Source organism: Bos mutus, chromosome 17 (assembly GCF_027580195.1).
Source record: "Bos mutus isolate GX-2022 chromosome 17, NWIPB_WYAK_1.1, whole genome shotgun sequence".
Taxonomy (NCBI): Eukaryota; Metazoa; Chordata; class Mammalia; order Artiodactyla; family Bovidae; genus Bos; species Bos mutus.
Window position 1 is genome coordinate 9,839,074 of NC_091633.1, and position 60,244 is coordinate 9,899,317.

The 60,244-nt window shown below is 45.7% G+C and overlaps 6 protein-coding genes across 6 annotated transcripts in view; 3 read left to right on the forward strand and 3 right to left on the reverse strand.

The window, feature by feature from the left end:
- COQ5 (coenzyme Q5, methyltransferase) overlaps nt 1-199 on the forward strand; it is a 16,981-nt gene extending 16,782 nt beyond the window's left edge. Inside the window, exon 7 of the mRNA XM_005891483.3 lies at nt 1-199. This exon is cut by the window's left edge and continues 425 nt beyond it. The gene's annotated coding sequence lies outside the window, so the exon portion shown is untranslated.
- A 2,377-nt stretch (nt 200-2,576) lies between these two features.
- DYNLL1 (dynein light chain LC8-type 1) lies at nt 2,577-5,053 on the reverse strand. The gene is made up of 3 exons (XM_005891482.3): nt 4,911-5,053; nt 4,568-4,705; nt 2,577-3,000 (listed from the first exon to the last, which is right to left on the reverse strand). Exons 2-3 carry the CDS (start codon nt 4,697-4,699, stop codon nt 2,863-2,865), a joined length of 270 nt encoding a protein of 89 aa, XP_005891544.1. The 5' UTR covers nt 4,700-4,705; nt 4,911-5,053; the 3' UTR covers nt 2,577-2,862.
- Nucleotides 5,054-32,977: 27,924 nt separating this feature from the next.
- SRSF9 (serine and arginine rich splicing factor 9) lies at nt 32,978-39,386 on the forward strand. The gene is made up of 4 exons (XM_070386020.1): nt 32,978-33,290; nt 35,663-35,823; nt 37,307-37,479; nt 38,894-39,386. The coding sequence occupies exons 1-4, from the start codon at nt 33,103-33,105 to the stop codon at nt 39,035-39,037; spliced, it is 666 nt and encodes a 221-aa protein (XP_070242121.1). The 5' UTR covers nt 32,978-33,102; the 3' UTR covers nt 39,038-39,386.
- A 563-nt stretch (nt 39,387-39,949) lies between these two features.
- GATC (glutamyl-tRNA amidotransferase subunit C) lies at nt 39,950-46,911 on the reverse strand. Its single transcript, XM_005891480.3, has 4 exons — nt 46,780-46,911; nt 46,509-46,681; nt 42,054-42,157; nt 39,950-40,843 (listed from the first exon to the last, which is right to left on the reverse strand). Exons 1-4 carry the CDS (start codon nt 46,858-46,860, stop codon nt 40,791-40,793), a joined length of 411 nt encoding a protein of 136 aa, XP_005891542.2. The 5' UTR covers nt 46,861-46,911; the 3' UTR covers nt 39,950-40,790.
- A 12-nt stretch (nt 46,912-46,923) lies between these two features.
- On the forward strand, nt 46,924-49,234 carry TRIAP1 (TP53 regulated inhibitor of apoptosis 1). Its single transcript, XM_005891481.3, has 2 exons — nt 46,924-47,112; nt 48,242-49,234. Exons 1-2 carry the CDS (start codon nt 46,924-46,926, stop codon nt 48,323-48,325), a joined length of 273 nt encoding a protein of 90 aa, XP_005891543.2. The 3' UTR covers nt 48,326-49,234.
- A 1,146-nt stretch (nt 49,235-50,380) lies between these two features.
- Nucleotides 50,381-52,298, reverse strand: COX6A1 (cytochrome c oxidase subunit 6A1). The gene is made up of 3 exons (XM_005891479.3): nt 52,139-52,298; nt 51,850-51,992; nt 50,381-50,674 (listed from the first exon to the last, which is right to left on the reverse strand). Exons 1-3 carry the CDS (start codon nt 52,239-52,241, stop codon nt 50,591-50,593), a joined length of 330 nt encoding a protein of 109 aa, XP_005891541.1. The 5' UTR covers nt 52,242-52,298; the 3' UTR covers nt 50,381-50,590.
- Nucleotides 52,299-60,244: the final 7,946 nt, after the last annotated feature.

Below are 60,244 nucleotides of genomic sequence, written 5' to 3' on the forward strand. Positions count from 1 at the left end.
TCTGCCAGTGCTGCCTTCCAGAGGGATAATGAATCATTTGAATCCAATGATGATTTGAACCAGAAAACTTGCTAGCTATACCCAAGTTCACCTTTCAGCCTAGGACTAAGTCTGGGGCCAAAAGCCAAGGCCTAAAGTATAGGGCTAAGGATCACAACTAGAACTGTGCAACTGAAACACTAAATGAGTTTACAATTTTCGTGGATTTTGTCAGTTTCTTCTTGAGGGAGGTGAAAGAAATACACTTTCTTCATTATTCATTCAGTACTCTTCCACCAAAAGCCAGTATTGTGTCCTCAGTTCGAGTCATGAAGAAAACAACTTGACAAATCCTTGTTGAAAGAATAAATGTACCAGCAGACTTCTGCTTTCACATCTAAAAAATTGAGAGCTTGTCAGAATACATTTGAAGAAAGGATCTTATAGCCAAAAAAAAAAGTTTGGTAACTATCTAGCCAAGCCCCCTCCAGTGCTCAGCAGAGCGGGGCAGAGCTCTTATCTCCTTAATATAGTCCACTATATTTGATGTTAAAATCAAACCATAAATATTTTCAGTGTGGATGAAATTTAAGGGTTTTCTTTTTTGCAGGGGGGTAAGGGTGGGAAAAGGGCTGGTAAGAAATTACAGAAATCAACCTGGGAGTTGCTGGCAGTTTAATTGCAGAGACCTTGCTATTGTTGTTGAGTCACTAAAGTTATGCCCAACTCTTTGGGACCCCATGGACTGTAGCCCACTAGGCTCCTCTGTCCATGGGATTTCCCAGGCAATAGTGGGGTGGGTTACCATTTCCTTCTCCAAGGAATATTCCCGATGCAGGGATCGAACCCACATCTGCATTGGCAGCGAGATTCTTTACTGCTGAGCCACCAGGGAGGTCCTGCAGAGACCTCAGACAAGGCTATTTGAAATGTCTTCAGATGTGCTACCCTCTTGCCCCAGCACGGATGGGGTCATTTATGTGCCCTCACTCACAAGATCTTGCCCTGTCATTAAAAAGCTTCCAGATACAGCTGTCTATATACAAGTGTCTTAAAGAACAGCACCTAAGAACTTTTGATACAATGCTAAACCTTAGAAAAACTTTCAGCGTAGATTTTGTTTTCAGCCATTTGGAGCCTTTGAAATTAACAAGGATCAGGCACTGAAAAATCTTCATAGGCGATCAACCCAGTCCTATCAGTGGCAGTGATTCTCATATCTGAATCAAGAAATGAAAAGTTAAAAGCTGTCACTTTCTGGTGATATGGGCCAGGTCAAATTAGAACTCCCACTGTCCAGCTGTTTATGGCCTGAGAGCAGCTTTAGGCTCTTTGCTGGACTGCTTCTAAGAAGAGCTAAAATCGACAAGATTGATGCAGCTTTGGAGGCCAAACACCTGTCGGGTTTCAAACAAATATAGCCAGATCACAAAAGTGGGAAAGCAGCTAGAAGAAAGGTGAATTACAGGAACCTTTTCAGTCTGTTCACATAAATCCAAACCTAAATCACCCCAATTGCAGCCCCCTGTTCCACAGTACCTCCTTATCTTTTTCCTGCAGAAAGCAGGAAAAACTCTTCTCCCATTTTAATTACCCTAAAACAATTTTTTGCTTTCTACCCTGAAACTTTCCCAGTCCTAACATTGTTCAGCTTCATCAGAACTTCTAAAACCCCAAGTTCTCATTAAGAAAAAGTCTCCCAAAGATGTTAGACTTAATACTATTCTTAAGACGGAGTCATTGATCAATTCAGATCTATCACTTCCTCTGTGTAGCTGTAGCCTGGCTGCAAGGTCTAAAACAAAGGAGCTTTACCTCATATAACACTGAAAACAAAGGGAAACTAAAAGCCAGGACCTTCCTTGCAGTTTCCCAAGATGGTGTGGGTTGTTTTAGCCTCTGGATCATTTCATCTACAAAAGCTGTCTGCTTTACTTGCTTTTATTGAGATCTGTCTTCCTAAAACTGATAGCAGGAAAACTTTACTTATCCACAACTTTAATTGGGCCTTCTAATGAAAGCTTCAACTCACATGTGAACACGGCTAGTTAAAAAGCACAGCACAGCAGGCTTGTAAGTTTAAATTCCTGCAGACTTTATTAGAATCACATGGAGGACTGCTGCTCAAAAGCTTTTTCCCTTTAAGACCACCTTTAATCTCTAGAGTATACTTTGGCCAAGGCAGGCGAGGGTAAATGTCTACAGCCCAACAAATTTCTCATTAGCCCAACTTTCTCACCAGCTTATTTCCATTTTACAGCCACAGAAAACTTAAAGGAGTTATACGACACATTCATCTTCTCTTGAGGCCTAAGGCCTAGAACAGTCTATAGCAGTTACCACAGAAGGAGCACTTAAGGAATGTATTTATCAGGTTAGGAGTACGAGTTTCTCTGCCATGCATTTCTCAACATGCACTTCTGAGTAGTATTCTTCCATGTACAACAGGAGCAGGCTGGACAAGAATGAAACTCCAGAGTGTTGAATAGGCTAGTCTATTACATTCCACAAAAACTTCCAAGGAATCACCCCCACCAACCTACCCAAGATCAAGTAATAGGCCATCTTCAATAGATTATTTGAACAAACGGTATTAATTTACACTTCAACAGATTTATTTCTTTAAAGGAATGGATTTTGAAGAGAAAAAACATGGGGCAGAGAGGTATGGAATAGAAAATAAATACAAATGTAAGCTGTTTTACTAATTGCTTTATAACCACAAACTAGTACAGAGAATGCCCTGTACAAAACACAACAAAGGTTCAAAGATGGAGATGTTCCCTTAGGCAAGGCTGAAGACTTCAGTCTCTGGTATTTGGAATTTAGGCTGCAGTCCTTGTTTTTGGATGGATCACTGGGTGTGTGGCACAGTCCATGCTTTTAACCAGATTTGAACAGGAGAATGGCCACTTGGCCCAGGTAGAAGTAGATGAAGTGTTTGGTTTCATGTGTCACATAACTACCGAAGTTCCTCCCCACGATGCAGTGCCAGGTGGGGTTGTACTTCTTGTCAAACTCCTGGGGGGGGAGGGGGGAGGTGGAGAAAAAACCAGAATTTTAGTGCTAAACCTGAGGTCAGAGTTTGCCTCCTAAACAGAGCCCGTAGGAGCAGAAAGGAGGAACTTCGGCATCTGCAAATTCTTAAAATGAAAGAATGTTCCCCAGCTCCAAATCGCCTACATAGTGCATTAATGCAAACATACTTGCAGTCTGAGCTAAACTGGGAATGGGGGCTGGGGAGGTAAAAGTCAGAAAGGGCAGCCTCTGAGAGTGCTTTGTTATCATGGTAATTACACCTTCTAACTTCTGTAATATTCAGGGACAGCAGGTGACATCAGTTATAGTTTACCCTCTAGTATTTATCTCTAAAAGAACTAAGCTATCCTAGTGTATGACATGTACCCCCAAATCCAAGAGAATAGTATTTAGCCCAAAATATTGCCATTGTAACTCATTTTAGTATTGCTGAAAACAAAAGGTTTCCGAAAGAACAGAGCCTCAGTGAGCAGCTACACCACTGGAGATCAAAATTTAAAGTACAAGACACTTGGTGCTCCACTGTCCCTGTAAAAAGAAAGCTGGAAGAAGAACCTGACAGCCACCTGGGCAAATTTTATCTTTACTGCCAACAGCCCTCTTCCCCCATCTATCCTGATGGTGCCAATCTACCCTACCACCTGGTCCTCAAGGCTAGCAAATTGCACTAATAACTTTTCCCTATTTTTCCCCACCCTCAGAAGCTCTAGGAACTAGAATGCCTATGTTAATTTCATCACTAAGTAGCTCTAGGTAGGGGCCAAAGCTAGTCTTTCTCTGAAATCTTTCTCTATAAATGTATGAGAAGTGTCTGGCCAGTTACGTGAAATTTGGCTACTACTGTATTGTACACAGTGGGAACGTCTTTCAGATTAAGGGGAATACATTCTTATAGACTAGACAAACGCACTGCTGTTGCTGCCTTTGTGAGAAAAGGTATTTATTTCTGTTCCATCTGAAATCTTTCATCTTCTCATTCTCGACTGGAACCCTCCCACGACTTAGGCTGCCAGTTTCCTTCCCTTCTAGAAAACACAGCTCGAGAAGTTGGCAGACCTGCCAGCTTTCTACAGACTGCCATTTACCAATCCCCCAACCCAGTCCCCAACCACCACCACCCACTTTCCCTCAACTGCCGACTGACTCCCCACTGGAGGCTGGCAAGATCTCCCTCCGACCCTGCTGGAAACACCCACGCAGCTCCCCCCTCTCCAACACCCAGATGGATCCTGGGCGCAGCAATCATGCAGAAGGGGGAACCGCTGCTCCCTGATCCTAGAAACCGTTGCTAGGTGGCGCTTTCCCCGTGGAGCTGGGTTTTAAAAAAAAAGAAAAAACAAACAAACTTCGGGCGCTGAGGGGCCGATCTTCAAGAGAAGTGCAAAATTCATTTGCGTCCTTTTCTGGAAACCTCTACACCGCGCCACCTTGCGTGCCCCCCAAGGATCTCTGCCAGCGCTCTGGGGACGCATTATAGAGGGGAAGGAAGTTGTGACTTGCCCCAACAGTGCGCAAACTGCCCGAGCCCCCGCCCGCGCCCCGTCCTCACCTTCTTGATATGGGCCGCAATGTCCTTCTCTATATTATACTTTTCCAATGCCTGAGTAGCACATTCCACCGAGTCCTGTTGCATCTCCTCCGACATATCGGCATTCTTGATTACGGCCTTTCGGTCACACATGGTTACCTGAGGGGCGAGGCCAAGGCAAAGGATGAGGAGTTAGGAGTATGGGCTGCAGGCGCAGTTTCCCCGGTCCACTCCGCCAGCCCCACGCCACCCCGGGACGATGCCCCCCACCCCACTTCTCAGGAAGCGCGAGCCGCGCGAACAGAAGGCGGGAGAAGTCCTGTAGGGGACGAAGCTGGAGAGCGGAACCCCCTGAGTTTCTCACCAAGGAGCAGGGGCTGGCCGACTGCAACGGTCTCCTGGGGGAGGGGCTGGCGAAGCTCACACCCGCGTAGAGAGGCGGTCGCTACCGAAGCCGTGGCGCATCTAAGGAGCCCCACGCCAGCCGCCGCCGCCTAGTACCTAAGCCCCGCCCTTCTCCCGTCGACCCCGCCCCCGCCGAACGTCCCTATTGGCTTGACGCAACCCTTAGAACTCTCCCATTGGCCTATAGACTCAATGGTTCCCTCAGGGTCTTTCTCCTGCATTTTGTTGCAGACCACAATGCACCGCTCTAGGCGTCGGTTACCCCGGCAATGGGCCGCACGAGGTGAGGCCCAAACATCGGGAAGATGGTGCAGGGGCGGGGTGGCGAGGACGTACCCGAGACTAGAGAGATGATGCAAAGGGAGCTTCCGCCACGGCCGAGAGAAATGATTACAAATTTTCGGAGGTTGTCCCAGGATGCATTCGCGAATAAAGACAGTCTTTGGAAGTTGCGTATTCTATGTGCCCCCTCGCCCCCCCCCCCTCCCCAGGTCAGAAAGAACTACCCTTTCGACTGAGGTAGTCAGTCCCTTCACAAAAGGGTATCTCTTAAGCTGGGAGGACTTCGTGAGCAAGTGATCGGTGCAGTCTCAGAAAAGAAGCCCTAGGGTTTGGTTTAATGCTCTGCTGTCTCACTGTTGAAATTCTTTTTAATTTTTTTTTAAACAAGGAACGCCACATTTTGATATTGCATTGAGCCATGCAAATTATGCAGCCGGACCGCCTCTGAAATTTAGGGGGTGGGGGGTGTCGGAGATCCTCAGGAATGGAAGAGGGCTTCCTTATAAATTAAAGATTATTCCCAAGAGTGGGGTCTCCCGGCTGGGCAATGCTGATCTCCTTTAAGGAGGTGGGGGACCCTCTAGGTCGATTTGGGAGTGCTGATGTGGGGTGTGACCAGGGTAGGGCTTCTTGCTCTGATGAGGCAGTCTTTCCGGTGTGGGAGTTTCTTGGTGGCGATTTACCTCTAGGGCCATGGTGTCCTAATAAATAGAAAGGCATCCCTCAGGTATTTCCTCTGGTTTAGGGAGACTAACCACTTAGTGGTTTAAAAAAAAGAAGAAGAAGAAGGACTTGGGGTGGGGGATTGGGAGCAGGGTCAAGTCTGGCTTTAAATATTTAAATGGTAGCCCTGTCATCTTACTAGATTTTTGGACCTCGGGGTTTCTAATCTGTAAAGGGACTAAATATAAAAGGAAACCACTACATAGATATATTGGGAGTATTAAATAAACTAGTGCATTTGAAGTTCTCTGCACATAGCAGGGGGTCGCAAAGAATCAGACACGACTGAGCGACTTCACTTTTTTTTTCCTGAATTAGTGAGTGGGTGGTCAAGTAGAAATAGGCAGAAATATAAACAGAAAGCTTTTGGTTACACGGTTAAACTGGTAACTTGTTTATAGGCTCTCCTGGTGGCTCAGACGGGAAAGAATCAGCCTGCAATGGGGGAGACCCGGGTTCAATCCCTGGGACGGGAAGATCCCCTGGAGAAGAGAATGGCTACCCACTCCAGTATTCTTGCCTGGATAATTCCGTGGACAGAGGAACCTGGAGGGCTACCAGTCCATAGGGTCACAAAGAGTCAGACACGACTGAGAGACTAACGGTTTCATGCTTTCGTTCAATGCATTTGAAGTACTCTGCACATGGCAAGGGCTGGAAGAATTTTGCCAATAACTGTCAACTTAGGGAACCGTCCCAAGAGTCATGACAAGGTTTTGAACTAACACTTCAACGCCTATAATGTGTTTTTCAACTTTCATAAACAAGTTACCAGTTTAACCATGTAACCAAAGCTTTCTGTTTATATTTCTGCCTGTTTCTACTTGACCACCCACTCTCATTAATCCAGGGGGAAAAAAAAAGAAAAGTAAAGTTGCTCAGTTATGTCTGACTCTTTGCGACCTCATGGACTGTAGCCCGCCAGGCTCCTCCATCCATTGGATTTTCCAGCCAAGAATACTGGAATGGGTGGCTGTTTCCTTCTCCAGGGGATCTTCCTGACCCAGGGATCAAACCTGGGTCTCTGGCACTGCAGGCAGATTCTTTACCATCTGAACCAGCAGGGAATCCAGAGCCCCTTACAATTTAATCAAAGGCACACAAGAGTCAAAGAGAAACAGGTGGGAATAATCAGAAACTCTGGTAGGACACATGCTTATCAATTAAATTAGGAGGCTTTTCCCAGTTTCAGGTTTCCAATGGTGGGGTTATTTATTTGAGGACTTAATGTAGTTCTACCTGGTGTCACTCTTGAGGAAGAAGTTGAATTGGCAACAGGAGGGAGGCCGGGTTAGTGCTTCTACCTGACTTGGGTGTATGATTCAGAGCTAAGGAATCTATGATGCCAGAGCCTGAATCTCTCTTGGGGGCCTTTACTTTTCATAGACATAGTTTTACTCCCTGTGATCTATGGTTTGGCCAGATTCTCCTTGTTTAAACAGAGGAGCTGAGAGTCGTTAAAGGGATGAGGTAGAACAGCCTCGGTGTATTGAGTGGTTGCCTACCACCCGGTGCTTTGCATTCACTCAGATGTTGTTCACAACAGCTGTGCCTAGGACCCCTTTGCTCCTATCTCCCTCTTGCCATAACTTCTGCTCATTTAGATTTGACTAGAAGGAGGCTCAAATGCCTCCTTCCCTAGGGAATCATCTCTACTTACCCTCTACCACCACATTCAGTTACTCTCTACTGAAATAACTATTATTTATTTCCTCTATGGTACTTGCCTCATTTATTCCTTCAGAATAAATTCACGTGAATTATCTCATGTATTTATTTGCTTGGTTTTATCTATCTGTCCCTGCCTGTCTTGTTCACTGCTACATCTTCAGCATCGAATTCGGCGTCTGCCACGTAGCATGCATTGACTTAGATACGCATTGAATTAAACATACCAGGTCTTGGTTCTTCCCTGGTGGTCTAGTGGCAGAGACTGCGCTCCCAGTGCAGGGGCCCAGGTTCTATCCCTGGCTGGGGGACTAGATCCCACATACTGCAACTAAAGATTCCGAGTGCTGCAACTAAGACCCAGCACAGTCAAATAAATAAATATTTTTTAAAAATACCAAGTCTTATTTCCCCATTTCACAGATTAGAAAACTGACTTTCATTAAAAGCTCAAGCTGCTATTTAATGAATAAATTCCAGGTCTGGATGACCCTAAAATCCATTCTCTTAACTTAAATATTACTCTAATCCATTTAGCTAAGGAGCTAAGGAGACAGTGTGCATTTTTCTTACAGTTTGAAGAAAAGGAGATTGAAATGGGATGATATTAAGGTTTTCTAACAGATAAGAGCATTTGTTCAATAAATGCCTATAGGTTTTTTCCCATTTATAGTGCCTGCCTTCCCTAGAGTCTCCTGTGTTTTTTGCCCATCTCAACCAGCTCTTGACCCTAATTATTTCCTTTTAATTGAAGGAAGAGCACTGTCAGACACTCATGCTTTTCTGGCCTGTGTTTAACCCCAAGAGATCTTTTGGGGGTTATTGTTTCTAGGAACCAACTGCCTTTTTCATTCCTTTACCATTTATTTTTGCAAAATCATTTCTCATTTCCTATCTGCTTATAGGATATTTATTGAGGCAGGCAATAAATATCTCCTAGTTGTAAATGAAATATATTGTGCAGGATTTGGATGCTTGAAATATTCACCCAGAGTAAGTTACAGCCCCATCCTCGAGTTTCTGATTCACAGTAACCTAATCTTTCCAACATCATAGGGGGCAAGCAGGTAACATTGAATGAGCTGAGAGAGGAGGTAGAATAGGGAGTGGAGGGGGCTGTGGCAAACAGAAAAACTTGTTTACAGGTGCCAAGCAGGGAATTCCGTGGTGGTCCAGCAGTTAGGACTCTGTACTTCCACTGCAGGGGGCATGAGTTCAATCTCTGGTCGGGGATCCTGAAAGCGGTGGGGCCAAAAAAATAAAGGTGTCAGTTGCCACTTGGGAATATGGACCCAGTTTTGCTAAATCATCTGATTTTCAAGAGAGACCAGAAATTGGAATTATTTTTATTATAAATACATCATTTTCAAATGTTGGTCACAAATTCATTTCTTAAAACACAGTGCAGGACTTCCCTGTGGCACAGAGGATAAGAACCCACCTGCCAATGCAGGAGACACAGGTACAATTCCTGGTCCAGGAAGATCCCACGTACCTCAGAGCAACTAAGCCCACGGACCACCACTGGGGACCCTGCGCTCTAGGACCCATGAGCCACAACGAATGAGCCTCTGTGCCCCCAGGCTCCAACAGTACCTGAACCGTGAACTTCCAGATGTTCAGGCTGGATTTAGAAAGGGCAGAGAAACCAGAGATCAAATGGCCAACATCTGTTGGATCATAAAAAAAGCAAGAGTTCCAGAAAAACATCTATTTCTGCTTTATTGACTACGCCAAAGCCTTTGACTGTGTGAATCACAAAAAACCGTGGAAAATTCTGAAAGAGATGGGAATACCAGACCACCTTACCTGCCTCCTGAGAAATCTGTATGCAGGTCAAGAAGCAACAGTTAGAACTGGACATGGAAAAAGAGACTATTTTCAAATCAGGAAAGGAGTATGTCAAGGTTGTATATTGTCACCCAGCTTATTTAATTTATATGCAGAGTATATCATGCGAAATGCCGGCTGGATGAAGCACAAGCTGGAATTAAGATTTCCAGGAAAAATATCAATAACCTCAGATACACAGATGACACCACCCTTATGGCAGAAATCCTTATGGCAGAAATCGAAGAAGAACTAAAGAGCCTCTTGATGAAAGTGAAAGAGGAGAGTGAAAAAGTTGGCTTAAAACTCAACATTCAGAAAACTAAGATCATGGCATCTGGTCCCATCACTTCATGACAAATAGATGGTGAAACAATGGAAACAGTGACAGCCTTTATTTTGGGGGGCTCAAAAATCACTGCAGATGGTGACTGAGGCCATGAAATTAAAAGACGCTTGTTCCTTGGAAGGAAAGTTATGACCAACCTAGACAGCATATTAAGAAGCAGAGACATTGCTTTGCCAATACAGGTCCATCTATTCAAAGCTATGGTTTTCCCAGTGGTCATGTATGCATGTGAAAGTTGGACTATAAAGAAAGCTGAGTGCCAAATAATTGATGCTTTTGGCTTTTGAACTGTGGTGTTGGGGAAGACTCTTGAGAGTCCCTTGGACTGCAAGGAGATCAAACCATTCAATCCTAAAGGAAGTCAGTCCTGAATATTCATTGGAAGGACTGATGCTGAAGCTGAAACTCCAATACTTTGGCCACCCGATGGGAAGAAATGATCCTGATGCTGGGAAAGACTGAAGGCAGGAGGAGCAGGAGACAACAGAGGATGAGATGGTTGAATGGGATCACCAACCCAATGGACATGAGGTTGAGTAAGCTCCGGGAGTTGGTGATGGACAGGGAAGCTTGGCGTGCTGCAGTCCATGGGGTTGCAAAGAGTCAGACACAGATGAGCAACTGAACTGAACTGATATATATATATATGTGTTTGGTCTTTGTCCAAGGATCCTGGTACAGAACTCTTAAAACCTTTAAAAATACTTTAGTGCTAAGAGCATCATTTGTTACCATAAGGAGCCCCTATCAACTACACTGGTGTTTAGGTAATATGGTAACTCTTTGTGAGGAGGGGGGCAAGATGCTTTCAGATATACATATAGTTTCAGATATCTGGATAGCTGGTCACCAGAGGAAAGAAACAACCATGTGATTAGAGAGTTAAAACTTTCAGCCCTGTTTTGCTTCCCACATCCCATTCCCCTTCTTACCATCTCTGACTTCCTGGGATGGGAGAGTGGCTGAAGATTGAGTTCAGTCACCAGTGGCCATGCCCATGTACTGAATTCTCCATATAAACTCCAAAACCATGAAGTGCTATGAGGGTGGCGCACCCTGAGAGGACATGGGAACTCTGTACCACCCCATCCCCCAATACCCTGTCTTATGCATCTCCACCATTTGGCTGTTCCCGGTGTTGTATCTTTTATAATAAATCTGTAATAGTAAGTAGAGTACTTTCCTAAGTTCTGTGAGTCATTCTAGAGAATTATCAAACCTGAGGAGGCGATTGTGGGAACCCAAATTTGTAGTTAGCTGGGCAAAGTGAGGGTAACCTGGGAACACTGTTTGCAGCTGGCGTCTGAAGTGGGGACACTCTTGAGGGACTGTGCCTTTAGCCTGTGGGTCTGTACTGACACTGGGAATCAGTGTCAGAATGGAATTGTTGGATATCTAGTTGTTGTTGGAGAAGTGATGTGGAAAAATAAGTATTTCATGTTATAAAAACAAACAGGGAATTCCTCGGTGATCCAGTGGTTCGGTTCAGTTCAGTTCAGTGGCTCAGTCGTGTCCGACTCTTTGCGACCCCATGAATCGCAGCACACCAGGCCTCCCTGTCCATCACCATCTCCCAGAGTTCACTCAAACTCACATTTCCATTGAGTCCGTGATGCCATCCAGGTATCTCATCCTCTCCCGTCCCCTTTTCCTCCTGCCCCCAATCCCTCCCAGCATCAGAGTCTTTTCCAATGAGTCAACTCTTCGCATGAGGTGGCCAAAGTACTGGAGTTTCAGCTTTAGCATCATTCCTTTCAAAGAAATCCCAGGGTTGATCTCCTTTAGAATGAACTGGTTGGATCTCCTTGAAGTCCAAGGGACTCTCAAGAGTCTTCTCCAACATCACAGTTCAAAAGCATCAATTCTTCAGCCCTCAGCTTTCTTCACAGTCCAACTCTCACATGCATACATGACCACTAGAAAAACCATAGCCTTGACTAGACGGACCTTTGTTGGCAAAGTAATGTCTCTGCTTTTCAATATGCTATCTAGGTTGGTCATAACTTTTCTTCCAAGGAGTAAATGTCTTTTAATTTCATGGGTGCAGTCACCATCTGAAGTGATTTTGGAGCCCAAAAAAATAAAGTCTGACACTGTTTCCACTGTATCCCCATCTATTTCCCATGAAGTGATGGGACCAGATGCCATGATCTTCATTTTCTGAATGTTGAGCTTTAAGCCAACTTTTTCACTCTCCTCTTTCACTTTCATCAAGAGGCTTTTTGGTTCCAGTGGTTAGGACTTCACAATTTCACTGCTGAGGGCAGTGGGTTCAATCCCTGGTAGGGGAACTGGGATCTCACAAGCCCCACGCACAGCAAAAAAAATAAATAAACAAACATGGTATCAGAAGTGATGTCAGAAAAGACACCACAGAAGGGAAGGGATGAAGGGACCTGCCTGTGATTACACAGTGAGTTAGTTATGGAACCAGATTTTGAAGATCTGATCTAACTCTAAACCTAGTGCTCTTTCCATCACATCACACAGGTTGGCTTTATTTACCCTTGGCTGCTGGAGATTTCACACTTTCTGGAAATAAATGGAGTGTGGCCTATTCTGACTACTTGCCATAGGATGTTTGCTGAATATATGCTGAATAAATGAGTGGGTACAGCACCAAAATGCCTGCACTCAGAGCTACATGAAGACAGTATCTGATGGAGTTTTGATTGGCAGCAGGGAGGGTTCAGCTCATCACAAGCACCAGGGCTTGGGGGGCTGAGGGTGGGGTTCCATGAGAAGGCAAGAAAGTGGGGACTCAACAGCATTTTTGGTTTATCAGCAGCATGTCATCAGATGCAGAGAACCCAGGAATAGATCATTTCCACAGACCTCTGGAAGTTCAGATGATGCTACAGTAAACCCACTATGATTCCACAAAACAGAAACCCCTGAGACATATCCTAAATTATGATTTTTACCCTCATGATTTTTAGCACACCTGCACCCTACTTCTGTTGTTATTTCTTCAACATTTTTTCTTTAGTTGAACTCTCTATTTTTAATAAGCGTATTTTTAAAAGGTAAATCTGGATCATTCCATAAATGGAAAACTAGTCTCATTCATTATAAATAAAAGATAACTATAAAATATAAATAATATTAAAATATAAAATGTTGGACTTCCCTAGTGGTCCAGTGATGAAGAATCGCCTGTTGGTGCAGGGGACGTAGACTCAATCCCTGGTCCAGGAAGATTCCAGAAGCTATGGAGCAACTACATCCATGGGCCACAACTGCTGAAGGCCATGTGCCCTAGAACCAGTGTTCCACAAGAAGGGAAACCAGCACAATGAGAAGCCCATGTACCTCAACTAGAGAGTAGCCCCTGCTCACCACAACTGGAGAAAGCCTACGTGCAGCAACGAAGACACAGTGCAGCCAAAAGTTAATGAATTAAATTTTAAAAGAATATAAAAGGTTTGTCCTCATAGTGCTGAGCTTACCTGGGACCCCACTAGTGATATGTGTCCCACACTTGGGCAATACTGCCCTAGAGGAGAGTTCTTAAGGAGGGGCGGGTCCACGTATGGATTGCAAAGGTTTCACAACTCCCCAGGAGTTATGCACAAGATATGTGTTGTGCTCACAAGCATTTTTCCAGGAAGAGGATCTATACCTTCCATCAGAGGCACAAAAGGATTCAGAACCCAAGGAGGATAAAGAACAATTGCTCTACAATAACCTCTACTCCTGGAATGAATGCAAGATTCTCTCACCATGTCCTACTAAATTGACCCATCTGGGATTCCATAGCATTGCATACCTGGGCAACTCACTCTACTCCACTCCTAGCTGCTAAATTTTCTTGAGAACCCTTCTGAACCTGAAAACATGCATTTTCTACTCTTCCTACCGGAAATCATATTTAGAGGGAGGCAAAACAGAGCATAGGCTTTGGAATCAGACATACCTGGGAAAAACCTAAGTTGTATGTCCTCCTATGAGTTAGTTAACCTCTCAGAGGTATAGTTTCCTGATTTTTAAAAAATATATATGTATTTGTCTGCGCCAGGTCTTAGTCTTGGCATGTGGGATCTAGTCCCTTGACCAGGGATCTAACCCAGGCCCCCTGCATTGGGAGCACTGAAGTCTTAGCCACTGGACCACCAGGGAATTCCTTGATTTTTAAATGGAGATAATACCTTCATTGGAGAAGGAAATGGCAACCCACTCCAGTATTCTTGCCTGGAGAATCCCCATGGACAGGGAAGCCTGGTGGGCAACAGTCCATAGGCTTGCAAAGAGTTGAATATGGCTGAAGCGACTTAGCAATACTTTCATTGTAGGGTGGTAGCAAGGATTGTATTAGAGAATACATCTTAAAGACATAGCCAAGGGACTTCCCTGGTAGTCCAGTGGTTAAAATCCTGAGCTTCCCAATACAGGGGGCCTGGGTTCCATCCCTGGTCAAGAAACTAGATCCCACATGCTGCAGCAAAGATCCTGCTTGCCACAACTAAGACTCAGCACAGCCAAAAAAAAAAAAAAAAAGACCTAGCCAAGGTCCAAAAGATGGTAGCTACTGCTGACTTAGACCTTATTATGTGCCAAGCATCTAGGACACATTATCTCCTTGACTTCTCACAACTCTATGAGGCAGATGGCAAGAGCCATTGGTCTCTGCCTTACACAGACGAGGAAAATGAGGTTCAGAGGGGTGAAGTCCCTTGCCTAAAGTCACACTAGAAAATGACAGGCGATTTGAGCCCTGCTCGGTTTGAATCCATAGTCCCACATAGTAGACGGAGCCTCTGAGCTGCCCCCACCCCCCACCCAAGACAAATGGAGCCTGTGAGTGTCCTTGGAGAGTCTCAGCATCTCTGGCACCTGGCAGGAGCTCCCTAAATATATGTTGGGTGGATGGAAGAAATAATAATTCAAACTAATTCAGCATTGTTTCCTCTCAAACTTGACCCTAGATTGGTCCTTGACTGTCTTGCTCTACTCTGAACAGATTTCATTTGTACTTTAGTCCCCAGACTTTTCCAGGGCCCTCAAAAAGCCCTTTGGAATTGTCCACAAGCACACTGAGGGATTTCTTGCAGGGATTGGAGCTCAACCCTCCCAAAATAGGTGACACAAAACCACAACCTGCTCCACCTCCACCTGGCCACCGGCCTGGGACCACACACTGTCCCCAGCCCTGTCCAGCAATCACTTTTCAAGATTTTCTGGGACCTCAAGCCCTTTCCATGGACTGTGAGTTCTGTCACCAACCTAGCAGCTCCAGCACTCCCTTATCTGAAAGGAAGTGTGAAGAATATGACCTTGTAGTCCCCAGAGTTGATTCAAGAACCCCTATTCAGAAAGGAGGGGCTCTGTGGGAGAGTGTGCAAGGCCTTAGGTCTCAGTCTAGAACCTTTCTCCCCATGAAGAAGGGCTGGCACTACCCTGGTACTGGCAGGGGAACTGAGTTTTGGAGCCAAGTACTGTACTGCAGTGCAGAGAGAATGAAGCCAGGCAGACCTGGGACAACTCAGGGAACAAAACACTTCCCTCTGGCCCATAGCCAAGCCTCGCCTGAATGGGCAGATACCTCCAAGGCCTGACTGCTCAGCCTCCTGTACATGGGGGCAGCAGATAAATTTAGGTACATCCAGAGAGGCCTAGTCAGTTAGCAGCTCCCAGTCAATAAGCAGAATAACCTAGAGGAGAGACTAAAAGTGCAGACTTTGAAGATAGGCAGAATTGAGTGTGCAGCCTTACCCTGCCCCTACTAAGACGTCTGACCTTGTGTAAGTGACTCTACCTCTGAGCCTCAGTTTCCTCATCTGTGAAATGGGGATTGTAATAGTCCTTGTTTCTCAAAGACTATGTGGAGATTGAGATGGTACATATAAAGCAGGTGATTTAGAGAATCTCGTGGTGGTCCAATGGCTAAGACTCCATGCTCCCAATACAGGGCACCCAGATTCAATCCCTGGTCAGGGAGCTAGATCCCATATGCTGCAACTAAGAGTTTGCATGCCATTATCAAAAATCCTGCATATTGCAACTAAAGATCCTGAGTGCCACAACTAAGATCCAGTGCAGTCAAATAATGAATATTTTTAAAAATAAAAATAAATAAAAAATAAAGAAAGTGGTAAAGGACTTGGCAGGGCTTCCTTGGGGGCTCAGAGATAAAAGGATCCACCTGCCAATGCTAGAGACATGGGTTTGATCCCTGGGTCAGGAAGATCCTCTGGAGCAGGAAATGGCAACCCACTCCAGTATTCTTGCCTAGAAAATTCCATGGACAGAGGAGTTTGGTGGGCTACAGTCCATGCGGCTACAAAGAGTCGGATACAACTTAGCGACCAAAACAACCACCACCACAACAAAGGTCAATGATGCTAGCTATCAATTATCGTTAATGGTACCCTAAACCAGGATTCTTTACTTCAGTACCAACATTTTGGACTAGAAAGTTTTTCGCTATGTAGGGGGCTGTCCTGGGCATTGAAGGATGTTTAACAGCATCATATCCCTAGCCTCTGCCCACTGGAAGTCAATTGCACTCCCAGTTGTTAGCCAAAAATGTCTGCAGACAGGAAATTCCCTGGCAAACCAGTGGTTAGGACTCCACGTTCTCCCTGCCAAGGGTGTCAGTTCAACCCTGATTGGGAAACTAAGAGTCCACGACCAAAAAAAACCAGTCTGCAAACAGTGTCAAATGTCCCCTGGAGAGTAAAATTGCTCCCCCCCCTCCAATTGAGAACCAGTGCCCTACATAATCTAGGATGAGTCTGAATGCCTCAGATCCCTCAATTCAGAGCCCTGAGTAAGGCCTACTTACAAAGGGATGGAATGTCTACCAATTACAGAACAAGTTCCCTCCTGCACAGACCGAGGCAGGACCTGACTCTGCGTATGAGCCGCCTCTGACTCACTAGGTGACCTTGCTGTCACTCTTTAATTATATGCAAAGTGGCCCCAAGGAAAATCTCAGTTATTCTAGGGCTCCAGAAAATGGGACAGCTGGCTGGTATCTGACTTCTGGCATCTCCATTCTTCTTAACTGACTGGGAGAAAACCTGGCTTCCCCAGAACTCAAGAGTTCATTCAGACCTTCATTCATTGTTGTGGTCCATCCACAGGTTGAAAAAGAACTTCCAGACACTAGGCAGAATGAAAGGAGAATAAAGTTTACTAGGGCAGGGGAGGGGGGGTTGCTGTCAGCATAGAGAGCCGACTTTCTGATAATCAGGGAGAGCCAACCTTGAAAGCGAGTCCTTGGTCTGTTTCTATAGCCAGCGGGGGACAAGGAGCTGGGTAGGGGTCTTGAGAGTCATTTGCTGATTAGATAAGGGCTTCCTAGGTGGCGCTAGTGGTAAAGAGCCTGCCTACCAATGCAGAAGACGTAGGAGATGTGGGTAAGATCTCTGGGCAGGGAAGATCCCCTGGAAAGGGCATGGCCACCCACTCCAGTATTTTTGCCTGGAGAATCCCATGGACAGAGGAGTCTGGCGGGCTATAGTCCGTAGGGTCGGAAAGAGTCGGCCACGACTGAAGTGACTTAGCACACACGCACATATACTGGAGGAGAGAAGAACAAGGCAAATACCTTCTCCTTATATGGGGTGGGAGGGGAGACAGGACATACTACTCAGGAGGGCTCAAAAATTCCCCAAGGGTTACAGCATGGCAGGAAGGGCGATAAGGGTCTGGTTTTTTCTGTTTCTGCATTCCAAGACCCTTCTCCTTCACCGTGTTGCTTTATCCTTGGGGCATCACATACATGAGTGCTGACAGAGAGCAAGGTCCAGTGGCTAAAACTCAGTGCTCCCAATGCAGGGGGCCCAAGTGATCGAGTCAGGAAACTGGATCCCACACACCGTAACTAAAGATCTCACATGCCACAATGAAGACTGAAGATCCCTCATGTTGCAACTAAGACCTGGCACAGCAAAATAAATAATAATTATTATTTTTTTTTAATCAGTAGGGACTTCCCTACAGGGGCAGTGACTGAGACTCCATGCTCCCAATGCAGGGGGACCCGGGTTCAATCCCTGGTCAGGGAACTAGATCCCACATACTACAACGAGAGATCCAACATGCCACAATTTTTACCAAGTTCAAGCTTCCTCGGCTCATCACGTGTAAGCTACAGTTGTTTACTCATCTATAGGCTGCCAGACTCCTCTGTTCGTTGGATTCTCCAGGCAAGAATGCTGGAGTGGGTTGTCATGCCCTCTTCCAGGGGGTCTTCCCTGACCCAGGGATTTGAAGCCGTGCCTCCGGAGGCTCCTGCATTACAGGCGGATTCTTTACTGCTGAGCCACCAGGGAAACCCTATAGAACTAGAGAGAGAAGCAATGAGAAACTAAAGTCAAAAGGCAGAATAGAGAGGGAGAGGCAGTAAGGAAGTAAAGAAAAAAGGGTCTTCAGTCTTGCAAAATATCTCTAGGAAGGGCCAGCCTCTGGAATGGGTATGTTAATCTCTTCTTTTTATTTGCAGCCATTCACAGGTGGGCAGGGTCAGATAATCTCTCTATGAGCTGAACCAAGGAACCTGAGTTTGAGAAGCAGCATCCTTTGAGGCAACCACAATGAAAAGCAAGTCAAAGATACAGTTCTAACATGGAGCCGGAATCGGTTCTTCTCTGCAACACAACTCTCAGCCAAATAAATAAATAATAAATAGAAAGAAATACGTATTTTTCTTCGTCCGTTTCCTAGGTCACAGCTCCCAAACCTGTGGAATTTTCTGAGCAACAAGAGCATTATTATAACATCTTTTGTTATATTTGGTCTCACGTCCTCAGTTCTGAAATCATTTCAGATCCATAAAGGTACAATGAGTGTCTTGTTATTCATAATAAGCTCCTTTCCACTACAAATGGGTTTCTGCTAATGAGCTGACTTTCCGAAACCACCTAAGATGGGGGCTGGTTGTCAGTGGAGCCAACCATGGGATTAAAGGCTTGGAAATTTCAGTCCCATCCCTGGCCCCCAAGGGGGTAAGAGGGGCTGGAGTTTGAGTTCAGATTCCAATGATCAATGATTTAATTGGGCTTTCCTGGTGGCTCAGTAGTAAAGAATCTGCCTTCCAATGTAGGACACCTGGGTTTGATCCCTGGATTGAGAAGATCCCCTGGAGAAGGAAATGGCTACCTACTTGAGTATTCTTGCCTGGGAAACCCCACGGAAAGAGGAGACTGGCAGGCTAAAGTCCATGGGGTCACAAAAGAGTAGGACACAATTTCGCGACTAAACAACAATTTAATCAACCGTGCATGTGTAATAAAGCATCCAGAAAACCCCAAAAGGATGGGGTTCAGGGAGCTTCCAGGTTGGTGAACACGTGGAGGTTTGGCGAGGGCAGTGTGCTGAAGAGTGCATGGAAGCCCCCCACCCTTCCACCATACCTTGTGTCTCTCCCATCTGGCTGTTCCTGACTTACATCTTTTCATAATAAACCAGTGATTTAGTAAGTAAAATGTTTCTCTGAGTTCTGTGAACTGCTCCAGCAAATTAATTGAACTCAAGGAGGGAGCTGTGGGTTCCTCTGACTTACAGTCAGTTGATCAAAAGTACAGGTAACAACCCAGGCTTGCAACTGGTTTCTGAAGTGGGGCTGAGGGGTAGTCTCATAGAACTGAACACTGGACAGTGGAATCTGATGTCATCTCCAGGTAGATGGTGTCAGGATTGAGCTGAATTCTAGGACATCAGCTCGTGTCCAGAGAATTGCTTGTTGGTATGAGGGAGACTCTCACTCCCCACACACATTATAATTGGTGACCAGAACCCTATTAGGGATGCACAAGAGAACCAAACAGGCAAAATCCCTTCTTCATGGAACTTATATTCTAACAAGTGAATAAAGATAATCAACAAGCAAAAATATGTCTGACTCTGATAAGTGCAATGGATAAAAAAAATAGAATAAGAGAACCAAAGGGGACAGAGAGAGGGATCTTGTCTTAAATAGAGGTTTCCAGGCAGGGCTCTCTGACAAGATGCCATCTGAGCCAAGACTTGATGACCTGGCTATTGGGTAGAGGATAAAGTGTGCAGAAGCCAGGGGGAGCAGAGAGACCAGGCCAGGACCCTGCAATAGTCCAGGTGAGAGGTGATGGTGGCTTGGACCAGGACAGATGCAGCAGAGGTAGGGTGAGAGGTGGCTGGATTCTGGATATATTCTGGAGGTGGAGCGGACAGATTTGCTGATTGATTAAATGCAGGGTGAGGGAAAGAGAAGAGTCAAGCATGACTCCAAGACTTATGATCTGAACAGTGAGAAGAATGGATTGAGATGGGGAAGGCTGGCCAAAAGAGAAACAAAAAGTTGTTTTGGCTATGTTAGTTTGAGATGCCTATTAGAATTTCAAGTGGAGATGTTAAATATGCAGTTGAATATATGTGTTCTGGGAAGAGGTCCAGGCTAGAGCTATCATTTGGGGAGTCATCAGATTATAGATGACATTTAAAGCCGTGGGACTTGATGAGATCACCACCAGTGGGAGGAATATGTGTAGACAGAAGAGGTAAGGCTTATCCAGGTAGCAATATCCTCTGAGCTTTCACTGTAGGCCAGGCCCCAAGCTAGGTGTTAGGTATGGAGATGTAAATCCCTCAGCACTTGCCCAAGAGAAGCTCCATTACTTATTTAATTTTTCCTGCCTAAGTGCTTTGGCCAATTAGAGGATAAACATTGAGAATTCCTGCCCTGTGTCTTAGTCACTTGCTCATTTTTTCAAGAGATATTTATCGAACACCTAGTTGGTACAAGGCCCCCAACTAGGCAGGAGGGACATAAAAGGGAGCAACTCAGATGTGGCTCCTGTTCTTCATGGAGTTTATATTTTGTGTGTAGAGGAAATGGACAATGAATGAGATGCACATGGTATTTTGTTATAGCAGCCCAAACAGACTAAGACAGAGTCCATTCACTTTTCAGTCCATCCCCCCAAACCAGCTTATCAAGGTTATCAAAGTGACCACCATGCTGCTAAATCCAGTGGCCAGTTCTCAGCATCCTTCATTGATGGACTTGTTGCCCTCCTCTGAAGCTCATTCTTTGCTCGGCTTCCGGCATCCCTGGAAGAGTTCCCCTCTGTCTCGCTGATTGTTCCTTCTCAGCTTCATCTACCTGCTCCAGCTCTGCTTCCTGACCTCTAAAGGATGAAGCGTCCTGGGCCTCAGTCTTTGGACCACTTCACATAGTTTCCATTTTCAAGTCTTTGAATACCACCTCTATACTCACGACTCTTATCTTAGTCCATTCAGGATGCTGTCACAGAGTATCATAGACCAGGTGGCTTATAAACAATAGACATTTATTTCTCACAGTTCTGGAGACTGGACGTCCAAGATCAAGGTGCCAGCATGGGCAGCTTCTGGTGAGGGCCCACTTCCTGGTTCACAGATGACCATCTTCTTTCTGCGTCCTCACATGGTGGAGGGGGTGAGGGAGCTCTCTGAGGCTTCCTGCATAAGGGTCCCAACCCTATTCATTACCTAATTATCTCCCCCAAAGCCTCACCTCCTAATACTATCACATTGGGGGTTAGGTTCCAACATATGAATTTTGGGAGACATATAGTTTACAGTCTATAAATATATAGACTATTTATACATATATAAATAGTCTATGTGTGTTAGTCCCTTCCCTGGTGGCTCAGCTGGTAAAGAATCTGCCTGCAATGCAGGAGACCCGGGTTCGATCCCTGGTTTGGGAAGATCCTCTGGAGAAGGAAATGGCAACCCATTCTAGTATTCTTGCCTAGGAAATCCCATGGATAGAAGAGCCTGGTAGGCTCCAACATATGAATTTTGGGGGATACATAAACATCTATAGGAACCCCAAATTTGTAGTTGCCAGGAAGAAGTATGGGTAGACTGGTAACCCCACTTGTGCCTGGCATCTGAACTGAGGGTAATTCTTGTGGGACTAAGCCCTTAACCTGGGGCAGGGGAGGTCTGCACTAACTCTGGGTAGTTATGAATTACTGGACACAGAGTTGGCATTGGAGAATTGACGTGGAAAAATGACACATTTGGTGCCAGAGGTGGTGTCAAAAGAAGATGTCAAAAGAGATACCATGGTAGTCCCTGGGTATCTGCCCAGTGCTAAAGATACAGACTTCAATAAAAACAAAAATTATAAACCACAGATAGGAGAAAAGAAAAAAAGATAAATAGTGATACCAAACTTCTGGATGGGAAAGCCAAATATAGCAAGAATGGAAAAATCTTTCCCAAGTAAATTTATAGATTTAACACCATTCCAGTGAAAAAACTAGAAGGTGCTATATAGAAATTGATAAAAAGATTCTAGAATGTACTTAGACAAATCAACTGGCAAAAATTCTGAGGGGATAAAAGGAATAGTAGAGGATACCTAGGCTTTTCTCAGGTACAAACTGGGAGGAAAGTACGAGGCTGGGGTCACACAGGTCTTGACAGCACTGAAGACTAACTTACTAAGTCAGGGACCTGAAGATCAAAGAAGGTTTGACCAGGCTAAAGACTGAGGAGGCAGAGGCGGAGAAATCAATGTTCTAAGAAGAAATAGCCCCTGCAAGACAGAGTACAGGCTCTGAGACACAGCAGATCCTGGAGGAGCTGGCAGTCTGGGAGTAATGGGAGATGAGGGAGAGACTGGAGGCAAATCACAAAGGGTCAAGATAAAGGAGAACAGATAGGGCTCTCTCCAGAGGGACAGACACTGTCTCCTCCACCGCTGGGACCCTAGTATCTAGCGCAGTGCGCACAGTAGGTGTTCCAGAAATAGCCTGCAGATCTTTTCATAACTACATTTAAGGACTTGGTTGTTTTAACATCTGCGGGGTATTCAGAACTGCACGTTTCCAGTGTCGTTCTGATCCTCTGGATGGACCCTGAGATGCTTCCAGTTTCTTAGGGAATCACAGTTATGAAATTCTGAATTTCCCAGCAGTTTGAATATCATCCCCCTTGCAGCCTTCCTCCTCAGGCCTGAGAGGGATCACTGGCTTTTTGCTTGATCCTCTTCTGCTTTCCCTCTGGCTTCCCAACAAACATCCTTTTGCTCTGCACAGCTCCCCTAGGAGACTGTGAGACTATATTCCCCTCAGGTTCTCGCCTTCCCCCAGCTTTGAGTGTCTCATCCCATTTACAATCATCCTAGTCAGGGATATACAATAAACATTTGTATGAGCAGCTGAAATACTTAGGATTTACATGTATAATCTAACCCAGCCGGGCTCTGACTTACATTAGGGCTTCTCACCCTACGTCACTGGTGGCTTTAGAGTGAAAAAGGAAGAACGCCCCTGCTACCTCCACCTAACTATGGTTAGGAAAAGCACCAAGCTCTTTTCTATTCTCCCAGCTTTCTTTGCAAATGCTCTTCCTTCTGCCTGGAATGCTTTTATTTATTTACTTAATTTTAACAATAAACTGGGTCTTCCTTGGTGCATGCAGGCTTTCTCTAGTTGCAGCCACAGAGGCTACTCTTCAGTTGCGGTGCCTGGGCAGCTCATGGACTGAGAACATGTGCTTCACTAGCTGTGGCACGGGAGCTTAGTTGCCTCCCAGCGTGTGGGATCTTCCTGGACCAGGGAGGGAACCCAAGTCCCCTGCACTGGCAGGTGGATTCTTAACCACTGGACCACCAGGGAAGTCCTGGAATGCTTTTTTCGCCTCTCCTCATGTACCTGGTCAACACTAGCTGCAACTTCAGGTGTCAGCTCAGAAGCCACCCCCTCCAGGAAGCCTTCCCTGAACACCCCACTCAGCTCTAGGTTAAGGGGCTGCAGGAGCACCCATTGCCATTGTCCCTTTAGTTGTCTGTGAACAGTGCTGGTCTTGATCACTCTTGTGTCCCTGGAGCCCAGCACACAGCCAGGCTGTTCTGTGGCTCCGTAAATACCCATTTGAATGATTGAACAAATGTCAAGTGGGCAAGGAGTGGGGAAAACCATCAAAGTCCCAGATGCCAGAGACACAAGCCTGGGCTTTTTAGAGCTGGGGTCAGAGAGTTTCACGAGGGGGAGAAAAACCTCTGGTCTTCTGCAGGCATGGTCAAGGAGTATACCACAACGAGAAAAACTGGCAGCCCACGAGAAGGATGGAATAACAAAAGAAACTGGTCCCCAGCTGCCTAGCTCCAGGGAACGTTTGTCAATGTGACATTCACAGAAGCCCTGCACATGTGCTGGCTGAGGGGGAGAGTCAGCCTCAGCCAGACAGAAGGAAATTCAGCTACTGTGCACATGTTAACACTGGGGGAGGGACGGCTCGGAAGGCTGGGCTTTTTTGTTTTGTTTTTTACTTTATAAAATCTCCAAATATGTTCTGTATTTGTTTTTACCTTTAAGGAGTGTGTGAACTTTTGAGATGCTGTTACCAAGTTATACTGATGCAGTTCATTAAAAATCTTCTTAGTACAGGGACTTCCCTGATGGTCCAGCAGCTAAGGCTCAGTGCTTCCATTGCAGGGGGCACGGGTTCAATCCCCGGTCAAAGAACTAGAGCCCACATACCTCAGTTGTATCCGACTCTTTGTGATCCCATGGACTGTAGCCCATAGGCAACTCTGTTCATGGGATTCTCCAGGCAAGAATACCGGAGTGGGCAGCCATTTCCTTCTCCAGGGGATCTTCCCAACCCAGGGATCGAACCCAGGTCTCACATTGCAGGCAGATTCTTTACTGTCTGAGCTGCCTGGGAAGCCCCAGATCCCACATATCACAACTAAAAGATCCTGAATGCTACAATGAAGACTGAAGATCCCATGTGCCTCAACTAAGACTCGGAACAGCCAAATAAATAAGTAAATATCTTTCTAAAATCCACTTAATAAAAAATTGGGTGCAAATTATAGGATGCTATTAAATCAACACATCTTCTTGCTGCATCAGAAAACATTATCAGCGCTGTCATTAATTGTTTCACACCCCTTCCGCCCTTTGCTCGTGTTCCTGGTTCACTCTGGTTTCCGAGGTATGTGACAGACTGGAAAATGTTTAGGGAAAAATTCTGAGTTGAGGGTAAGGAATTTAGGGCTTAGAAAATAAAACCTGGTGAACTTGAGAAGTCCGTTTGTCATTTTATACTTCAGTTTGCCTTTTCTAGAGCTAGAACAACTCTTCTTTAAGTATTAGTTAATGAAATTAACAGGTGTTTATTAAACACTTACTATGTACCAACACATAGGACTGTAAAGGAAAAGGATTGGTCCCAGTGATTCTTCACCTTTTTTGTGGGGAGTTGAGGGGTGTAGATTTACAGATCTTTGAAAATTATAAACTGCACTGATAAACTGTATGGTAGCCACTGGCCACATTTGGCTATTAAAATCAAAATTAATTAATTACCATGAAATACAATGAATAGTTTGGCTTCTCAGCTGTAGCAGCCACCTTTCAAGTGCTTAAAAGCTACATGTAGCCACATGTGATTACTATACAGAACTCAAGTAAGAGAACATTTCTATTTTCATACAAAGTTCTGCTGGTTAGCACTGCGCTGGTATCCTTCCAGAATCAAGACTTTCTTGTTCATGTGCAATATTTTGTGTCCAACTTTACAACTTTTACAGCTTCGCAGGGTGGTGTTTGTCGGGGTTGGGTGGGGAGGCAGTGCTCTGCTGACAGCCGAAGCCTATGGATCCAAGAAAAAGGATCCCTGACACAACAAGCTATCTGACGCCTCCATCTCAGAATACAGGACGTTGGCAAAAATAAAGCAAGGAGGCTGCTACAAATTCAGCATGCTCACTGCTGTAGATATACCTCACATAAAATCAGGCCCTTGTGTTCCTACTCTGGTCACATTTACAGAAACATCAGTTCAGGGACTTCCCCGGTGGTCCAGTGGCTAAGATTCTGAGCTTCCAATGCCGGGAAGCTCGGGGAACTAGATCCCGCATACCATAGCCAGGAGTTCGAACACCTTGAACTAAGACCTGATGCAGCCAAATAAATAAATTAATTAAAAAAGAAAAAGAAACATCAGTTCATTATCCAAAAATAATTGAAGATATTAACGATTTTCTACAGTCTCTTAGAGAAAACACCAAATATTCACGGTGTACTGCAACTCTACTTGAATTATCTTTCCCATCTTTCTTCCCTTCTCATCCTCCCACACATGGCACTTGCTTCCCTGAAGCTCTCTGCTCCTCCTTCCAAACTCTCTTCAGATCTCCTAGTTCTGCTGCTGCTTGTCCCCTTCCTCCCCTGCACAGCTCAGTTCTTAATTATGTAGCTCTCCAGAATGTTCCACTTGACTCCAGTGCACAAATATAGTGGCAAAGAATGACAGAAAGCTCCCAGGGTACAGCGGTCAGAAACATATTCCACAGTGACCCAGCCCAAGCCCTCCCTGCCAGCCTGGACTGGTCTCTCTGAGATGACTCATATTCCCACCAATGCTTTACTGCCATCACTTCCTCTTCTGCCCACTCCTCCCAAGGGCCAGGGTCTGGGAGAAGCTCCTGACTGAGCCTAGCAGAGAAGAAAACATTTTGCCTGAATGCCAGAGGGGACTGATGTCATAGGCAAAGGGAAGAAACCAGATGGGCAGGTTCATAGAATGTTTTATCCCCAGTGTTAATTGTTTTCTTATTATTTTTTACTGGGCACTGCCCTGCTCTCTCGTAGGGAGTAAATGCACGGCTTGCTGTGGGAAATGCCTTAACTCTTAACAGTCTGCCAAGGTCAAAGGATCCTTTTTAATCTGAAGACAATCCCATGGTGCCATTCTTATCATCACATCAGGAATGATAAATTTTATTGAGCTCCCATACAGTTTGCCTTTCCAGACTGTTCATGGGATCCTAAAGGAAATCAACCCTGAATATTCATTGGAAGGACTCATGCTGAAGCTGAAGCTCCAATACTTTGGCCATCTGATGTGAAGAGCTGGCTCATTGGAAAAGACCCTGATGCTGGGAAAGATTGAGGGCAGGGGGAGAAGGGGACGACGGAGGACGAGATGGTTGGATGGCATCACCGACTCAAAGGGCATGAGTTTGAGCAAGCTCCAGGAGATGGTGAAGGACAGGGAAGCCTGACGAGCTGCAGTCCATGGAATTGTAAAGAGTCAGACACGACTGTGCAGCTAGACAACAACAACACAGTTTAAATGAAAACTCCTCCCTGTGGGAAGAGCAGGTCTATCCCACGTACCTGAAGTCTCCCATGCCCACCCACCATCACCTGCTCATGCACCTGGAATTCTGTTTTCAGTACAGAGGGGACATATAGCCTAGAACTGTCATACTTCTTTTTTCCTTTTACAGGTTTTTTTGTTGTTTTGGCTGCACTGTGTGGCGTGCGGGATCTTACTTCCTTGATCAGGGATCAATCCCATGTCCTTGCAATGGAAAAATGGATTCTTAACCACTGGACTGCCAGGGAAAGCCCAGTCATTACACTTCTTAACCTTCTTTCTTGTATCCTCCACGTGTATCTGAACTCATCGCTGTCCATCCTTTTGCAGATCACTTCCATCTGCTTCATTCCCCATCTTGGAATGATAACCACTGCCTAGCCAGTGCCCCAAGCCAGAAACCTGGGAATCGACCTGGAGTCTTCCTCCTTCTCAAGCCCCCGTGACCAATCTATCTCCAAATCCTATGATTCTGCCCTTGGGATATCTCATCTCCTTAGCATCTACCTCCATCACCTTGGGCTTTCCAAGTGATGCAGTAGTAAAGAACCAACCAGCAATGCAGGAGATGTAGGCTCAATGCCTCAATGGGGAAGATCCCCTGGAGGAGGAAATGGCAACCCACTCCAGTATCTTTGCCTGGAAGATTCCAAGGACAGGGGAGCCCGGTGCGCTACAGTCCATGGGGTTGCAAAAAGTCAGACAGGACTAAGTGACTGAGCACACAAGCACACTATCACCTTTCATCAGGCGACTGGCATCTCTCATGCTTGGATGACAGCTGTGGTCTCCCCATTGGTGTCTCCCTGCACCCACTCCTATGATACTTCCTCGTGTAACTTGCTAGTCAATAGGCCACCTGGGACTATCCCTGTTCTTATCTATATTCACCTTTAGGCTAATCTGAGCACACTGCCTTATCTTTCCTGAACAATACAAATTCAACTCTAATCAAAATCATTAACAGAGAATGCAGATTTTTTTAAGGTCTTTATTTGTTACAATATTGTTACTGTTTTATGTTTTTGTCTTTAGGCCACAAGCCTGTGGGATCTTAGCTCCCCACCAGAGGTCGAACCTGCACCCCTTGCACTGGAAGGCGAAATCTCAACCACTGGACCAGCAGGGAAGTCCTGAGAATGCAGATTTTTAATGAAGTCACAGGAGGGGGCTTACACTGCGATTACACAGCAACACTTCCTACACTGACCCCTTAATTATTTCTGCTCTTTCCCCAAGTTCTCCAATAATGGCCGCTGTTGCCACATCTCTTCCTGTCTCCTTTTCCTTCCCTCACTGTCCTGCAGCTGCCCTCCATTCAAATTAGCTCTTAGTCTCCTCCCCTACTCTTTATTTTCCATCTGTTCAGCTGCCACTTCCTTCCGAGAAGGTCTCATCCCAACACAACTTCTTAAAACCCTTTAATGGCTACTCACTGCCCTAAGTAGAGTCCAAACTCCATAAAACAGTCTACTAGGCCTTGCAGGCCCCAGACCTAGCTCCTTCACCCCTGCCTTTTTCCTAATCGAAGTCTTTGCTCCAGCCATACTGTAGAGCGATGGGGGGTTGCCCCTACTCTGCCATAATCTCATGATCTGGGCAATCGATCATGCCGTTCTTTTTGTCTAAAAGCCTTCTCCTTCTTCCCCACGGTTAACTCCTACTGTCCCTGAAGGCTAAACCTAAACATCTCCTGGAAGCCTGTCTTATCATCTCTAACAATGCATTAGGTAGTCTCACGGCAGTTTACCCTTATCACAGCTGTGCTCTAAATGATTAGCAACAGGTCAGAGTGATTATTACTGCATACAAACAGGGCCTAAATTATAGCATGCCCTTGATAATGCTGAATAACTAGATGAGCAAAAGCTCAAAAGGGTGTTCCTGCTAGTGTCTGTGGCCTTAGTAGAGAATGGAGCCCAGGGGCCCCTTAAGCATTAGACCATAATTTTAGCTTCACTTGGGTTATGTCACGAGTGTATGTTCCTCGGTTCTTTGTCTCGTCACAACAAAGATTTGGAGCAACGGACATTAAAGCCCTCGGCGCATCACGGCTGTCGGGTCTTGGACAAACCGTGTTACAGCTCTTAGGCAAATCAGCGTTACAGCTCCATTTTATTTATAAGATAGGAGGAGAATCCAAGACTCGAAGAGAAGAGAGTGGAGGAGTGCGTGGGGAGGGAGAGAGAGAGAGAGAGAGAGAGAGCACATGCACGCGGGAGAGAGAGTCCGAGAGAAAGCGCTTTGGCTCCTCCTTTTATATGTTTTTTCCTCCACCTGGGCCTGCCCTATGCAAATTGGGCTTAGCCAGGAGTGCTGTTTGTTCTACCTGAAGTCTTCACTCTGGTCCTCGGACCTTCCTTGTCTTTTAGTCACCGCCATTTTGGACTCCTTTTCTCTATTCTACCTACCTAACAGTTACAACTTGCAAAGGTTAGTACCTGGGCTCACAGAAACAAAATCCACCTCTGGGGTTCCCTGGATAATGCCTCTTAGCAATTTAGCGGTCTTCTTCCTAATCCAGAAAGGCTGTACTTGTCACAGCCCATTATATGGGCACATTTTCAATGTTAGGTATGAACACCTTTGGTAATCACAAGCTGCAAAACTTTGCACAATACAAGTTGAATCATTACTATTTATACTTAGAGTCTTATTAGGTCACTTAGCTAACTCCATGCTTCTCTCTCTAGGAGACTGCCCAACTGTCTCCACCAACACGTTCCAGGCCACACCATGTAGGAGCGGTAGGCCTCAGAGAGTGGTGTTAATACACCTAAGCACACCCCTCAAATGAGGAGGCCTCTGGACTTAAGGATGCCTTTAGGGTACATAAGCTCGTATATACTCTGGCCAGGGCTCTTTCCTGCTTGCTTTCTGAAGGGCAGCAAAGAACATCTAGAAGCTTTACATAATTCAGAATACAACAAAAGGTTCTGATTGTTTTATTTTAGAAATAATTTATTGTTTCATTCCAACTATGAAAGTAGTACATGACAATTACAGACAATAAACACGATAAAGCACAAATAAAAATATAGAAACCACTTGCATCAGAGATATCTCCACAAACATTTGGGAGGTTAGCAATAATAAAAAAAAAAAAGAAGTATTCTCTTGCACAGAACTGAACAATATTGCATAACATTTTATTTCCATTTTTACCCCTAGAATACAAAAATAAAACAGTTGCAGTAACAATCTTCAACTTTATAGAAATGTATGACATCTAAATTGAAAGTTCTCACAACTGCATTTTTTAGAGACAATTAGTGTCAACCAGTTTAATAGATTCCTTCAGAATATATAGTTTTATGTGTATATGTGCACCATTTTAACTAAATTAGCATGACCTTAATATCCTTCAAAACATCATTTAATACTTGTGTAACAATCAATATTATTGACTGAACCACCTCCTTATTATCAGGAGTTTAACTTTTTAATTGCACAGAATGCAATGAACGTCCAAAATTTGTGAGGATTTCTTATGTTCTTGTGATAAAATCCTACAGGTGGAATTACTGGGTCAAGAGGTATATGATCAAAACTTAATATATACCATCAACTGACTTTCATACACTCAGTAGTTATATGTGGATGTTTGATTTTTTTGTTTGATTGTAAAAGATTCAGAGGTGGTATAACTACCAATCAGCTACATTCGAGCTAAAGGTTTGGTTTTATTCTCTCTCTATTGCCAAAGCCTTTGACTGTGTGGATCACAATAAACTGTGGAAAATTCTGAAAGAGATGGGAATACCAGAACACCTGATCTGCCTCTTGAGAAACCTATATGCAGGTCAGGAAGCAACAGTCAGAACTGGACATGGAACAACAGACTGGTTCCAAATAGGAAAAGGAGCACGTCAAGGCTGTATATTGTCACCTTGTTTATTTAACTTATATGCAGAGTACATCATGAGAAACGCTGGACTGGAAGAAACACAAGCTGGAATCAAGATTGCCAGGAGAAATATCAATAACCTCAGATATGCAGATGACACCACCCTTATGGCAGAAAGTGAAGAGGACCTAAAAAGCCTCTTGATGAAAGTGAAAGTGGAGAGTGAAAAAGTTGGCTTAAAGTTCAACATTCAGAAAACGAAGGTCATGGCATCTGGTCCCACCACTTCATGGGAAATAGATGGGGAAACAGTGGAAACTGTGTCAGACTTTATTTTTCTGGGCTCCAAAATCACTATAGATGGTGACCGCAGCCATGAAATTAAAAGACGCTTACTCCTTGGAAGGAAAGTTATGACCAACTTAGAAAGCATATTCAAAAGCAGAGACATTACTTTGCCAACAAAGGTTCATCTAGTCAAGGCTATGGTTTTTCCGGTGGTCATGTATGGATGTGAGAGTTGGACTGTGAAGAAGGCTGAGCACCGAAGAATTGATGCTTTTGAACTGTGGTGTTGGAGAAGACTCTTGAAGAGTCCCTTGGACTGCAAGGAGATCCAACCAGTCCATTCTGAAGGAGATCAGCCCTGGGATTTCTTTGGAAGGAATGATGCTAAAGCTGAAACTCCAGTACTTTGGCCACCTCATGCGAAGACGTGACTCATTGGAAAAGACTGATGCTGGGAGGGATTGGGGCAGGAGGAGAAGGGGACGACAGAGGATGAGATGGCTGGATGGCATCACTGACTCGATGGACGTGAGTCTGAGTAAACTCCTGGGAGTTGGTGATGGACAGGGAGGCCTGGCGTGCTGCAATTCATGGGGTCGCAAAGAGTCGGACAGGACTGAGTGACTGATCTGATCTGATTGCTATGCATTAATGGAGCTTGCTTTTGTTTCATAACTCCCTGCAACATTATGAAAGTTTTTAAATACAGAGAAACGTTGAAAGAATGGTACAGTGAACACACTGAACACATCCACCATCTAGATTCTACAGTTAACATTCTACTGCGTTTGCTTTCTCATATATTTACTCATCCATCAATCCAGGCAGCTTGAGGGATCTCAGTTCTCTGACCAGGGACCAGGGACAGAACCCAGATCCCAGCAGTGGAAGCGGGGTGTCCTAATCGCTGGACCTCCAGCAAATTCCCCAGAGGTTTCATTTTTAACATGAAAAACCTTTTTTGATCAAGACTCATTCTTGTAATGTCCCCAGGTTCAATGCTCTGCACTACGGAACATAAGTGTGGAAACGTTCCAAGATGAGAATCTGAGTTCCTCGACTTCTGAAGGACTAGGCGCATAGGCTGGAAGTATGGCTTGGGTTTTAATCCTGACCCACTATACCTCCGTTTTTGCCCCTTTTTAAATATTGTAATCCCTCCAAATTGTGTGAGTATTAAAAGCACAAGTCGCACCCTATAATGACAGTCGCTATAGTTATGATTCCCCCCACCCCCACGCCGCCCGCCTTTTTTGGCCGACCGCGCGGCTCGCAGGATGTTAGTTACCAGTCCAGGGATTGAACCCGTAACCCTGCAGTGGAAGCGCAGGAAAGGCAATTCCCAGTTCTGATTCTTTTACTCCCTCTTGGTCTCCGACAAACTTCACGTCCAAGCTACGGAGGCCAGCTCAGGCCTCTTTGCACTCATTTTAGTCCACCTTACACTCTTAGTTCTAAGCAATTGTAAAACAGGGACGGAGGCCAGGGGGCTACAGATCTGGGGCAGGGGGCCGCGACGGCCCCGCTCAATCTAGCGGTCGGGGGCTCCTCCAGGCCGCTGTGGGATCAGCCTGAGGCCCCAGCCGACTCCTTCCCTCTGGCGCCCCGCACACGGAGTGACTGCCCGGGGGACCCACCCCGGGCGCTACACCCGCGTCTACCTCAGCAAATGCTCACAAAAGCCTGTGAGATAGGCAGCGCTACAGAGCGGGAAAATCGAGGCCAAGGGAGCCTGAGTCACTTGCCCAAGTCGACACAGCTGGAGAGTGTGACCTGCCCTCAGAAACTGACTCCAAATCCCCGGACTCTAGAACCTCCCTCCGTCGTCCCTCCCTGGGTCCCCTGGGCGCCTACAGGGGGCGCAGGCGCACGCGCAGTCGTCGCAGCCGCGTCCCCTTTAAGAGGATTCCTTTTTGCCTCCTCCCGACCCCTCCGCTTCCGCTCTCGTTCCCACAATGCTGTGCGGCTGAGCGCCTCCGAGCCCGCGGGGACACTGTGGGGGGATCACCGGCTGAGGCGGCGGCGGCGGCGACGTGGGCTGCGGCGGGCCCGCGGCGTCGGGCGGTGCGGATGTCGGGCTGGGTGGACGAGCGCGGCGGCGAGGGCGACGGGCGCATCTACGTGGGGAACCTTCCGAGCGACGTGCGCGAGAAGGATCTGGAGGACCTGTTCTACAAGTACGGCCGCATCAGCGAGATCGAGCTCAAGAATCGGCACGGCCTCGTGCCCTTCGCCTTCGTGCGCTTCGAGGACCCCCGGTGAGGGCCCCGCGCCGCCCACCCGCCCGCCCGCCCGTCAGTCAGTCAGCCTGAGGCCCCGGGCCCCCGCCTTCCCTTTCTCCCTTCGCTTCCAAGGGCCTCCCCTCCCCCTCTCGCCGCAGACCCCTCAGGGCGCCCCCGGGTGGAGGCTAAGGCCTCCTCTCACCGCGGGGCTCCAGGCAGTCCTTTGCTCCGTCACTTCCTCTACTATTATTTTTTTGACTTGAAAACACAAAAGCCGGGTCTGAGGAGGGCACAAGCCAGCCCGGATCAGCCCCGGGGGCTGGTACCCAGGCACCCTTCGGGGGAAGCGGCCCAGAGCTTGGGAAACTTGGCCCCTGAGGCGGCCCGGAAAGGACTCGGTGAGGAGTGAGGAGACCGGTTGTCCTCTCTACCCTCCCCTCCCCTCCGCTGGAACTCGCCGTTGTGGGGGCGCACAGTGCGGGGCGATACGGATGCCTTTGCAGGGCCGAAAGCGGGCTGGCTCTTGGATGGACCGGATTTCCATCCACGCGCGCCCCGCCCCGCAGGGGCGAGAGCCTTGCTCTGATAAAAGCATCAGGGATTTGGGGAGACTTATAGTCTGATGGGGTCTCGGATTTCACTCTTCCTTCCCTAATAAGGGGAGGCACAGCTAGATGGTAAAGGTCTCCGAGGGTTTGGACGCGCTCGATCCGAAACGGGCTCGAAGGAGTCTTTGTAATTTTGCAGTGTCGGCCCTTGTCTCCCAGAAAAGGCCTGGGAACTTTCAAAACTGCGATTGTTGGTTCTTAGAAGCCACCGCACTGTGCTGGCTACTACGCTTGGGGTGAATCGGAGCTTGCTCTCTGGTTTCCAGCATTGGCTCGGGGAGCGCTTTGCCTAGTCTGCGCCCTGCGGGCTTCGCTACGAGGACTGCCCGTGGGATGTCTTGCCCATCTTGGGGGATGTGGGCGGGTGATGCGAAGCAAGGGGAGCGTCTGAGGATGGGGAGGCAGGACGCACCCTGAGGCTTTGATGGATGAAGATTCTGACAGAAATCGTTCCTAGTATCTTTGCCATTTGCCTCAAAAATGGAACTAGGCATTTCCACACCTAAACTGGAAAAGGTTGCACCTCTAAGAATTATTAACAGTACTGGTGTTTTTTTTTTTTTTTAACAGTTGCTATTTGTCAGGTACTGTACTATATATTACTAAGCATTTTCAACAGCCTACAAGGTAGGCTCTGTTACTTTTGACATCTGAGTAAACTGAGGATAGAGTCGATAAAAGGGAGGGCTACCAGGGAAGGTAGGATTTGAATCCCCTGTTCCGCCCTTTTGAACACAAACTTACCTGTGATGTGCTACATTGTCTTTTCCCCGCTCCTTGCTTTCATAATGGAAAAGCTATCTTTTTGATACACTAGTGCCAAGTTTCAAGCAAAGCACTGCACACACAGTTATCTTATTTAATCGTTTCAAAACTGGCATTTTACACTTAGGTGTAAAGTCCTGATCGCATACTTACCCAGAGACAAAGACTAGTAAGTAGCAGAATGATTTGAACTGAGGTCAGTTTTCATTCACAACATTAAACCCGAGCAGTACCGCCTCTCTCCCAGTGTATTCTGCATATAGCCAGGGTTGAACTGGATGTGGTCCTCCTTGCTTTTGATCCTGGGGCTAGAATCTTCATAAGCGATTGTGTGCCTCTGACATCTGAATGATTCTTTCTTTAGTGTGTCTTCAGCTGTTTGTCCCCCATGCCTCAGGGCATTCTCTTTCCTGTCAAATCCTGGAGAGCCATCTTGGTGTTCCTCACTCTCCTAGAACCCTAGGAAAGACTTTTAAAGTATTACTCTATTGAATATTTATCTCTTTTGGCAAAACTGTACCCAGAGAGTGATTTTGACAACTTAGTCCTCGAAGCCATGCTGAAAAGGTGCACTTGAGGGAATTCCGTATTTCTTACAGAACACTAATATTCATTTGAGCTTTCCCTGTTTTTAAACGAGTTTTTCCTTCTGTAGACCTGAATGTACTAGGCCTTGAGGAAGAATATTAAAGGACTAGTGTGTGGTGTGCATTTTGAGAAACAGCTGCCCAAGGTCAAAGAAACACTGTTCTATGGCAAAATCAGTCATTGCCAACAGTTTATTTTTTCTGAATTCTCTTACCTGTTTATTCATTATCATTTCATACCTAGAAAACCCTGTGTGTGTGACAGCTGTAAAGTTTAATTCCAGTGTCATGAAAGGTCTTCAAAGCAGTAGTACATCAAATTCCTGAGTTTTGTTCTTTTGCTTTTTTCTCACTTCAGGTTTTTTTTTTCATACTGGTTACTCATGCCCCTCACAGGGAAATTAGTTGGTCCTCCTGAGCAACACTAACTCCAGACTTTTCTCTGCAGAGATGCTGAGGATGCAATTTATGGAAGGAACGGTTATGATTATGGCCAGTGTCGGCTTCGTGTGGAGTTCCCCAGGACTTACGGAGGTCGGGGTGGGTGGCCCCGAGGTGGGAGGAGTGGGCCTCCTACAAGAAGATCTGATTTCCGAGTTCTTGTTTCAGGTATGTTCCTTTCAAACTCAATGAGATGATGCATGTGAAATACTTAGCACAGAGTCTGGCCTCTAAGAAATGTTAGCTGTTGTTTCTCAGTGCTTAGGATTTGTGGGCTTTTCTTCTCATGCACAGTGACAATCTGAAGCCTTGCCAGTGAGGCAGGTACCTTGCCAATGAAATTTCACTGATAGTGTGGCCTTGATAGAACAGAGACTTGCTTCTTATAAAAAAGGACTTTTCTAGTGTTGAAGGAGAAGATGATGCCCAAACCTCTTCAGCCAGAATTCTAAAGACATTTTCTTCTGGAAATGTACCTTGGCATCTGACTTGCTAGAAAGACATTCTAGAAGCCAGATTTGAACAAATTATACCTAGCCTTGGATCCTAAAATAGGTCAGATTTTGTGATGGTTTTGGAATTATGGAAAAAAGAAACCAAACAACTTGGAGTCTTAGGGATCGTATTGCGAAGGACAGAACAAAATGTCTAGTGTTGACAAGTGATGAGATGCTAAGCTCAGAGGTTTATGCATTTTTTGGAAATACTAACACACTGGTAAAAAGCTGGGGCCTTCTGCATGTTGTAGGGGTGTTTTAGGCCCCTGGCAGAGTGAGGTATATTGAGGAACCTGGCACCTGAGATGTGAATGTCACACAGTTGCAGCGACTCCCATGGTGCTGAAGAGGGATACTGTCAGTATCTGCCTGTGTCCCTTTGTAAGTGTTTAACCCCAGAACTCTATTCCCTCCTTCAGGATGTCATACATATCTTTTTTTCTCTCCATGCTGCTCTGAAATCCTGCTTAGAAAACTATTAGGAAATGGCTGCAGTCCTGAGCTGTGAGCGGTAAACACAGCCTTTGAGAGCAGGAGCACATTTCCCTTTCATGACATCAGGTAGGGTTGTATGACTCCCGACTAGTTTTAGCGTCTGAGTCTTACCTTTTCCCCTACTGTATTGAAGAGTGTTGGTGATATTTTAAGAGGTATTTTGTCTAGTTTGTCAGTCATTCCCACCTACAAGAAAACAAACTTTAGGTTTTTCTTGTGTTACTTCATCTACACCTTGGTTATTTTATTGGATGGTTTCAAAATTCCCATGTCCTGCGTCAGACAATAAATAATTGGTACCGATAAAGTTTCATAATGGAAAAATTTAGAACTCAAAGTCTTGGGATTTTGTTATTAATTGTGAAGGACAGAGAAAGAGATGCTTGAATTCTTAGAGATACTAAATCTGTAATGGGATAGACTTCTTGCTATGTCAAGAAAGGCTTAGTCTCTGGGAGAGTAGCCTAGACCAGCTTCTCACGGTGCTTTATCACCCATACTTCAGTGTTCTTCTTTGGTTTTGTGTCCCTTGTCAAAATCTGTGATTTGGGGACCATTAGGATTTAAAAGTAGTGACTGATGGGGAAAGGACCCTAGGTCTTGGGGCTCTTAACATGGATGAAGGATGTGGCCTCTTCTCTTGTGTTCTCTGTGCCTAGGACTTCCTCCATCAGGCAGCTGGCAGGACCTGAAGGATCACATGCGAGAAGCTGGGGACGTCTGTTACGCAGATGTGCAGAAAGATGGAATGGGGATGGTTGAGTATCTCAGAAAAGAAGACATGGAATATGCCCTGCGTAAACTGGATGAAACCAAATTCCGCTCTCATGAGGTGAGTCCCCACCTGCTGTCAGGGAGCTCGTTGCCATGCCACTCCACCTGAAGCTGACCTAGCAGAAGTAGCAGGCCCTGTGTTTGCCATTCAGTGACCTTATAATACTATTAAAGATCTACCTTAAGTGGACAAAGCCAAGGAATTCCTTATGTCCCAGCAATGCAGGGTCATAGCAGAGAGAAGTCTGCAGCCATAGTATTTTTAACCCAGAGAGAATACCCAGTCTGTCATGTGGTAACTGCCTTAAACCACAGTGTCCCTCCATGAACCTAACTATTATGGCTCTCCCTTCTCGGGCTTTGGTCTGGGCTCTGCAAGCCAACCTTATCACCTTACCCTCTTAGGTACTGCTGTTGGGGCTGGCTGTCATTTCACTTTGCCTTTCCCAAAGTGGTGCAGAAGCCTCTTTGAAACCGGAGCCCTTGGCTCAGGTTTTCTTGTTCATCATCTCACCCTGGGGACTTAGCTTTCCATGTTCTTCCCTTCAAGTAGGTGGCTGCTGTTTTGGACCTCAGTCTGATTCTCATGGTAGCTATTCTTTTGATACCACGGAGACCAGACCACCCATTGGACGTTTTTGTCCTGGTTACACTGTCCTGGCTTGCTATGGGGTTTAGGGATGTCTGCAAACATCAATTTCAAGGCCTATTTCTTTCTCTAAGGATTCACTTCGCTAACTATGGCTTGAAGGCTGCACGCCTTAACAGTGCTGTTGCTCAGACTATTCTCTAGGACTTGAATTTGGAGCAGAAACAAAACAGCACCTGGTCCTCAGTTACAGAGCGGGGCCTTGGTTAGGATAAATCAAATTATTGAGTTTACCGAGGGGAACAAGCATCTGGCTTCTTTCATCTTAGCATCTTTAAATCTGAGAATGCTAGCTGAGGGTGAAAAGCCTGGGGATAGGCCTGCCTGAACACTCCTCTGCTGCTTATTACAATCTTAGCTGAGCACCTTCAAACCCTGGTTCCTGTATATGCAAATAGTTCCCAATAATAGCATTATCTTATAAGACTTGACAGGAAGCTAAATTATGAAGCATCTCGCCCAGGTCCTGACACCTGGGAGGTGCTGAATACTGGTCAGCTTCTTCCGTAGGTATCCGCCAGAAAAGGTGGCAGGGGACTGAACCATATATCTGACCTCTGTGAGCCTTTCCAGTTCTTAGATTATGGGGGTCAGTGGTATAATTTAGGTTTGTTAACAGCAGTAGCCAGTATTGGAGTTATTTACCACATAATCGAGTTGCCATTTATTATCTGTGTTACCTTGAGCAAGAATGCCTGCCTGTGGCACTATTGTGCCAAATGGTGCTCAACACTACATTATTGTTAGGCGGCCATGTTAGGTGTTGGTATGCCTTATTCTTCTAGGTCTTATTTTTTCCTTGACTTTTTTGTTTCCTTTTCAGGGTGAAACATCCTACATCCGAGTTTATCCAGAGAGAAGCACCAGCTATGGCTATTCACGGTCTCGGTCTGGGTCGAGGGGCCGTGACTCTCCATACCAAAGCAGGGGTTCCCCACACTACTTCTCTCCTTTCAGACCCTACTGAGACAGGTGGTGGGAATTTTTTCTTTATTTTTTAGGTGAACTGAGCTGCTTTGTGCTCAGAATCTACATTCCAGATTGATGATTTAGTGTCTTAGGAGATTTTTTAATTTTTTTTTTTTTAAGGAAATAAAACTACATAATTTCTACCAGGGCCATATTAGCAGTGAAACATTTTTAACTGCAGAAATTGTGGTTTTGGTTCAGAAACGAGTTGTATATTTTTCACCCCGATGATGGGAAAAAAATCAGTGCTGTATCCTTGTGGGTTGCTCTTCTATGGAGATCAGCAGTTACTGTGACTGAGTCGGCCCATTCTGTTTAGAAATATATTTTAAACGTTTAATAACTGACAGGTGTAGTTGTCTTTGATTGTGTTCATAGATTTCACCAAGAGGCACACTCATATGTTTAAAAAAAAAACAAAACATTGAGTTGCAGTGGCAACTTGTGCCCAATTGGTAAGGAGCAGGAGTGGATTACTTATTTGGGGATAAAGTTAGTTGCTCTGACGATGGTCTGAGAACATCACATCCGAGGGAAGTTTCAGGGTTTTCTTACAATTCAAGGCCAACCATATAAACTAAGCTGCTTTAATGAAAAGGGGAGCATTGCAGATAGGGGAAGAGAATGAGAAGGCTAAAAACAGGCTTTTAAAAGTGGGTGCCAGCATAAAGATCACTGGGAAATTCTTAACCAACTTTGCTTAACTTTAGCAAGTTGGTCAGGGGAAAAAACTCATTTAAGTTTTGGTTCTGTCACTTTCGCTCCTAAATTTGTCTCATATTTGTCCTTGGTATCTGAGCTATAAAAAAAGACAAACCCCAAAACCAAAACCTCCCACTGTCTTGGATTCTGCTTAGTTCAGTAATCATAGGGCAGGGAGTCAGGGTAAGGGGGCTACATTGTCACAGGGTATTTTTTTAAACCACTTTATTGAAATATAGTCAGCCCGTAAAAGCTGTACTTTTTACATTGAACTATGGGGCAGGAGAAGGGGACGACAGAGGATGAGATGGCTGGATGGCATCACTGACTCGATGGACGTGAGTCTGGATGAACTCCGGGAGTTAGTGATGGACAGGGAGGCCTGGCGTGCTGGGATTCATGGGGTCGCAAAGAGTCGGACACGACTGAGCGACTGAACTGAACTGATACAACTCAATGAGTTTGGAGTGAAGGTATGCACACATGAAATGACAACCGTGAACGTCATAAACACCCATCACCTCCCCAAACTGCCTCCCCGGGGCACCTTTAACCATAGCAGAAAGTCAGCACTCAGCTTGAAATACAGTGGGTACCCAAGAACAAATTTAAGTATGTTTAGTAAAGATAAATGGCTGCTCAGGTTGACGGAAACAGCAACTGAAAAGGTGGTCATGAAGTGATTGGATGCAAGGTCTGTAACAATTACATAAATAGATTCACTTAAGTGCAGTTTGGTAGACAGTCTTTTAGGGAGGGATAAAGTCTTCCACACTGGTCTATGAGTATCTATGAATATACTTGATCCATTTCCTTGGAAATCAGCCGTACCTTCCACTTCCTGTTGGTATCAGGGACTCTGCCTTATTTTGGCGATCTTTCCCAGTTCTGTCTTCAGAAGAATTAGTTACTAAAAGATACCTAGCCATCACTTTTCTCAGGTGACTGAAGGAAATGGTACGTTAGTGTTCATAATAACAAAATAGTTGTTGCAAAATAGTTGCTGCACTTCCATGTGTTCATAGAACGCCCCTTCCCAGAATAGATACTCAGCGATGTGAGAAGGGCTGTTTTTCATCCAGCTTTGACCAAGAGATATTACCTGTTTGAAAAGAATAACAAAAAGGAATTTTGAGCTAACTGATTTGCCATGAAAATAACTGAGCTAACTGATTTGCCATGAAAAATAAGCAATGGAAGTAAGTGTAGCTATTACCCTGTTTTTCTGAGTATCTGAAAGAACCACAGTTATAAGTGAGGCCTAATTAATGCACACTTAAATAAGTAGCAGAGAGCATTAGACATGTCTAATGTTAATTAGACATTTGTATGTATATAGGAGAGGAAGGAGAGACTATGTGAACTCAGTTTTTCCCAAGAAGCAAAACCTGACACAAGGTCCTGTGTGAGAAACAGCGTATGTGATCAATGGCTATGTCCGCTCAAACAGTAACAACTATCAAAGATTAACACCCAAAGTTCTGGGTGTTGTTATTGGCCCAAAGTTTTAAAATAGTTACAGTGAGGTTTAAAGATGCAAATTTGCACACTAGGGGTTGCAAACTGATGACTCACAGGATGCACCTGGCTTGCAGGTATGTTTTTTACTTTCACGGTATTTTACTTTTTTAAAGTCTTTGATTAACAGTTAAAATTTGGGAACCAGCACACAGAATGCCAGATGTCCAGGTTCTCTGGGCATCCCATTCCTGCCTGGCCCTGAACAAGAGAAGCAGCACATGGCAGCTGTCCCTTTAAGGCAGAGCTCCAGATCTGCCACTGGGCACAGCCTTCCCCACCCCAGTCCTGTTTTTGTTTTCCTCATTCCTGTTACCAACTGATCCCTAGAGGTTAATGTGACTTCAAGAATCCACTGCCACCTTGCCACCTATACATACTGTGTTTTTGTTATTCCCAGTTTTACTGAGGTAACGGACATATAGTTGTAAAAGTTTAAGATGTGCAACACAATGATTTGATCCATGTATATACCACAAATTGATTCCCATAGCAGGATTAGTTAATGTCCATTGTCTCACTTGGTTACGGTTTCTTCTCGTGGTGAGAACTTTTTTAAGATCGATCTACTCTAGCAACTTTCAAGTATACAATACACTATTGTTAACTAGTCACCATGCTGTACATCACACATCCCCAGGACTATTTAACTCATAACTAGAAGTCTGAACCCTTGGACAATCACCACTGCCACTTTATACTTGGTCAGAGTGCTTTCACAGAGCAGATCTGGGCCTCACAGTTCCTACAGCACTCTCGGCACAGTCTGTTAAGCCATTTTGGGCAGCACGTACCTGGCGGAGCCACAAAATACTCTTCCACAACTCGGTGGGAGTTTTGTAGTAGTTCTTCAGCACAGCTGCCTTCTACCACATTGTCGGATCTCAAGTACAGACATCTACAAAACCAGAAGCTTAAGGTTAGCTTCTCAGAACATGGCTTCAAGGGCATGGGTGGAAAAGGTCAACAGTGGGAGGAGAAGACGACAGCAGCATATTCTCAAGAGTCACTGCTCAAAGATGGAAGACCAAATAATGGCCTACCATTTATTGATTTCCCTAGCAACCTTGTGAGATAAGTGGTATTAATAATTATTCCTCAATATTGACAAGTTTTAATAAATATTTTTGATGATTACTACAGGTAAGGTGCTTTTGGTGGAGATAGTAAAAAGGCAGTTACAATACAGTGTGTTAAGTCTAATGAGGTAAGCAATGCTTGCCAAGGAAATTGATAAGGGGACCCCACCCAGCCTGTGGTCCTCAGAACAGGTGATGTCACCCCTTAATCATGATCAAGAAAGAGCTGGATTTCAGGGGTGGGGGACGATGGGGATGGGAAATGAGTAAGGTACAGAAACTTTCTCAACAGTGGTTATAAGTGACTTAAGCTGCTAAGGGACAGGATTGGGATCTGAGCCTGGTTCTGGTATCCCTAGGATGAGTGCTTTCTTCATCACAGCCACCTTTGGATGTAAAAGTACCTTCCCTTGCAAGATGTACCACAAACGTAGCCCAAGAATCTTGTAGTGTTGTCGGGGCTTAGTGGCTTCATTAAACTATCCAGATGGGAGACTAGTGAAACCAAACAGGAGTTGAACACATCTGTGGGGCTTTACTACTGTTTTAAGGTTTGAAAGTGCATGACAAGAGGTTTGAGATGGCTTCCAGATACTTGGGCTGAAAAGTAAGCAGTATGCTCAGTCACTAACAGGATAGCAGCCAAGCTTTCTGCTTTGAACCAGACACAGATTGAGGGCTAAACGTAGTAGGGCAAGGATGGGACATGAACATCTGTAGAGGCTGTATAGAAAGGCCAAGGTGTAATCATAAGTTTCTTTTAGGAAAGGACTGGTTCTGTTTCTTAGGGGCACCCAGCCCTGAATGAGACAGGATAAACACTTATTAATGGTACAAAGAGTTCAAAGCTGAACTTTATTCTAGGACTGGCACTGTTTTAACTGTGTGACCTTGGACAAGTATGATCTTTCTAGACTTTAAGTTTCTTGCCAAAAAAGTGAATGCACTAGATTTTTTTTTAAACCATATAAGGAATATGCACTCATACTCATTTAATAAGGATACTTGGAGAACAACAGTAAAAATCATCTGTAAAGGTGACCATTGGACTTTCTGGAGTTTATATTTCTGTTGGGCAATATAACAAAATGTTTAAGAGCTGGGGCCCCTGAATCACTGCGGAATTCAAACCCCAGAGCTGCACATGGCCTGTATGCAAGTTACTTACCCTTTCCTTATCAGTTACCTTATTTCTAAGAAGGTTCAGAGAATTGCTGGGATGATGTTTAAAAAGGTCTGAGCCAAGGGGCAACTAAGTCCACATGCTCTAGAACCTGTGCTTCTCAACAAGCGAAGCGCACACACCTCAATGAACACCTAGCGCAACCAATATAAAAAATTTCCCAGGTTCACTCATTTGGTAATTGGGTTTCCTAGTAAGGTTTCCTGAAGGATGAAATTCACCTCTCTTTAACTATCACACATTTCTACCCAATTACTGTTTAAGGTGAAGTTGTTTGTAGAATAAATCCACACCTCCCTATTTTCTTAATCATAGGCTATTGAACCCAGAGTCTCTGTGAGGGCACACCAAGCAGACCCCTCATTTGGCAAGCTGCTGAACTTTTCTTGACCTTGGAATCATGCATAAAACACCAAACAGGACCAGATGAGCTCTTCAGGTGCCTGTCAGTTATGAAGGTCTACCTCACCTCATCTTTCTCAGTCGGGATTCTACAAGAGTTTAGTCCAGAAACGTAGGACAACTTCTATGCGTCTGGTCTAGTTGTTAGTTATGTACCATCCTTGGAAGAATTGAAAAAGAGTCCATTGATCTTGCTGTATTCTCAATCAGATGAAAAGCCCTGGTTAAGAACAGTTTCAACTGTGAATTAGAAATCTCTAAAAAAAAAAATCTCTGCCCTCTAAAGTTCATGGACAAGGCACTTAAACCAGTAACTGTGGGCAATGCATCTAATTTCACAGAAAGCACTATGGCAGCATGATGGAAGAAGTGCCTCAGCTGGCCCTGGGGCTGACCAATGGGACAGTTCTGCTGCTGTTTTAGCTTCTTTCTGCCTCTTCCCAGCTATCAGCTGCCAGGAGCTGTTTCTCTGGCCACCAGTCTACCTCCATCTACAAGCCTTTTCATTTAGTTTCACGCAGATTGAAATGAGAGCTAATCAATGTGGCAAACAAGACCCTGAGGGACATCTTAAGTATTGAAGTTATTTGACTGCAATCAGAGATGCCATGTGAGTCAGTCTCTGGCTCTGAGATGAAAAAGAATAGTTTCTATGGGATGACTTTTTTTTATGGCCACCCCACACTCCTTGCAGGATCTTAGTTCTGGACCAGGGATTGAACCCATGACCCCTGGCAGTAGAAGTGAAGCGTCTTAACCACTGGAACCCCGGGGGAAGTCCTGAGGCTAGCAAGCACTCAACACGAAGGTTACAGTTACAGATAAGTGTGGCTCTCCTGACTGGCACTGACTAATGGCAGCCTTTCGCCCACTTCTACCAGGAATTTATTTTTAAAAATTCCATCAGGAAAAGGCTAGGACAGGGTTGTAGATTGCCCTTATCTTTATAAGTTGCATACCTATCCTTCCCAAGAAGCTGCACTCCTAAATGGCAAACAAGTCTGCTTTGCAAAAGAGAGTGTTTTCTTTAAAAAATGTATTAAGATTTGGCAATAACTGGTAGAGGTGGTTAGGGGCTGCACACTTTAAGTACAGTATACACAAACTGCTTTGTCAAAGACCCAGCCCTCCGGGTTGCATTACACTACTTCACTACTTGGGTTATTACTCTGTCCCCTTAGGCTTTCCAAGGTAAAATTTCCCTCTGCATTTCCACCTTCTCTAACACTGCTGCTGCTGCTGCTAAGTCACTTTAGTCGTGTCCGACTCTGTGTGACCCCACAGACGGCAGCCCACCAGGCTCCCTTGTTCCTGGGATTCTCCAGGCAAAAACACTGGAGGGGTTGCCATTTCCTTCCCCAATGCATGAAAGTGAAAAGTGAAAGTGAAGTTGCTCAGTCGTGTCCGACTCTCAGCGACCCCATGGACTGCAGCCTACCAGGCTCCTCTGTCCATAGGGTTTTCCATGCAAGAGTACTGGAGTGGGGTGCCATTGCCTTCTCCATCTCTAACACTAACCATGGTTAACAGTTTCCTGCATGCCCTTTCAGGGAACAAAACAAAACTTAATGCATGCACCAGATTATATAAAATATACACATAAAGTATCAATGAAACCACATACCATATTCTGAACTTTGCCTTTTTTATTATTATTAAGTATACCCTGCAAACCTTTCCATATCAGCATATATGGTTATTTCATTATTTTTAACTGCCATTTCAATGTATGAAGGTTAGCCATGAAGGACACTTCAGTTCAGTTCAGTCGCTCGGTCGTGTCCGACTCTTTGCGACCTCATGAACTGCAGCACGCCAGGCCTCCCTATCCATCACCAACTCCCGGAGTTCACTCAAACTGACGTCCATCGAGTCGGTGATGCCATCCAGCCATCTCATCCTCTGTCATCCCCTTCTCCTCTGCCCCTAGTCCCTCCCAGTTTATTTTCTGTTGTTCTGTATTATCAACGGATTTGCATACCCTGAATGCTCGTGCACGCATCTTGATGCACTGTCACAGATATATGTCACAGACAGGGAACCACTAGGTCAGAATATGTGTATATCTAAAAAATTTTTGAGACAGGAATCTAGGAGTAAGCAAGTCAGATGTGAGCTCACTTTCTAATTACAAGAAATAGTACAAGTCAACAAAAATAAGATATTCAAGAAAACAGTGGAAGAAAACCCACCAGGATAAGGAGGTAGTGACTGGAGGGAGTGGAGGGAGAATTTAGAGAAGCCACGAATCGGGCGTGCAGCAGAAAGAGGCAGGAAGTCAAGTGGCCGGAGTGATGAGGTAGGGGGCGCTCTAGAAAGTTGGGCCGAGAAGGTGAAAGCTCAGACGTTTGGATTTTGTTACTAGTTACACTGGGAAGGCTCGAGGATTTTAAAAGGGAGGGAGATGATCCTTAACGTACGACGCAAAGAGCGAAAGCGCTTACCCGCAGGGTGGCCGGGGGCAAGTTCTCGCGTGTCGCTAATGTTCTTTTCTCCCCTCGGTGGAATGAGTGACTAAGCTCCAGCCTTTACTGGTAGCGAAGACGCCGCGGGCAAGCCTTCGAGGGCCGCGTCCGCGAGCTTACCTGTCCTCCAGGACTGATTCCATGGGCTCCACTCCGTCGGTGTTCACCGCGCGGAGCCGGTCGGCGAAGGCGATGGCTTTCTCCAGCCGGGCCACGGCCTCCTGGCTGCCGAAGTCCACCAGCGATAGCCGCTCCAGGTGCTGGATCAGCTCGCCCGTGACCCGGCCACTTCCCTGGGGGCGAGGTGGGGGGGAATGAGGCGGAGGGTGTGGGTTACGGGTGGGGCCTGCGCCGCCTTCCGCCCCGCTCCGACACCCGCCTGGACCTCTACCTGAGGATCCGCCTTGGAGGTGAAGCCGCGGCGCCCGCGCGCCGCAGCCCGAAGACCCAGGTGCACGGCCCGCGCCCACATTTCGCTCCGTCTCGGCCGCCGTAGTGCATCCTCTCCTAAGGCCGCGCGACGCGCTTAAAAGTGATGACATCCGAGAGCGCCGCCACCGCCGCGGACGCCGACGCCATGAACAGCGTAGGGGAGGCTTGCACCGACATGAAGCGCGAGTACGACCAGTGCTTCAATCGCTGGTTTGCCGAGAAGTTCCTCAAGGGGGACGGCTCCGGGGACCCATGCACCGACCTCTTCAAGCGCTACCAGCAGTGTGTTCAGGTGAGCTCCGACCCGGGCCCTCTCGCCTCTGCCCCAGGCCCCAGCTCGAGGGGGTTGGGACGGGCAGGGTGGAAGAAAAGCCTCGATGAGACCAGTGGTAGGAGTTCTCTCCCTTACCATTCACCACCCAGGATGCCTGGTATCTCTCCGGATGTCAAATCCGGAGATGTAAATCTTTTTGCAGCACCTTACTTTCTGCGGAGCCCAGTTACATTCTTTGGTTCCTTTGGTGATGAACCTGAACTTGCAAAGTGAGCCCAGTTATTTGTATTTTATGCGTGGAACACTCACGCCCAGAAATAGTTAAACGAGTAGTCGAAGTTCACTAGAATCAAGTGTCCTTGGATTTTGCGGTGGTGCACTTTTCCACTGTTGCTGAGGGGAGAGACGGGATGTTGAGTCTCTCTGGTCTGTTAGACCTCGTGGAGGGTCCTCTTATGTTGTCACAATGCCTTCACTGGCCTATTTTTTCTCTCTTGGCTAGTTAGAACATCTTTATTCCAGCACAGTGAATGTGAAACAGATCTGTTTATAAGAACAGCCCAGGGCAAGGCATTCCCAATTAGTTAAGTTAAAAAACATCCTCAGTAAGTCCAGGTGGAGTTGCTGTCTTTGTCCCATAGACAGATTGGAAAGAGAGGCTTGCTCAAAGTTATATAGCCAGTAAGTCCTAGGACCGATTTGAACTTGTGTCTGTCACAATAGGAGCTTCCCAGGTGGCTAAGTGGTAAGAATTCACCTGCAATGCAGGAGATGCTGGTTCAGTTCCTGGGTTGGGAAGATCCCCTGGAGAAGGAAATGGTAACCCACTCCAGTAGTCTTGCCTGGGAAATCATGTGGACGGAGGAGCCTGGCAGGGGTCACACAGGGTCACAAAAGTCAGACACGATTTAGTGACTAAACAAGTACAACAGAGTGGTGATACTGCTTAAATTGCACTTCTGAATTTTGTTACAACTCTCCAATCTCTCTCTGGTCTTAACACTTAATTTCTTCCTAATCACACTTAGGGTTTGTCGTGTTTGGTAGTCCTTTACTTTTGTACCTAAAGTACAAAGTATTCTACAAAATATTTCTAGTTTCAACTTCAGGCTTCATGTAGTCCCTTTATCATGTTTTCTTCCATCAGAAAGCGATAAAGGAGAAGGAGATTCCTATTGAAGGACTGGAGTTCATGGGCCATGGCAAAGAAAAGCCTGAAAGCTCTTCTTGACCTTGACAGTCATCTTGAAAGTGGACTCCTCAAATCAGGAAATTGAGGACTCTGGATCGTATCAATTAAAACTGAAGATAGCATGATTTGATGAATTTAGGAGGGAAGAACTTCCTTTCCTCCTTGATATCTTTCTCTCATTTGTAAAAAATGATGAACCATCACTCTTTGCTTTGAGATTTCTGGCTTTGGCATCACAGCAGGAACTCAGTATTCTAAATAATGGGATTATTTGGGATTATCATTGCAGTACTTGGTCTGGGATCAGTTTTAAATATATCTTGTATAAAAACTCTAGAAAGCTTGTCAGGATGACTAAGGTTGCCTGACCTTGAGCCATTCTTTGAAGGACATTACGTACACTCTCCTGGGGTTCTTTGTTCATGGAAGCAACTGGTTAAGATCTCTTTTCTCTCAGGGAGCTAATCCTCTAGAAAGGGTTCCCAGCACAACAGTTTCAGTCAACGCTTGGAAGCACGGTTTTATTTTCATATAGTAATTTAACTGTTAAAGATTGTTGGTGGACTGGGTTAGCCAAGAGGAAGACCGCTTTCAACAGTTTCCTACCTTAACAAGAGGTGTCAGATTTCATACTAAGATGTGAAAGCTTCGTGAATGCTGCAGTGAACACCATTTCAGAGCACTTGGTGTAGTTCAGGAATTAAAATCTGGAGTGGCTATGGAGGAAGATCCTAAATTACCAAGATTTGCTGCTGCCAGCTTTCAACTTAAGTCAATGAATTAAGTCAACCTGTGTATCATAAAAATGCCAAAATGCTGCTGCATATGATTAAATGGGGGGGGGGGTGCGGGCGGGGTGAAGAGGTCCCTTTACTTGCCTTGTTTACTCACCCTGCCCTGTAATGCCTGAAATCATGAAGATGGAATAAATTTGTAACATTTAGTTTATATTCATTATTTGTTCCTGGAACTCAGTGCATTTTATGGAACAACTTCCATTCTATGAACCCCACACATCTCATGTACACTGGGGGGGGAGTTTTATATGCTTTATAATTTTAAAATGAAGATTTATCTAAGCTAGGTTGTATGGTATAGCAAATGGAGACCTCACTGATTTCAATGTTTATATAATGGCACCCAACCCACAAAATTTTTTATGCGCCCACAGAGTATGAAACTTGATTTACAGAAAGCCTAGACTCTATATCTCTTTTCCACTTTACCAATTATTAACTTCATATTTAATGTGACCAGTCCTTAATGCCAATGCAGTACATTCTGCATTTATATTTTGGCAAGCTAAGGTCCATTATACATAAAAGATTTGGAACCCAGCTGAGGGAGGCCAGGCAGCAAACGAGTTAAGTAAACTGCCCTGAAATAAGCCTGGCCGCAAGTCGGTCAGAACCTTGTAGCCTCTTGAATCTTACCACAAAACTGTCTGGATGAGCCTTGAGAATAAAACAAATTTTACTGTAATTGCTGCTGAGGGAATACTTTTTTTCTGATTGTTCCTCATGCTATTTTTACTTTATCCTGCCCATAAAATGACCAACTATCTGAGGCACTTCAAAGGTTTTAAATTTTGAAGAGGAAATCTTAATTGCTCTTTAAGGGTGATTTTGTAACTATTATTGACTGTTGTTTCTAATTCTTATGGCTACAGGAAATTTTTAATTCCAGAAACAAACAAAGCCAGTACTATATGCAGGAAGTGTCATACTGCCATACTGCCTTTATTTCTCCAGAAGGTTATAACCCTTCTAGCCTGAAGGGAGCTGAGACAGGACCCAAGATGCGAACTTGGAGAAAACTGTTTGATTTTAGGGAGTATCCTTCAGCAAATGCCAGTGTCTTTGCCATCCAAAGTCTGCCAGGACCCAATTTTGACTGTTAATTAGCTCAATTTAGATCTTTGTTTTACCCACCCCAGGCACGAGAAACCAAGACCAGGCCTGTTACAAACACTGTTCTTCGGGAGGCCTGACCCGGACCTGAAACACTGTCAACAGTAGCACAGACTGTCACTGTACAAACAGGGAGAATATTAACGCTAATTTCTGAGGGAAAAACAACCAAAGAATGCAACTCTCAGGTCATGACTAAATTATTTATTTAAGCCATCTCTTCCTGCTATAAGCAAAGGGATGGAAGATCAGTGAAATGGTCCTCAAGTGTAATGGTCATCACTGGATACAAGGTGGTGAGCTTAAGGTCCCGTATACTTTTCTGGTCCATGCGTGCAGAGTAATGGTCCAAACCAGTGCTCTGGTCCCCACTGGGTGGTGGTCCAGGTTCTCTTTATTCGTCTTCATAGCCGGTTGGAAGCGGGTTCACATGAGGGTTATGGAATAGGGTATGGTTACCATCTCCCCAGGGAAAGGGCTGTGGAGTGAAGACGGCAATTAGGCAGTTCCAGAAAACAGTCAGCACTGCCACGAACTGCTTAAAACAGCAAGTAGCAGGTAACACATAAAATGGAAATTCGTCCTTTACATAACTGCCATGTTTCAGTGCTCCCGTAAGAGAGCTCTTATAAACTCCAGGGGAGCCTGTAAAGAGGACAGTAGGAAAGGCAAGCTCAAGTCCATTACTCATAAGCCTCTCCCTTGTAACTAAACCTCAGTGCTGTGTTTCTGGAAGTGCAGTCCTCCCATCACCTACATCAGAATGCTAGAGGCGGGTACAGGGGAGGAGATGCTGACTTCAATGCAGATTTCTGGACCTGAAACAAATCTCTGGATTGGAAACTGCAACATACCCTCAACTATTCTGCATGGTACTTTTGAAAAACATTGCTCCAGGGCAGTGATTTCCAACCCAGGATGATTCTGCCCTTGTGGAGACACAGGCCAGCATCTGGAGACATCTTGAAGAGGAGGTACCACTACCACTTAGTGGTTAGAAGTCAAGGATGCTGCTAATATCCTGTAACTCACAGGACTGCCCTTTGCCCCAACAAGAATTATCCAGCCCCAGATGTCAATGGTACCGAGGTTAAGACATTTCGCTGTATGTATGCCTTCTAATTCTATCGTACAAGGGTGGCAGTGGCGCTGAGACTCATCAATTCTTTCGGAATTTAAGAATCCAGCTTAATTTTCCACTTGGGCTAAGTGATAGTAGTTAAATATCTACATCAAGAGTCAAAAAATGACACAGTCGGGGTGGTAACTAGCATAGGGGTGAAGATTAGAAGCTGTCAATCTCTTCGTTATGCAGCTAGTAGCTGTCAGATGCCCAGGTTTTAGAAAGGTGAACCGCCTTCCGACTCTGCCAGCTTAAGGTAATTTCACAAACCTCCAAGTTTTGTACAACCGACAACTGTTAACAGCATCAGAAGTTAAACGATGGGATGACTCAGAAAAAACCGAAGGGCACTTGTTGTATGACCTTGAAAAAGAAAACTCAGGCCTGGCCGGAGAAAATAAAAATGTGTTTGGGAGGATTAAATGAGAAACTGTGCACGCCCGGCACCCACCGTTTTAGAGAATTAAGAACTTGGACTAGGGCATTTGGGGAAAGGCGAACAGACACTTGAAGAGACTGCAAGGGGGTACCTTGGACCTGATGCGGAGATGGGGATAGGCCACGAACTCGGGTCTCTCCTCCTCTCCGTGGTGCGACTTCAGGAAGACATTCAGCATGCTCACTCCCACCCCAGGGAGCGCCACGAAGTAGGTGAGGGCCTTCCACATGCGAGCTGCAGAGGGGGCACGACCGCTCAAGCCGGGCGAGGAGCCGCCCGCGTTTCACCTCCCTCCCCCAAGTCCTCAAACCAAGGTCAAAACCCCGCCGCTCTTCTCTTCAGCAGACCAGAGGCCCGCCCCACGACCCCGGTCCCAGTACCTGAGCCCTCCTCGCCATGGGCGCCACTGGACATACACCGACTCAGCTGCAGCCGGGAACGACCCAGCAACCCAAAAACCCGAGATCCAGCTGCCGCCGCCATCTTCGACCTGAGTCCCCCGCCGCGCCGGAAGCGGAAATAGAATGTTGCCTGTGGAGGGTGGGACCACAACCTCAAAAGGAAGTTCCTATTGGGCGGTACCTTTTCCGCGGAGGCTGCGCATTGTAGTGTGAAAGCTCGGAGCCGCGGAAGCCAGAGGGAGCATGCGCTCAGCAAGCCTGTGTGCATGCTGCTGCTGCTGCTGCTGCTGCTGCTGCTGCTGCTGCTGCTGCTGCTGCTGCTGCTGCTGCTGCTGCTGCTGCTGCTGCTGCTGCTGCTGCTGCTGCTAAGTCGCTTCAGTCGTGTCTGCTGCTGCTGCTGCTAAGTCGCTTCAGTCGTGTCCGAAACGTCTGGCAGCCCACCAGGTTCCCCTGTCCCTGGGATTCTCCAGGCAAGAACACTGGAGTGGGGTGCCATTGCCTTCTCCTCCTGTGTGCATACCTTGTTCCTAAGGTCAGCACCGCGGTGAAGTTAAGCGCGTAAAAAAAAAGGTTTGTGGAAGGACATCCTGGCATCCAGGGTCGCTCCCTTCGTTGGAGTCCGTGCGCATCAACAGGTTCCGAGCACAAATCTCCTATCTAAAATGCTTTTTCCCTCCTCATCCTCTGTCTCTGCGTTATTTTTTTTTTCAAGACACCAAGACATAATAATTGTCATCATTATTATTTTGTAGGCATCACACAGCTTATAATCTGTCAGGGGAAACAAAAGATTTTGCCACTGCAGCATCCTCAAACTCTGGGATCGTGCCTGGCAAGTAACAGGTGCTTAACACAAATATGTTGAATGAATGAATAGCAACGGGAAACAATTGACATCTCTTACACTTTATCTCCGGAGAAGGCAATGGCACCCCACTCCAGTACTCTTGCCTGGAAAATCCCATGGACGGAGGAGTCTGGTAGGCTGCAGTCCATGGAGTCACTAAGAGTCGGACACGATTGAGCGACTTCACTTTCACTTTTCATTTTCATGCATTGGAGAAGGAAATGGCAACCCACTCTAGTGTTCTTGCCTGGAGAATCCCAGGGACGGGGGAGCCTGGTGGGCTGTCTATGGGGTCGCACAGAGTCACACACGACTGAAGTGACTTAGCCACAGCCACATACTTTATCTCTGCAATTCTTTCCTACCCTTCTTTTTTCTTCTTCTTCTACTCATCTAAAAACAGTTTTTAAAATAAAAGTTTAAAAATAGATGCGTAAGAGAGACTTCCTTGGTGGTCCAGTGGTTAAGACTCCACCCTCCCAATACAGGGGGCTCAGGTTCCATCCCTCCTCAGGGAGCTAGATCTAGCATGTGGCAACTAAGACCCAGCGAAGCCAAATAAAAATAAATAAACAAAATCTTAAAAATAGATACATAAGGTAAAATAAAAGTAAACTTCTTGACCATAGGTTCCTTTAAAAATATGATGAAAGCTCTGAATCCTTTCCTCAAATGAAATATTAATACAGCTTCTCAGCACACACAGTTTAAGCGCACAATGAGAGGGGAAGAAGGTAGAGTGCACCCAGAGACCCCCTAAGAGTCCTGTGCTCCAAATTAAGAACCCCTACTTAGAGGAATAAACAGAGACTCTGGTGTGGGTAGACTGGATTCATATTTTGTTCCCATCCCTCACAGCCTGTATGACCTTGAGGAAGTCAGATAAACGCATCCTGCAGTTTCATGAAAACAAAAACAGGGTCATATTACCAGAGCTTCTCAACCTGATCTTTCTTTCTCTGGGTAGCCTGGGTTTTTGCATGTTATGGTGAAATTAGAATTGTCAAATCTCTAGGCATTATCGAACAGAGTTAAAGGGTCTGTGAAGCCCTACAGCATAGCCATGGAAAGGATCTGAGCTCAAGGATCAGGAAATCCTGGGTTCAAATCTGGTCTGCCCTCAGCTGTTCCTCTTCTCTAAAGTGGGAATGTAATATGCACTTAACTCATTTATCTGACAAACAGTAATTTAAGACACAGCTCCACCTGGAGAAGTTACTCACCCTCCATTCATAGTCATGATGGTTAATTTAGTAAATATTAACTACAGTGGCTACCGTGTGCCAGGTGTACACAGTAGTGTGCAAGAGCTGGAAGAGCTCTCATGCAATTTACAATTCAGTGCTAGAGACAGGATTAAGCAAAAAATACCCAATGCCCGGGATATGTTAAAAATTCAACAAATGTTTATTTTCCCATAGAACTTTAATACATCTTGCAGGGTGGTACTGCTAAGTAAGGATTGTAATATGTTTGGAACACAGTACCTTCTCAGGCATGATACCTATGATATTCTTGCCAAGTATGCTCAGCATTTGCAAAGCCTTGGGTGACTGAGTTTAGACAGTCCAGGAAACCAAAGTCATCAATACAACAAATAGCTAATATTTACTGAGCATTTACTTCATGTTCACATCTATGACAAGCACTTTGCATAAATTGTCTTCCCCACCTCAGAAAATGGTGACTTGGTTCCTCAAGTGAAACACTTTGGAATCATCTTTGATCACTCTCTTCTCTCTCTGTCTCTCATGTGGGATCCAATTCCCTGACCACTGAAATCGAATCCATGCCCCCTGCTGTGGAAGCACAGAGTCTTCACCACTGGACCCCCAGGGAAGTCCCCCCCCTACATTTTATTTTATTGTACTTTATTATTTTTTTTTATACACACAATTCTTACTCAGAATCCGACCATTTCTTACCACATACTGCTCCCAATCTGATCAAAGGTGTTAGCTCTCACCTGGACAATTGCAAAGCCTCCTGACTGGTCTCCTTGCTTCCTGGCCCTTTCACAGTCTATTCTTAGAGAACAGCTAGGGGAATCCTCTAACACTGGTCATCTTCCTCCTCTGCTCAAAATCCTCAGTGGTTCCCATCTCACTCAGTAAATGCCAAAGTCCCGAGAGTGGGCTGCCAGATCCCACACACCGTGTCCCCAGCCGCCCCACTGACACCATCTAGTCTACCTGCCCCCTTGCCCACTTCACGCCAGCAACACTGACCCTCCTGCCTTTCTGTGAACGTGCCAGGCATGCCTCTGACTCAGGACTTTTGCACACGCTCATCTCTCTGCCTGGAAGAGTTTCCCCCCAGGTAGCGGCATGAATTGTTTCCTTATTTCACTCAGGGGTTGTCTTAGAAGTCATCTCTTATCAGGAAGGCCTTCCCAGGCCACCCTGAAGTGACGTAGCTCCTCCCCACCCTGACACTCTATCCTCCTTACTGTGCCTTAGCTATCTTTGTGGCACTTCCCACCATCTGCTGTATTAAATATTTATTGGTTTGTGGTCTGCCTGGGGCAGAGACTATGATTTGCTCACTGGTGTGACCACTTGGCCCATTATAGGACCTCGCTGAATGTACATTAATCCCAACCATGGACCTGTGGTGGTTTAGTTGCTCGGTCATGTCCACCTCTTTGCAACCCCATGGACTGTAGCCCCGCCAACCTCCCCTGTCCATAGGATTCTCCAGGCAAGAATACTGAAGTGAGTTGCAATTTCCTTCTCCAGGGGATCTTCCCCACCCAGGTATCGAACTCAGGTCTCTTGTGTTGCAGGCAGAGTCTTTACCGACTGAGCTATGAACCTGTGAACTAGATACTATTCTCCCCTTACTTTTCAGATAAGAAAACAGACTTGAAGTTGTGAGGATATTGCCCAAGATCCCCAAGCTTTAGGCAGTTGGTGGACCCAGGTAGTGTGGGACTCAAGTTCTTCTTTTTTAAAAAAAATTTAAAAAATTAATTTAATTTTGGCTGTGCTGGGTCTTTGCTGCTGTGAGAGTTCTCTAGTTTCGATGAGGGCTTTTCGCTGCAGTGGCTTCTCTTGTTGCAGAGCACAGGTTCTAGAGCATGCAGGCTCAGTAGCTGTGGTGTACAGGCTTGGTTGCTCTGCAGAACGTGGAATCTTCCCCAACCAGGAACAGAACCCATGCCCTCTGCACTGGCAGGCGGATTCTTAACCACTGGACCACCAGGAAAGTCCGTCAAGTCAGTTTTTTTAACCTCAAAGCCATGCAGACTTTGCTGTAGGTAGAACGACACCAACTTCGAGAGGTCACCCTGTCGAGCTCATGCTAGTCTGATGCTCTGAACAGGGATGAACAAGAAAAAAAAAAAAGAGCTACATAATTTCTGATCTCAGTAGGTTTGAAAAGAAAAATATTTCAAATCATGGGTCCTCGAGAATGAATGGAACCATCAGGTGTGTTTTCTAGGTGCTGAGCTGGAAGTTCCCACCTTGTGCTGCCTCTCACAGTGACCCCCAGGGCATCTGGCCTCTCTGTGAGGGAGTCTCCCCAAGGCCATGGCCAGCCAGGCCTGGATTTGACGTCATCTTCTCTGGCAGCTGGTGATGTTTACACTCATGCTGAAGCCACTACGGTCTCTGGCGCTCTATTTCCTTGAAATAGAGAGCTGGCAGGCAGGCACCTCAATCCTGGAGCCAGCTGCTGGTGGGGTAATTGGAGGAAGGCTGGGGGAGGCTGCCTAGCCAAGGACAGGGCTTGCTTAGGGGAAAGCTTATCTGGGGCATCCTGCCTGCTACTTCTCTTGTGGTTTCTCCCAGCTAAGAGTTCCTCCAGTTCCTGGACCAATAAATATTCATCTGCCAAGAGATAACTGCTGTGTCTCAATTAAGTGTTCACTTATTGTTCACTATTATTTTTGCTATGATCATGGTTAAGGGTATAGGTTCTATGGAATCAGAGCAGAGGGGCCTGGACTATGCAGAAGGCATGAAGTATTTTTCCAAGTATGTTGCAGGGGAGGTTGGGGTGCAGTGACCACCACTTCCATCATCTGAATAACTTGTCTGAGCTGCTCAGCATCATTAATTCATTTAATGTGGAATCTCAACTACGTCCTTGGACTGGGGCGACAGCAGTGACCTTATGGAACACCCAGTCTAGAGGGAGAGACTGACAAATAAGCAGTTACTACTGTCAGTGTGATAGGTTTCTTCAATGGAAGGCTGTCCAGCATGAACCTTGGTACAAGTTCAAGTCTCAGGTCAGCTACTTAGCTATGAAATCATGGGAGGTGAATTCATCTGCCTAAGTTTGACAACCCTTGAAGTGACTGACCCAGGATTCAAATCCAAGAAGTCTGGCCTCACCTCTCTTTGTGCCTCAATTTCCTCATCTGTAAAATGGGGATAATAATAGTAGCAACCCCATAGGAGTCCTGCAGGCTATGCTGAGTTAGGATTTTATCCAAAAGGTACTGAAGAGACTTTCTGGGTTTTGGGGGCCACACAGCCTGTGGGATTTTAGTTCCCTGACCAGGGATTAAACTCTCAACCTCAGCACAGAATCCTAACCACTGGACCACTAGGAAATTCCCTGAGAAGACTTGCTTTTAAGCAAGGAGAGAGATACTCAACTTTGCACCTGAGGCTTTGCACAAGCTGGCCGCTCCTGGCTAGAAATGCCCTTCCTGACTTGTTGTCCATCTTTGTCTGCATACTCCCCTCAGCCTTCACCTCCTACAGGAAGCCTTTCCTGGTTACACCAAGCCTTGGGCCTCTGGTCCCCTAGCAAGGTTTAAGCTCACTGAACTGTATTTGAGAACAATTCCATCTCATTTCCACTCTGAGCTCCAGATCTCCCCTCCCCCCACCCTTTTCTAAGATTCCCCTGAAATGCTACACAGAACAGTCATAACAAAATGGTCAAGAACTCAGTTTCTCAGTCAAAGCTGGATTAAAATCCTGGCTTTGCTACTTTTGTTGGACAAACCCCTTCATCTTTCTGGGACTCAGTTCCCTCATCTGCAGAACAGGGAGAATCATAGTATATGTTCACCTAATAGGATGGCTGGGAGGACTGAAAGTGATGGTGTGTGTACAAGCACTTAGTATCTTGTTTAACAAATAGCAACTTGTGTTATATTATTATTAATCATCTACTGTTACATTGGGATTGCCTCATAGCCCCAGTAAAGAAACTGCCTGCCATGCAGGAGACTGGGTTCAGTTCCTGCGTTGGGAAGATCCCCTGGAGAAGGGAATGGCAACCCACTCCAGTATTCTTGCCTGGAGAATCCCATGGACAGAGGAGCCTGGCGGGCTACAGTCCATGGGGTCACAAGAGTCGGACACAACTTAGCAACTAAACCACCACCACTGTTACATTAAGTTAAAAACAGAACCAGTGTCTGGTCTGTGAAATATATCTTAATAAAGCTGTTAAACACAACAAAGCAGGCTACAGAGTATGGTGAAATGTGTGTTTCCATTTTTGTAAAATGCATGGGAAAAATGCTATAAGAGTTATGTTGTTGTTCAGTCGCTCAGTCCTGTCTGACTTCGTTATCCCATGGACTGCAGCACGCCAGGCTTCCCTGTCTTCACCATCTCCTGGAGCTTGTTCAAACTCAAGTCCATTGAGTCGGTTATGCCATCTGATCCTCTGTCGTCCCCTTCTCCTCCTGCCTTCAATCTTTCCCAGCATCAGGGTCTTTTTTAATGAGTCAGTTCTTCGCATCAGATGACCAAAGTATCAGAGCTTCAGCTTCAGCAGCAGTTCTTCCAATGGATATTCAGCGGTTGATAAGGATTATACTTACATGGTAAGAGAGGTATGTCTGGGTTTTAATTTTCTTTTAAAAAATTCTGCAATGAATATTTATTACTTGTGCTATGAAAACAAAGACTTTCACCAAAAAGCAGACCATGAAGTTGCTCTCAGCACTTCTGTTGTTGGTATTCGTCCCATTAGACTGTAAGCCCCATGAGGGCAGGGATCCCTTCTGCCTGGCGCCGGAAAGGCGCGGAGTAATGGACGGAAAGGTGACCGGATAGATGGGGGCGGCTCTGGTACCCTCACCTGCAGTACCGCACTCTCCCTGTGGGTGGCAGGCTCCGCATGTGCGGGCGCCGCCCACGAGTCTGGCCAGAGAGGAGTCGCGCCTGAGACCTTCAACGTGGCTATCTGATCTCAGGGTCCTTGTAGGAGGGAGAGAGGCGGAATCTGCGAGAGGAATAGAGAGAGCCCAGATTCGGGGACTCCTTCTTAAGGCCTCGCCTCTGAGACGTCTCCAGCATCTTCCCCTGATTGAAACAAGGAAACGAAAACTTTACTTTGTAGAGAATGTCCCCTTACACCACCTCACCCCACAAGGAGAGGCAGAGAGGAGAAACTGAAAGGTCCCCGGACCTGGAAGAGAAAGAAAGTGGTCCTCCCTGAAGATCGTCATCCTCACAACTCATAACTCACGGCCTGCTGCGCTTAGCAGTGGACTAATTGCCCCCACCCAGTAGCTCTTTGATCTTAGAAGAGAGGTGTGCTAGTCTCCCATTTTGCAGACAAGGGTCATTGCGCCTTAGAGAGGTAGTGCTTGCTTAGAGAAGCGGATCGCTGCTGAGTCGGATTCCAGCCCCCTTTCTTATCTCTGCCTCCCCACCTCCCTCCACTCCCCCCATCCTATGTCAAACTGAGACATCCTTGGAGAGGGTGTATTCCAAACTAAATTACATTTAAAAAAATACTAATAGCATTTGTTTAACCTACCCTTCCTATGGTACTGGCACTCATCATATATTATCTCATTTAATCCTTCCAACAACCCTTTGAAGTAAGAATTATTATTATCCCCATTTTACCTATGAGGAAATTGAGCCTCAGAGAAGCAAATACTGACAAATCTAGAGAGCAAGTGGGACAGAGCCATGATTCAAATGTATGGCTGTCTGACCCCAAAGTCTTTGCGTTTTAGCAGTACATGTTTTTCCTTCGTAATTAAGTATAAGGGGCTTCCCTGGTGACCCAGTCGTAAAGAGTCCACCTGCCAATGCAGGAGACACGAATTTGATCCCTGGTCTGGGAAGATCCCACATGCCTCGGAACAATTAAGCCTGTGCACCACCACTGCTGAGCCTGCGCTCTAGAGCCTGGGAGCTCTAACTTTTGAAGCCCCAACACCCTAGAGCCTGTGCTCCACAAAAGACAAGCCAATGCAATGAGAAGCCTGTACACAACAACTAAAGAGTAGCCCCTACTCACCCCAGCTA

Bases quoted from the DNA above. Each gene is read 5' to 3' on its own strand.
- GATC (XM_005891480.3), bottom strand. From the start codon at position 46,860: ATGTGGGCGCGGGCCGTGCACCTGGGTCTTCGGGCTGCGGCGCGCGGG. The intron at 46,682-46,779 runs GTAGAGGTCCAG...CCTCGCCCCCAG, and splicing joins CCTCCAAGGCGGATCCTCAG to GGAAGTGGCCGGGTCACGGG. The intron at 40,844-42,053 runs GTACGTGCTGCC...CTTTTCAAACAG, and splicing joins GTATTTTGTGGCTCCGCCAG to GTAATATCTCTTGGTCAAAG.
- COX6A1 (XM_005891479.3), bottom strand. From the start codon at position 52,241: ATGGCGGCGGCAGCTGGATCTCGGGTTTTTGGGTTGCTGGGTCGTTCC. The intron at 51,993-52,138 runs GTACTGGGACCG...CCCCCTCTGCAG, and splicing joins CCATGGCGAGGAGGGCTCAG to CTCGCATGTGGAAGGCCCTC. The intron at 50,675-51,849 runs GTACCCCCTTGC...TTCACTCCACAG, and splicing joins ATCTCCGCATCAGGTCCAAG to CCCTTTCCCTGGGGAGATGG.
- SRSF9 (XM_070386020.1), top strand. From the start codon at position 33,103: ATGTCGGGCTGGGTGGACGAGCGCGGCGGCGAGGGCGACGGGCGCATC. The intron at 35,824-37,306 runs GTATGTTCCTTT...CTCTGTGCCTAG, and splicing joins TTTCCGAGTTCTTGTTTCAG to GACTTCCTCCATCAGGCAGC. The intron at 37,480-38,893 runs GTGAGTCCCCAC...TTTCCTTTTCAG, and splicing joins CCAAATTCCGCTCTCATGAG to GGTGAAACATCCTACATCCG.
- DYNLL1 (XM_005891482.3), bottom strand. From the start codon at position 4,699: ATGTGTGACCGAAAGGCCGTAATCAAGAATGCCGATATGTCGGAGGAG. The intron at 3,001-4,567 runs GTGAGGACGGGG...CTCCCCCCCCAG, and splicing joins TTGCGGCCCATATCAAGAAG to GAGTTTGACAAGAAGTACAA.
- TRIAP1 (XM_005891481.3), top strand. From the start codon at position 46,924: ATGACATCCGAGAGCGCCGCCACCGCCGCGGACGCCGACGCCATGAAC. The intron at 47,113-48,241 runs GTGAGCTCCGAC...TTCTTCCATCAG, and splicing joins GCTACCAGCAGTGTGTTCAG to AAAGCGATAAAGGAGAAGGA.